This window comes from Malus domestica, chromosome 15, assembly GCF_042453785.1.
Source record: "Malus domestica chromosome 15, GDT2T_hap1".
Taxonomy (NCBI): Eukaryota; Viridiplantae; Streptophyta; class Magnoliopsida; order Rosales; family Rosaceae; genus Malus; species Malus domestica.
In genome coordinates, this window is record NC_091675.1 from 21,640,550 (window position 1) to 21,697,604 (window position 57,055).

A 57,055-nucleotide genomic window follows, 5' to 3' on the forward strand; every position below is an offset into this window, starting at 1 on the left:
ACTTTTTCAAAATTTTCTTGGAAGCCCTCCTAGGCTAATTTTGACACTCCGAGTCCATTTTTGACATCCATTTAGGAAAATTTTGAAATTTTAACATAGTTGACCATCGATGTGTCTTGGTTGACTTTTAGGGTTGATCGTTGACTTTTTACAAAATTTGCCCATGACCCCTCTTTACTTATTTCGACGCTCTGATTATAAATCTGCACTCCGTTTTCTCAAATTTGGTCGTCTAAGTTGAGTTTTACCAATGGGTCCCAATATTATGTTTATGTGCGATTAGTATCAGAGACTCTGACTTTCTTAGCTTGAAAGGATGTGAAATCGCAAGTACGTGTGAGTGGATCTTTTTATTTTTATGTATATATGTGTATGTGATTTTTTCCGACGACTGCTTTTATATATTATGATATGACATGCCATGTTTAGCTTTACAAATAGACTTTTCGTGCACTTTATGTTTTTAATACTATTTGTGAGCATAAACTGTGGCATGACATCCTTGCATTTTATCTGCTCATTACTACATGTTTGCACAGTGTCTCTTAGCTATTTGTACTGTCTTGGGCCAAAGACTAGCTTCACATGTAGTTCCATCGTTTACATTCGCTTTGGATCTAGAGTTAGGTGCCAGCCTGTCCTTTTGTGTGATGTTTTGAACTCGTATGTGATGCAATTAGCGCAACTCACGTGATGTAGTACTAGAATGTAAAATTTACACCTAGCATGTTCCATTGTTTGAATATCTCTGCAATGGACTTATGTGCCTACATAAATTAATGAGCATTGATTTTTTGAAATAATGATTTGAGAATTGATGTTGAGATACCTTGTTGTTATGCCTACAACCTTTTAGCTCATTTGTGATGCAAGGTACCTATTATATACTATTATTATAATATTTTTAGGAAACCATATACTTGTTTTACAGTGAGGGGTTACAATTTCGAAAAGGTTTTACAAAACTTTATTTTTCAGGCTCACTCACCCTTGTTTTTCGCCCTTCTAGGATTTTAGTGGTAGATGTTTCGTGACGACGAGGATTGTTGGTAAAAGTTGTTACATATGAGACTTCTCATTTCGGTATAAATGTCCTTACTTTTCTTTTACTGCAATTTATCTATGCTCTGACATCACTTGTGTGATATGAGTTCAATACCGCTCACATACACACTTTAAATTAGTCACTTTTAGGTTTTAATTTATTCACATTTTCCACATCACTACACTTTATGACTTCGTCACCTTCTAGGTGTCGACTAACACATTGCGATTTAGGTGTCCAGGTGGACATTCTGGGTTGAGGTGTGTTAGTCAAGTAAAGCCAACTACACTGGCCGATCTACGAAGAGTGAGTTTATATCTTTTGCTAACAATGATGAGTTTTACAGATGTTTATGCTTCAATCTAGCTCTTATAAAGGCAAATTGCAACAAATATCGAAAGAAGATTAGGGCAAAGTACGTAAGACAAAGTGGTGGAAATTGGGCAACATCGTCATTCCAACATAAACATTACATTTCCCATGTCAACCATTAGTTGGCTCAAAACCATCATAACGTAAGTTATCCCACACTAAGGCCATCTCCAATTGATCATGCCATATGGCTATAGGCTATTTTATAGCTCGAAATGAGGAAAAAAATCATCTCAAATGAAGGTCCATGCCAAAGAAAAAAGTAACCCATTGGGCCAAACTCCATCCTATGGCCATCGGGCTGGGCAATTGAAGCCATCCAGCCAACCTGAAAAGCTTGTCCCAACTATCAGCAACCCACATGCTAGCTGACGTTTGCTAGTCGTTGGATTATATTTTTTTTTTAAAGATGAAATTTAAAATAAAATTTTTAAAAATCTAATTTTTTTTTCCCTATAAATATCTAAGTCAATTTTACACTATTTCTCACATCATTTTCATCATTTCGTACTATCTTACCTTATTTTATTTTAATTCTTCACATTCTTTAAACTCCTAACCGAATTTTTTTTTCGGAAGCAAAACAAACATAGCATTCCGAAAAAAATATTAAGATTATATAAAGATAAGAAATATGGAGAGTTACTCATTTATAAATATGGTAATTTAATTCAATTAATCAATAAAGTTAAAGAACAAAAAATAATAAATTATTGATGGGCTAAAAAACAGTTTCCTTCGTTTGGAGATGATATATGAAGTGGCATGATGGTGTTTATTAAAAAATAATTTCTTGTCGGGCTATAATTTAGACGGGAGCTAGACATAGCCCTTTTAGTTAGAGATGACCTAATAAAACATAGCCTATCAACCTAAAGAGACACAAGTCAATTAGTCACCCACAATATAATGTATAAGATAATAATGCACTTCTCTACGTTAATCTATGAGTTTGCCATTGATTGTACTTAATTTAGTGCATATAAGAGCGATTAGTTTAGGTTAACCACATTATTGCTAGCCCATTATGAAGCTAAGATAACCTTTTCCTTTAATGTAGATAATATCATTTGTTAAAAAAAAAGACGATTAGTTCTCGTGGTGGAGCAATATTTAGGATCAAAGTTCAATTCTTGTCTTTAATTATCGTGAAATAAAAAGAATGACAATTAAGTACTATGATGTTAAATGTTGAGTGCTTATGAATTCAACGGTTTTGTAAAGATCTTGTAGCTTAAGTTTTTAAGCGCGTTGACTCATTTACTCGAAATCTCGTGTTCAAATTCGATATTTTGAAAGCCCTATACGTGAGCCTGGGCCTCATTGACCCGGCCTGTTAATGTTATAAGCCTACTCAACAGTCGTAAATTCATCGTCGTCTTCCAAGTTTCGTCCACTTCTCGAAACCCTAACTCAATCACCAGGTAATCTTATCTCTCGCTGATCCTACATTCATTTGTGCTTGATTTAGGTTAAACCGCAGCACTTAATTTAATTCGTTCACTGATTTATGCACAAGAACAAATCTGTATCCCCTGTTTGTTTCCCGAGAAAATGAGAGAGAAATTCGATTCGTACAATAATTTTTTTTTTATCATTTATGCTATCTTGAGCAAACAAATCAAGTAGATTTATTATTAGGTCAGCTTCCAAAAACGAAAAGACTGTAATTTTTGCTGCTATTTATCTTTTGGGTAGAATCGAAACTTGATGGAGGGACTTGGAAGCGAGGGCGGAGCAGCGGCGGCGCCACTGGCCCAATGGCGGAGCGATTTTGCGAGAGCATTCCAGTACTATTTGGATCGGTCAACGCCTCACACTGTGAATAGGTGGCTAGGAACCCTAGTTGTGGCAATGATTTACATTCTGCGTGTGTACTATGTTCAGGGGTTCTATGTTGTCTCCTATGGTCTGGGGATCTACATCTTGAATCTCTTGATCGGTTTCTTCTCCCCGAAGGTTGATCCGGAGCTTGAGTCCTTGGATGGCGCTTCATTGCCAACAAGTGGTTCTGATGAGTTTAAGCCTTTTGTCCGCCGCCTTCCTGAGTTTAAGTTCTGGTAAATTACTTTCATCCTTTTGCAGCTTTGTTTCATATGTGCAGTGATGGTATTAAAACTAGTATTGCGTGGTTCGGTGTGATCTCTTATGTTCGGGGCTCATTTTGATGGAAACCCCCCTTTCCATATGTTGTGAATGTTAAGGGATGCGTGCATGTAGCTTGTAGTGGTAAATGCTTCAAGTGTCTGTTCTAGAGACTATGATTTCTTATTTTCAGGTAGGGGCAACATCTTTCCCTATTTTGATGAAAAACCCCTTTCCATATGTTCTGTATGCTAAGGGATGTGTAAATGCTTCAAGTGTCTTCCAATAATGCCAGGGACGGTGGGAACTTCTTGATTAACAAACAATCAGTCTGCTATTTTCCCTGTGTATTTAGTTCAACTTACTTAGAAATGTATGTAAATATTCCCTCTTTAGAGAAGGGTTTTAATGCTTTTCACTCTATCCATAGAAATCCGTTTTGACTTTGAATAATGATGGAAGTAGTTCTTAACTACTGAAGGATGGTTCTACAGTTGAAATGGTGTCCTAGTCGATATTGCTTATTGGTTTGCAGCCATCAGGTTGTAGGAGTTATAATCAAGAAATGAATTTTAAATTTCGTGTTGCCACCTGATTCATGTGCCCGGTAGTTAGGGTCCAATACCTTGACTTATGTGAGAAGTTCTTGCATATGGGTGTCTATTGTCTGGTATGCTAGATTTCTCGGCTTCATGACTAAAATGGTTCACCTCACAAAATGAAAAGCATTTAGGAATTACGAAGCTGAATTGTCTCTTATTCTTTACATACAATTGTTTAAAAAAATCTTGGGAGAGTTTAATGCACTGATGTTGTATTGATTTTGGATCCTTTATTTTCCCTTAGAAACGAAATTGTTTGATGTTTTTCAGGTATTCCATCACAAAGGCATTTGTTATTGCATTCATCATGACCTTTATTTCTCTGCTGGATGTACCCGTTTTCTGGCCAATACTGCTATGCTACTGGATTGTTCTGTTTGTCCTCACAATGAAACGACAAATCCTACACATGATCAAATACAAATATGTCCCGTTTGATATCGGAAAGAGGGTGAGTCAACATATTCTCATGCTTTCTCCTCATCTTTGTGGTTGGCCCTCATTGTAGGTCATTCATTCCTTACCATGAATGTAAACTAATTATTATACTGTCTCCATTTGTTTTTGACAGCGGTACTCTGGAAAGAAGTAGAGTCTGAATGGGAGCGGTTTATCTACAAATCCAAAAACTAAAATGGTGCTGATTTGTAGAACCTTGTGCTAAAGCAAAATGATAAATTTGGGTTCTTCAGTATGTTTTGAAGGTAATGTTCATTCAATATATTTGTACATGTGCTAGACTCTCTAGTTTAGAAGAAGTGGATGACAGGTCTTGTCAGGATGCCCTGATAGTTAATCTTCCATAGGCCTTATCAGGGTTGGAGGTGCACTGCTTTCCGTCAAACATTGCCTATCAGATTAAATTAGACATTGTTGAAACAGCATTAGACCTGGTGCCACGGCTAACAGCTGTCTATGTTGTAGTGTTTTTGTGTGCGTGTTGGGGGCATTGATTGACCCATTGTGTTTGATGCAAGCAAAGCATGATAAGATGTTTCATGTTCAGGTGGGTGTGTTTTCATTCTCGCATGCATAAATAATGTTCACTTGCTTTTCGTTGTTCATGTTAAAAGACACACTCATATGACTAAACTGAGAATGAGTACGCTGGTTTCTTTTAGCGTAAACAAGAGAGCATGTCATTTTATATCTAAAGGTTCAGGGTCATTTGTGTTTGGTTCGTTCTGATTTTCCCAGTAGTAGACTGCTGTAACACAATCTTGATAAAAACCCATACATAGGCGGAAAGTAACGATCAACTCTCAACAGGGGCACATAAACTACACATACAGGCGGTTGTTGGAACTCTTTCTGGTGTATGCTCATGAACTTGGCCACAAATTCTGCATAATATAACCAGTAAACTAGTACAAGAGTGGATGAAGGATTTTGATGGCTTGCATATGTTACCTTCTAGTTTCGGTAACGCACTCGTTCCTGCCGGGAGCCTTTTGTCCTGCAAGGACAACATTTGAGTCGGTTCGTTTTCTCCAAGAGCAGAAAGAAGGTACCAGGTAGAGAGCTTATTAAATAAGCATGCCAGTAATAGAGTTCCCTCTTAGAACTAGCATCTACTCCCTTTTAGGAACTGTTCCATGAGCTTCTGCATTTCGGAAAATGCAAACTCTGTTAGACAAATATACTTTGGCGATTAAGTAGATATGAACACAAATTTTGAAACTTTTGAAACTTTCCCCGGATGAAAAATAACCTGACAAAAGATTAATACGGAAAATCAATTCAGATATTGCGGGATGCTGTTAGATGAACGGTGTAACTGAGTTAGATGTGGAATCCGTCGTGGATTTCGCATTTGTCAACGACTATGAGATTCAGATCAACCAACGCATGTCAATGAAATGATTACATCTTTCTTAGGTGATGGATCAGCTAGGATTTCTGAAGCAAGTTCAAACAGCACCTCTTCCAATCCAATTGGAATCGGGTGTTCTTTCTCCACAAAGCAGAGCTGCTTATATAGGTCAAGCTCCATGTATTTTTGTGTTTGAAGTAAAGAACTAACAATTAAAAAGTTCGGAGTATCGATACTGAAACACCTTAAAAAATCTTCGTTTTTGCAGTATGTTCACTTGTGTGCCTTGCATGCTTCAAGAGCCAAAACCCATGATCGCTTTTCTCATATCGTGCTTCCATTTTTGGCATGACCATAGAAAGTTCACATGGAGTTGGTTTCCATGGGCGAATTACAACACATGTTGTAGAGAGATATATACGTGAAATGCCAAAAATTTCATGAGAAAATAACACGTTTTGATGCCACAAAAAGAATAGTGCAAGTGCCGACTGCATATTTGTGACTAAGAGTGATTGTCTTTTCTATTTTTTTATTTTTTTGAACGAACGATATTATCTACACTAAAAGGGAGAGGGGTGGGCTTAGCCTCACAATAGGGTAGCAATAGTGTGATTCAAATCCGCATTTGGAGAGAATCGAACCTAAGACCTCTTACTTACAAGTGAAGATGAATACTACTAGACCATATCACTAAGTGGCAAATGATTATCTTTATTTAAAAAGATTAGACTAGATTAAGTATGCTAATGTCAAATGTTATGGACATTGCTTTAGTCATTAATGAGTTATCATTTTTGTTATACTCAAGGAAGTAGGGCTGCACTTGATTATTGACCCACCACACGGATTTGGATCCCATTTAGACTCAAATTGTGGGGATTATAAATTTTAACCATTCATCGTGTATCGTGCAGATAGAAATTATTTGATTTTTTTATTTAAAATTAAACATAAATAGTATTTGACGAAAACGAATCGTATGATGTACGATAAACAGCTATGAAAAAAAAAAGAATGACAGTACTACGACGTTAAATGTTGAGTATCGATAAATTCCATATTTTTGTACTGTAGCTCAAGTTTTTAAAAATGTTTGATACTTTATTCCAATTCTCGTGGTCAAATTCGCTTTCCAAAATACAGTTGGAAAGGAAGGAAAAAAAACAAAAGAATTCGATATTTTGAAAGCCAATTACGTGAGCCTGGGTCTCATTGGGATAAATTGCCTGTTTGACCCGGCCCGTTATTAGGCCTGCTCTCGAAGAGCTTTATGAACAAAAGAGACCACGAGAGCCGATCGTGGAGCGGCAAGAGTCGTTAGTCCATCCGCTCCACGAAACCTAACTCCCTCGCCAGGTAATTTTCTCTCTTGCCGATCCTACGTTCTTTTTTGCTTGATTTAGCTTAATCCGCAGTTAATTTGTTCAACTCGTTCACTCATTTATGCACAAGAACAATCTGTAGCCTCTTGTTTGTTTACCGAGAAAATGGGGATAGAAAATGTCTATTCATACAGTTTTGCTCAATTCTGATATTCTATGTTGAGCAAACAAACTAAGTAGCTTGATTAGTTTATTAGGTCAGTTTCTAAAAATGAAAAAGCAATCATTTTTGTTGCATTTTTTTGGGTAGAATCCAGATTTGATGGAGGGAATTGGAAGTGAGGGCGGAGCAGCGGCGGCGCCACTGGCCCAATGGCGGAGCGATTTTGCGAGAGCATTCCAATACTATTTGGATCGGTCAACGCCTCACACTGTGAATAGATGGCTTGGAACCCTAGTTTTGGCTGTGATTTACATTCTGCGTGTGTACTATGTTCAGGGGTTCTATGTTGTCTCCTATGGCCTGGGGATCTACGTCTTGAATCTCTTGATTGGTTTCTTCTCGCCAAAGGTTGACCCGGAGCTTGAGTCCGTGGATGGGCCTTCATTGCCAACAAGTGGTTCTGATGAGTTTAAGCCTTTTGTTCGCCGCCTTCCCGAGTTTAAGTTTTGGTAAATTTCTTTCATCCTTTTGCTTCATATGTGCAGTGATGGTGTTAAAACAATAGTATTGCATGGTTCGGTGTGATTTCTTATGTTCGGGGCTCATTTTGATGGAAAACCCCCTTTCCATATGTTGTGTATGTTAAAGAATGTGTGATGTGTCTTGTAGTAGAAATAAATGCTTCAAGTGTCTTCTTATTATGCCATATTTGCATGCTATTTTCCCTAGTTCAACTTACGTAGAAATGTATGAAAACCATATATTTCCCTCTTTACAGAAGGGTTTTCATGGGTTTTACTGTAATGGTAGAAAACTGTTTTTGAATAATGATGGGAGTAATTCGTAACTACTGAAGGATGGTTTTGCTGTTGAGTATTGGTACGGCTTATAGGCATCTGGTTATAGGAGTTATTAAAAGCCTTGAGTGACTGAGTCAACAGGGTGTTTATGCCATGGAGTATCAGTTAGCATAAACCAATAAGTGAATTTCAGATTTCGTGCTGCCATCTGATTCCTGTGTATTGGAATTATACCACTGGACTGGTTCAATACCTAGTTTCATGACTAAACTGGTTCACCTCACAAAATGAAAAGCAGCAAGGAAGTTGAATTGTCTCTAATTCTTAATATCACACTTGCTTAAAAATCTCGGGGAGTTTTAATGTTTCTGATGTTGTATTGCTATTTTTATTACCATGGAAAATGAATGTGTTCATTGTTTTTCAGGTATTCCATCACAAAGGCATTTGTTGTTGCATTCATCATGACCTTTATTTCTCTGCTGGATGTACCTGTTTTCTGGCCAATACTGCTATGCTACTGGATTGTTCTGTTTGTCCTCACAATGAAACGACAGATCCTACACATGATCAAATACAAATATGTTCCATTTGATATCGGAAAGAGGGTGAGTAAACATATTCTGATGCTTCGTTCCCCCTCTTTGTTGTTGGCCTTCATATATAGGTCCCTACCATGAATGGAAACTAATTATTATACTGTCCCCATTTGTATTTGCAGCGATACACTGGAAAAAAGTAGTCTGAATGGGAGTGGCTTCTCTATAAAAATCAAATGCTGCTGCTTTGTAGAACCTTGAGTGGAAGCAAGACGATAAATTTGGGCTCTTAAGTATGTTTTGAAGGTAATGCTCGTTCAGTATATTTGAACATGTGCTATACTCTCTAGTTTAGAAGTGGATGCCCTAATAGTTAATCAGAGTTCAAGTTGCACTCGTTTTTCTTTAAACATTGCCTAGCAGATTAAAATATACATTGTTGAAGACACAGCTAACAGCAGTCTATGGTATATTGTTCAGTGTATTTGTTCCAAGTAAAGCATGAGAAGATGTTCCATGTTCAGATGGGTGTGTTTACGTTCTTTTCATACTAAAATATTGTTCACATGCCTTCGTTGTTCATTTTAAAAGATATACATAAAGACCGAGCTGAGAATGTGTAAGCTTGTTTTATTTCTTTTTGTTTAAACAAAGATAATGCATGCCTTTGTACCATATCTAAATCTTCATGATCATCTTGAACCTAGGAAAAAAACTTCAGGGCTGTTTATCTCTGTCTCGTTCTCTTTTTCCGAGTATTAGACTGCAGTAACACAATTTTGAAAAAAACCTATACATAGACAGAAAGTAACGATCAACTCTCAATGAGGGCATATAAACTACACGTACTCCTGGTGGTTGGAACTCTTCCGGTGTATGCTCATGAACTTGGCCACAAATTCTGCATAAAAGGTGCATGATTAACCTGTAAGCTTACTACAGAAGTGGATTTGTGCCAAATTATTGAATCCTTATATAATTGGATGAAGAATTTTAGTGGTTTGCATATGTTACCTTCTAGTTTCAGTAACGCACTCGCCCCTTCGGGGAGTCTTTTCTCCTGCGAGGACAAGATTTTAGTCAGTTCATCATCCATCTCTGAGAGCCGAAAGAAGAAATTAGGGAGAGAACTTACATAGTAAGCATGCCAGTAATAGAGTTCCCTCCTAGAACTAGATGCTACTCCCTTTAGGAACAGTTCCACGAGCTTCTGCATTTTGGAAAATGCAAACTCCATCACAAAATTATACTTTGGTGACTAACTAGATATGAACAAATTTGAGGTATCGATGCAGTACCAGTAGAATCAGCTTCGGATGGACAAAATCTATAAGAAGCTTTTGAAACTTTCCCCGGATGAAAAATAATCTGGCAAAAGATTAATGCGGAAAATCAATTCAAGCATGGCGGGATGCTGTTAGATGAACGGTGTAACTGAGTTAGGTGTGACATCTCTCGTGGGTTTCACATTGGTGAATGACTTTGAGATTCACATCATTCAACGGATGCCGATAAAATGATTACCTCTTCGGTGAAGGATCGGCTAGGATTTCTGAAGCGAGTTCAAGCAGCACCTCTTCCCATCCAAGCGGAATTGGTTGTTCATCTTCAAAAGGATAGCTGCATAGGCAAAGCTCCATGTAAGTTGACCTTACAATAAACTCAAAATTCCCAACAATTTTATTGCCATATGTTCTCACTTGTGTGCTTTGCATACTTCAAGACCCATGATTGCTTCTCTCAGATTCTGCTTTGATTTATTTGCAATCTTACTAGCAAAGCTCATAGGTAGGTCAAAGTCCTCCTTGCTGGCTATCTGAATAAGAACTTCCATAATCTGGCAAAGGGAAATAAAAGGTAAGCGGACGTGGGCGTGGGCGTACCCACGTTGGCTGAAAACGTTGTGTTTTTCTCTATGCACCCGAGTTTGAATCTCGCTCTCCGCAGTTTATATTAGCTTAAGGTATAATTAAAATAACATCTCGGGAACTCTACGGTCCATGTAATACTTACTTCATGAGTCGCAGGAGCATCAACCTTGATGACCATGCACCGGTTTTTCACCGATTCAATGATGCCGGTGTCATTTTCGCAACAGAGTATGAGCTTCCACGATTCCGAGTGACAGTCCATGATCCATTTGATCAAATGCTGAATGTGCGCTGATGCTTTGTCAACACCGTACAAAACCATCACTGGAACGAAAAGGAAAAACATGTTAAGAGTTTTGAGAGAAATAGGTCAAAAGTGTTTGGAAGGGATTTGTGGGTTTGTTGAGAGAATTTTGACCTCTATGATTTGCCTTGGAATTTATAGAGCTGACTTCATGAGCAATTTCGTTGTTGTTTATTTCCTTGACTAAACCCATTAGGGCATATCTGGCATTTGGTTCCAGTTGTACATTGAGTTCTACATGGTGAAGACTGGATGTCAATGGAACCACTACTTGCATTGGCCTTTGTTCCTGTCACCATTGGGTCATGTAAGAGAAATTTGAAAACGCTCGTTCACCCGTACAGATAAATCACAGTTTGACACGTGCACATAAATTTCTTCTTTTGTGCTTTCGATAAGTTATTTATGCATGTGTGTTAGCATGTGATTTCTAGGTAAGGAAGAACGACTTTTAATTTTAAGAACATTATGAGCATTTCACAAAATGTAAGGCATTATTTCTATATCTCAACTGTCTATTTCACAACAGAATACCTGAACCCGGAAGTATCTTAAATCATGAGATATCTGCAGAGGAAAACAAAAGTAAAAAACCAAAACAGATAATTTTAATCCATCTTCAAGGAAAAAGATTTGAACTTCGTTGTATTTGATGTAAAGAAACGTACTTCCCAGCTCGCGTCGCCGTATATTTCCCGTAGATACGCCATTGTTAGAGCTTTCTTCCCAGAACCAGTTGGTCCAGTAAACAAAATATGGGGACTGACGTTATCAATCGCCTACATATTCAAGAGCATGAGCAAGAAAGCATGAAGAAAACCGAAAACAAACATGCACTAGGCCTGCAGATGTTACGTATTTGCGTATGCAGCTAGAAAAATACACAGAACAAACGATGAAAATGGGTGAAATACGCACAAATGGAACTGGTTATAAAACTAAAAACAAAACTGGAGGGACACTGATACAATGAACGGCTTTATTGTCTGTTTAGTGTCTTCCAGTTCTATTTTCGACTGGAACTTTGCTATCAATTCTGTCTGCGCATATTTAATCAGAAAATTACTCACAAGTTGCTTGAGAACTTGAGCTTCTTGTTTGTGGCAAGCGAATCCGTTCAACGAACTAGGCCGATGCTTATCCGCCCATAACTGCCTGAGACTTTCCACCACGAACGCTTTCTCGATGAATGCAGCTTCATTGAATGCGCTCTGCTCAGGTGATAATTTTTTGTTCTTGCAAGAACTCTTTTTCATACACGAAAACCACGCCTGACCTTCGCTCTTCCTCCTATTGTCCGTGAACTTCCTCATGCTGGCTGTTGTCGTCCTGCTTGCATCACTCGTCTTGCTGCTAGCCATGCTCAGCTTCCCGCTGCTCTGCCTGCTCACCGCAGAGCTGGAAGTGGTGGTGGTTGTCTGTGACAGACCATACGGGGACAAAAGCCCGCGGATATTCACATTCTGATCGAAGTTACCGTTTGATCGGGTAGTACTTCTCTGTTGAGAGGCAGCAGAGGAAACCACTTTCGGTTTTTGTAAGTGATTTCGAGGCAATGCCATGACATCGCACTCTCTAGAGAAGAAGATATCACCTGCTGCAATAGAATCCGAGCTTTCGTAAACCGGAGCAGCTTTGTTATTCAACATGGAGTTTGGAGAAGTTCTAGCAAGCTTTGCATGGGCAAGCATTTCGTTAATTTCGCCGACAGATGGCGTGCTCACTTGCCTTTGCTTCTGATGAGCCATGCTTTTGGATAACGGGGATGGAGTCCTCTCCCCTTTCGTAGGCGTGATCGAACAATTCCTCTGCTGGTTGGTTTCTCTCGGTGATCTATGCTGCGGAGCAGCTGCTGATCTTCTGCTGTTCCTTCGCTGATGTAACAGGTTTCTGTTTGAGCCTACAATCTCATCACCATCGTCGTTCATATTGCGCTCTTCTCGGTCTGTTTGAAAAGGTGAAACGTGTCTCCTGCGCTCGGACTTTCCCAAGGGGCTGATGTTCCTATGAATATCAGAACCCGCCATTGGCAAAGTTCGAGCATTGCTGTCATCTCTTCTGGGCTTGTAGGGCGACTTGCTGCTGGTTCTTCTTCGAACCGGACTTACCACGGAGGTAGTTCTTGGAGTAGGGCCTTCGTATTCAAACCTTGAAGATCTCCTGCTCTGCTTCAAAGGGCTGATCGTTCTTCCCAAATACAACTCTGGTTTTGCCCCTTCAGACTCCCATTCTCCACTTGGCCATTTGTTTCCGCCGTGCCAGGGGCTATCTGGGATGTCTGTCTCGGCATAAGATGGCTCATATCCACTCCTCCTTTGCTTCACCGGCGTCAGAGAATTCCTACTGGGCCTTGACCAATTATTCTCCATTTTTAACTAACCAAGTTGATGCAACGGTTAGAAAGTGACTCAACTCCTTATAAGTCCTTGCAAGGTTTCTTAACTTTCAGATAAAGTGGCCAGGCTTGGCCAGTACGGCATCGGCGAGAGGGAAAACAGCACGGATCACCAGCTAAGCCCCCTAAATGACTGCTAAATTGAGCACCACGAGCTTACAAAAAACCCAATTGAACACCGAGGCAGGCATCGAAGGGTTGATTTAGAAGGAGAAGAAATTCGAGAAGCGAATCACATAAATTTAATGTAACGAAGGAGACAATGAGAAGAACAAAGAAAAGGGTATCTGAAGGAAGTGAGGAGGAAAATCCGATGCTTACAAAGAACAGAAGACATTGATGATGTTAACTATGTCGATGTTATGCTCCGAGTGTTAAGTTTACAGCTGCAATAAGAAAAGAGAGACAAATAAACCTTGTTTTCTGTAATTTCTAAGCTCATGTTTTTGTCTTTATCTTGTCTCTGTTTTATCGGACTGGAAGATTACAGCGTACCGACAACAAGGATAGGGAAATTTGAATGGAATAACTTCGCGGCATCGGCATGGCGGCTATATCGGCATGCGTCCAGAGGCTGTCATCTGCAATGGAAGTTCGTTTGGATCTTTGGAAATAGGATTCATATTAGCAGATAATATGTCACTGGTATCATATTACACGTCGCAGACAACTTACAGTTTGACAAACAAGGTGGTGACTTGTCAATATCATTCTGTTCATGTCTCGTCGTCTCAAAAGCTCAGAAACGAACACGAAGGAAAGCTAACATTAAGTAGTAATTTGATAAATGAATTTACAATTGTACATTCGTATTGCAAGTATACTCCTCATATCAAACATGAGGGGTGGGTGCTACAGATTTCTATTCGTTCAGACTGTTTGGAGAGAGGCTTTGAGTGGTGAAGTTGATAACCAATCTAATAATGCCGTATTGACAAGCTCTGGAACTTCATCGTGTGGACAGTGCCCGGCCTGCAGATTTACCAAAGTTGTATTCGGATAAAACGCTTTGATGCTGTTAGCCTTGGCAGGACCTACCCACGGATCCAAGTCACCCCAGACCAACAACAGTGGACAAGACAACTTGCTTAAGACGCTGTCCAGAGTGTACTTGGTCTGGTTTGTCATGAACCGGGTCATCAATCTGCGCAAAACAATCAAGAAACGTCATACTTACTAACGAATCAGACATCAATTTTCATGACCAAATCTTCAAGATATCACTAATCCACGTCATTTGTTTTCAGGGGATCTTTATTATAGAACAGATCTACACATACCTGTAATACACTTCTCCAGCGTTTGGGTCAGCAGCTGGCATTATTATGGACTCCACCAGATAGTCATCCACATTGGCAGTGTTTTTATAGACCTGCGCCAGCAAAATTAAGTATTTAAAACATATTGTAGTAAAATTTTGTTACGAATTTGGGAGACTATTGTATAATGATTGGAATATCAAGGTTGACCTTATACTCGGACTTCACGGAGAGGCTTTAGAAAGTAACTTACGCTCTTTAAGACGGATTCAACACGTGCTGGTTGCTTTGCTTGCCAGAACAGAAATCCAAGTACCACTCGCTGGAAAACTTCCTTCAGGGGCTTTAGGATGAACTTTTGCAGGGCTGTTTCCCCCTCAGACTCCTTGGCTACACTATTAGGATTTCCAAACTGTCCCGCAGAATTCAGAAGTGCAACTCCAACTACTTGCTCAGGCAACCCAGCTGCTGCAACCAAAGCAGTAAAACCTCCGAGGCTGAAAATTACAGCGAGTCAAATAGTCATTATCTCAAAAGCCATCTGAAGAGAAAACATGAGATATACACATTTTCCGTTTGCAATGATCAACTCAAAGCAAATTACCCCTCTTAATTGAAAAAGTTAAAAGGACCTCAACTCAGGGTTTATGCCTGTAAACTTAGAAACACTGTTTGATGTTTAGAAAACACGATCTTCCACATTTTACAAGCCTTAAGTTATGTAATGTTATACATGAAATATTACAGATTCCGTAAGTAACTAATTAAAGTTTAGATTACCTGTTTCCAACTAAAACTGTCGGTTCTTTCACTATCTCCTTTAAGAAATCCTCCACTTGATCTCTCCAAACCATGGCATCATAATCAACAAGTGCTTTCTCACTCCACCCGAACCCCAGCAAGTCTATAGCATAAACCTTATATTTTTTAGCCAACTCTGGAATGTTGTACCTGTAACACGGGGAGCAAATAAAAACTTATCACTTTTAGAGTATACTAAACTTACGGCCACCATAAACATGAATGTTTACTTCACATAAAAGTTCACATAGGAAACTTGAAATCAAAGGGTTGAAAGAAACCCAAAACCCCCAAGGCATGTCGACAACAACTGGGTTTTAATCACAAAAGCAAAAGAAACAAAAAGGAAATCAGCTTCAGTTTCTTGAAATTTCGTACTTGATCAGATTTCGAAACCTCTCACTCTCAGTTTAGATTTTCCCCGCCACGGAGCTTATAGGAATTTGCAAACAACTATGCCATAGCCAATGCATACGCAAGTAAATGTAAACTCTAATAAAAGCTGAAGGGAAAAATAGAAGGTGATGGGCACAAAGTAGCAAACCTCCAGTGAAATGCAGAAGCACCAAAACCATGAATAAGAACAACTGGAGGCCCTTCTCCTTGTACCACATAATGAATTTTGTGACCCCTCCATGTCCAAAAATTGTACCCCTCCGGCTTAAATTCCAGTCTTTCAACACCTAGAGAATAAAATAAAATAAAATAAAATAAAATCCCACATAATCCAAAACCCTTTTGCCTAAAAGCAGGAAAATTTGCAAAGAGATTATGAACTAAGATGGTAAGTAAAGAGATTAACCTTTAACTGGCTGAGCAGTCAACGAAGAACCCATGACTGAGAGTCCTGCAGCTGCAACTCCTCTGAAAGCAAAACTCCTCCTGTTCATCACACATTTGCTTCCTTCCAAGTAAATGCAACACTTACTGGTCAGTACCCAGAAAAAGAAATTTGAAACTTTTCATTTTCCGAAATTCTAAACTACTCTAATCTACGCTAAGTTAAAACTTGGCCGCACAAAGCGGGCTTATTAGCCAACTAACCTAATCCAAGTCAGTAAAATCGAAACTTTAGTAAATTAAATGCAAAGATAGAGTGGATGAGCTTACTGTTGCAATTAAATGGTCTTGTGAGGCCAATGAACCTGGTTTCATGAATTGGGTTGAAGAGCTCTGTTCTCGCCGAAGGCAGTACGGACGACGACATCGCAATGGCCGTGAATACCTCTCAAATCTTTGGGTGTAAAATGAGGAGGAAACTGTAAAGTGCTCAACTTTTCCGTGGTTGGTCTACGTTATGCGTTGTGGTGGGAGGAGATCCCACATGATTAAACGGTCTGTCGTTTCTCGTCCTTGGATATACGATGTCGTCTTGTTTGATAATCTCTAGGTGATCACGGGTTCACGGTCGTGCGCTCTTCCTCTTCGTCTACAACCCAACTGCTCCAACCGAAATTTTTCATTTGCTCCATGGAAGCTCCAGCGAGAATTCTCAGTCTCAATCGCCAGCTCTTTGCCAAAACGACGCCGTCCGCCCTCGCTTTCTCCCCAAAACTCCGTCGGCCCGCAAATTCCTCGCTTATATTTCACACTCTCGCTCGAAACGGCGTCGGCAAAAGAACCCCCTTTTCTCTTTCTCTCGCGCAGTCGCACTCCTCGTTCTGCTTCAATCCGAACCCCTTCAAATCCCTCCCCCTTTCTCTCTCCTCCCAGTCACCGTTCAGCAGCTTCAACCCCTCTCTCTCACCCTCAAACGACGACGTTTCCACCCCGAATCGGGCGTTCCACGGTGGCATTGCCGGAAATGTGGGTTCTTTCGGGACCCACAACCTTGAAGTGAGGGTTGTGTTGCTGGGCTGGCTCGGCGCCAAGACGAAGCATCTGAAGAGGTACGTGGAATGGTACAACTCCAGAGGCATTCACGCCGTGACCTTCGTCGTTGATCCGAGGGAGGTGCTCTGGTTTGATTTGGGCCGCCGGGTAGAAAATCGGGTTTCAGACTTGGCCCGGGAGCTCGCTTCGTGGGCGGAGCATGGCGGAGAAAGGTGTTTGCTTTTTCACACGTTCAGCAATACGGGTTGGTTTGTGTAGGTACTCTTTGTTTTGGATGTGATTGCTTTGTGTTACTGCTATCATGGGTTGCCAATTTTCGGGTTTTGGGAGGTTGCTTATGACAGTTAGTTTGTTGCAGGTATGGTGCCATTCTTGAAATTCTGCAGCGGAGGCAAGACCTGATGGAGAAGATTAAAGGGTGTGTGGTTGATTCAGGAGCAGCTGAACCTTTTAATCCTAAGGTCTTTTTGACATGTGTAATCGGATTTTTAAGTATCGATTGATTGCTATCGAATAACATAAGAACTGTTTTTTGACATGGTTTAATTGGATGGATTTGTTTGCTTAGATTGACTATAGGATCTGCTTTTGATTGGATTACCTATTTTGTGGAATCTGAAATGACTTACTACTTATTAGAATGTAACAAAGCACCCTGCAATGCAAATTCGCTTTGATTTCTCTGCATTTTGATCAAATCTGCAATGTAATCTGAGGAATGTTTTTGAATCTGATTCGCCAAATATTTCAAATATGTTGGTTTTATATATTTATGTTTTGTTTTATGCTTATACATCAATGTGAGTTCAACTTGAGCTATATGTTACGAATTCAGAAGGGCATCGTTGTGCTTTGCATTTATGGTGCTGTGTGCAAATGATAACCTTCTCTAACCTTGACAGGTGTGGGCAGCAGGATTTGCTGCTGCGATTTTGAAAAAACGCAGCTCTTTAACAAGCGCTGCAGTTGAGGCTAGAGAATTAAATGAGTCGGAAGATGCAGCAAGCTTGTCAAAGCTGCAAGAAGAGAAGCCTCCACTTTCCGAAGCCGTGGTTTTCCTGATATTGGAGAAGCTGTTTTCAGGTCTTCTAAAGTTTCCTGATGTGGATAAGTAAGCAGTGCTTGTTTTTGATTTAAATGCTTGTAAATCATAGATGATATATAACTTGATGTTCAAGAAAATGGGCAGAACTTTTCAATTAAAAGGTATATGATTGACTTTTGTATTGTTTTCGTGCAGGAGGTTAACGAAGGTAGTTTCTATCCTTTCGGAAAACAGTCCTGATTGCCCACAGCTTTACCTATACAGTACTGCTGATAAAGTCGTTCCACACCAGTCAATTGAGTCGTTCATGGCTGAGCAAAAGAGGAAGGGTAGAATTGTACGGTCCTTCAATTTCGGCACAACACCTCATGTGGATCACTTCAGGAATTTCCCCGACATATACTCTTCAGAGCTCGACAGTTTCTTGAAAGATTGTTTAACAACAGTTAAGATGATTTAAACTCTGCAAATGCAGATTGTTGTGTAGAAGTCATTCGATTTAAACATTGGTTGGTGTGTTGTCAATAGGAACACGTCCGAGGTTATAAAGTGTCGAAGTGTTCAGTTCTAATGCAGCAAATGCCAATAATTTTGCAGTCTATTATTTCACAGCAAAGATCTGCTAGGCTGGAAGGACAGTCTAACATACTGTGTTTAGCTACCGATGGGAGATAGAGAGCTTATTTAAAGAACTCAAATGTCCTTATTGGAAAGAAAAGTTATGTAATGCTTCTTTTGAACTTTACAGATCTTACCGGTTCTTCATGCTTGCATTGTTAGAGTAGTAGATATATTTTTTACAACCCGATATTATTATCAACTCAATTTACGAGTAAACTGATCCGATTGGGTGCAAGGAGGCATGCGCACTAGCACAAACAATTGATTTAACTCACGTCTGCGTAATAAAAGTAAATTTGAAATGATGATTCAACCGTTTGTTACCAATTTATTGATGTAAGGTTGGGGCATGTAACACTATAGATGCCAATAAATGAGCGCTACCGAGGTCCTGTTTTCAAATAACTCTGTTTCCGTAACTGTTGTATTCAAATTCTTCCGTAGCTATCACTTAAGAGCAATTCCACCGGGGACCAAATGTCCCAGCCTCCAGTCCAAAAACCAAGCCAGGCCTCTGTCAATCAAGTCCACCCCAACAAACTGACTGGTACCCAGCCCGAGCTGGGCAAGAGCCCAGCCCAAAAGAGACTGAGACAGAAGCCGGGGAAGAAGCCTGGCGCGTGCACTTCACGCAGCCGTTTGGCGAGTGCCCGACAAGCTTTCAGACGCCGGGGCCCGCGTGCAGGCGCTGTCAGTCCCCCCCCCCCCGAGTTGCGACGTGGCTACCTCTCTGCCGTTGGATTTCCAACGGCTAGTTTTCTAGACCGTTGGATTTCCAACGGTAAAAAAATTTTAAATTTTACTTTTAAACTAGACCGTCGGATCAAAGATCAACGGTCCACGTTTTTTTCACAAAAAGTAAATTAAAAAAAAAAAAAAGGGCCCAACGGTCAGAAATATGACCGTTGGCCACGTGGCAACTCCCTAGCTCTTGGATTTGAATATTTTTCAAATCCAACGGTCCAGATTAATTAACTATATTAAAATTCATTAAAAATTATTAAAAAATACACAAAAATTATTAAAAAATACAGAAAATTTTAAAAAAATTACAGAAAATTTTGAAAAATGTTAATTTTTTTTCCTATAAATACCTAACCCTCATCTTCTACCTTTACACCACATTCCAATATTTTCTACACTTTCTATACTATCTACATTTCAATATTTTCTACACTTTAAGAGAAAAAAATGTCTTCGTGGAAGCTCATTGAAGATGTTACGTTGTGTGAATGTTGGGTTCGGATAATGACACGTGGCGTGACGAGATTGGTTGAAAATCCTATCCGAAATTAAAACTATTTTATTTTTTTATTCTTTATTTTAAATGGGTTAAAAATCTTATCCGAAATAAACTTAAAAAAAAAACACACCAAATAAATGCGCTGGGTGCCAGCGCATTTTTTTAGGGGTGGAGATACCTTGGCCTATTACTGTTCACTCCAGTCTATTACTGTTCATTTGAGTGGATAAATGCGCTGGGTGCTGGCGCAAAGTCCACAGGGGTGGAATTGCTCTAATACTACAATCTAATTGTCTGTTTTCTTCACTTGGTAAGTGAGAGATCTTAGATTCGAACTAAAGGCGAATTTGAACTTTATTATTATTAGCTCATTATAAGACTAAGCTCATTTCTTCTCCCTTCTAGTATAAACAATATCGTTTGTTAAAAAATAAAAATAAAAACTCTCTTCAGCAGCTCGAGGAGCTAAGAACACTTGGCCCTACTAACCAAAATTTGAAAACCCGACCCGGCACATAAGCAAGATGTCCAGGTTCATTATGTTCGTTAGCCGACAACCAAAAAGACCAACGCTTTCAGGCTTTTTCTGAAAAAAAAGGACCCTAAAAAAGAAGAGATACGGAAAGACATAGACTTTTGCTTCTACAGTTCGGAGTCGCGCGTCAAAAATGGCGGTTTTGGAGGATTCGCTGGTGAGCTCCAAGCTCTCTCCGCCGAATACATACGGAGCCGTCGTTATCGGCGGCACTTTCGACCGATTACACAACGGTCATCGCCTGTTTCTCAAGGTATGTGTCTTCATCTTTTCCTTTATATTTACTTCTTGTATGTGAATTTTAAGATTAATGGTTTGATGGAAATGGAAGCAGGCGGCGGCGGAGCTGGCAAGGGATCGGATTGTGGTCGGAATTTGCGACGGACCCATGTTGGCTAACAAGCAGGTTCTTAGATTTCATCCATCATTCATTCATATTTTACGAATTTTGTGCATTAATTCGAACTGGTTTAGTTGGTGTTAGCATTGATTTTCCCGAAAGGCTTTAAAATTTAAACTATTGTCTTGATAAAGTAGATTTCGATGTTAATGTTGCGGTTTATGTTCCGAATATGGCAGTTTGCTGATTTGATACAACCCATTGAGGAAAGGAGCAATAGTGTTGATAATTACATCAAGGTATTATGCTCCAAGAATTTGTTTGAATTGCGATTCAATTGGTGTGTATTGAAAGAAGAGATAGAAATGGTTTGATGAACTTTCCGAAGCATAAACTTTGGAATGTATGGTGGATTTCAAATACTCAAAGGAAAATACGGTGTTATAGTTCACTTGGAAAAACTTTCTTCTCAATCCGTAATAAATCGGAATGTTCTATTTTTATGTTTTTTAACATTTGATCCAAACAATTAAGAATGAGTTGCAATGCAGCTCATTCTGTTGTAGCTGTTGTTGTCGGTTTGAACAGGTTCATGTGTTTGGCCACCGTATGTCCATACCGCTTTCATCTCTTTATATCTCAATTTCTGGTTGACATTTGCTAGTATTTCAATTTTGGTAAGGGTTACAGAAAGTAGACTATGTGGCGGTATTTATGGACCATCAACCCTGCTATCTCAGGAGGATAATGCATTCAATAATTTCTGTGTTGTTTTCCTGCGCCGTTGTTGTGTCGTAGAAAATGCCTAGTTCTCTTATGTTCTATAATGATATTTTCAGTTCTCAGTTTCTTACGAATATTTGCAGTCTATCAAGCAGGGGCTGGTAGTGCAAGTTGAACCTATTACGGACCCCTATGGTCCCTCAATAGTCGATGAGAATTTAGAGGCAATTGTTGTCAGGTTTGTTTCAGATTTACTTCTTTTTCTTTTGGCCTTTGCTAGATTTCCAATAGTAGATTTCTTTTGGTCTTTGCTTCAGTCTTGAGGTCCAGTAGGTTTTAAGGACAACTTCCATTTGACCGTGAATTGTAGATCATCACCCGCTTTAAAATTCAAAACTTGTCTGCCTGCTTTGAATCGGAAAGATTCAGTTTACGTTTAAAATAGGGAATAAGTCGACTTACCTCAGCCTGCACAATATCGAGTCTCCCTCTTAAAATGTTGGTAGAGGTATTTCTTCACTAATTATGTAGATTTAATTTTTGGCAGCAAGGAGACTTTACCGGGTGGACTGTCTGTTAATAAGAAGAGAGTTGACCGAGGTCTCTCACAGCTTAAGGTAGTTGGTTGCTGCAAATTCGATATCTTCCTGACATTAACATATTAAAACTAGACTATTTTCTGTTACTTTGAAAACCTTTATGGCTGTTAGGCCTCAATTTAGTCTGTTTCGTGCAGATTGAAGTTGTAGATCTAGTGTCTGAAGGATCTCGTGGAGATAAGCTTAGTTCAACATCATTAAGGGAGCTTGAGGCGGAGAAGGCCAAGAACCAACCACTATCATAAGTTCTTATTTACCAAAAAGTGTACGTGAAGCTATGCAAGTGTAATCTGTCCCGTTCGAAGACTTGAGGGCGGAAAAATTGTATGAAAATAAGATGTAGAAGAGTGTATCTGTGCCGAAAACAATCAAACTGGAGATCGTGCAGTAATCCATAAGTCAATTGAGCTGTTCGTTGCAGAGCGAAAGAAGATGAGTAAAATGGTAACGTCCTTCAATTTCGGCTCATCAACGCATGTGGATCACTTCGGGACATTCCCCCAACATATACTCTTCAAAGTTAGACTGTTTCTTATGTAAAAGTTCTGCAAATGCAGAATGTGTTGTTTGATTTACTGCTGGTGTTTTGTCAATAGGAACATATCTGAGGTTTTAACTGAGTCCTCAGTGCAGTAAATGTCAATAAAATGTCTGCTTTTTTTTTTAGGTCTCCGTAAAAGTTTCAGAACTCAATGTCCATATCCATATGTTTTCCCATGACACGGGAAGAGCATAAACAAAGGATCCAAGGCCAGGGGTTTTGTAATGTGCTTACCAAACAAGGTAATGCGTTTAATATCGTTTGCTATGTAAGACCCTGATTTTTTTATTATTTATAATTAGATATTTATAGAGTGATTTTGTTTACATTTGGAACTCTGTTGAAAACATTGGCATTGTTATGAATGCCCACACACACACATTTTCAATGCCCATGCAAAGTGAAATTGAATTTGGAAATGCATGGAGATTGTATTGTCAAAAGGAAGTGCTGTAAACTTCAATGTGCAGTTAATGCATTAGTTTGGAGTTGCTGCGCTCCATATACTTTCAACACACAGAAAGAAAGATCAATAACATCATCTATTCCTCCCTCTTTTATTTGTCATCCCCTAGTGCTATAGTTATAGTGTGATATTTTACACCTGCTTCGTTCCTGTTACTAGTAAAGGTTATCTCTCTAACTTTTACATATTTATAACACGTTATCAATACGAGTCTCTAAAACCTAATCATTTTCTCATTTCTCTTTGCCGAAGTAAAGAAAGGAAAAAATGTTTCCTCTAAGGTTTTTACTATTCATCTTCTTCCTTTGCCTTAACTGCGCGGTATACCCTCCCGACGAACTGTTTGCTCTATGCCTGCTTTTAGTTCTCAACTTAACAGTTACATACATCTTTGATTTCTTGTTTGGTGTAGATCTTGATTACTAACCCAATATTTATTTATGTTGATTTTACTGCAATCCAAGATGGTGCGGTACAATCACCCATCTTGAACTGCAAATTTAATCTTACTGCGATCCAAGATGGTGCGGTATCATTGCCTATCTTGGACTGCAGATCGAATTTTACTGCAATTTTAGGTGGTGCGGTATAATCGCCCACCCTACCCTGCATATTTAAATTTGTCTCTTTTTTTCATTGCAATTTTAGGTGGTGCGGTATAATCGCCCACCCTGCTCTGCGTATTTAAATTTTTCCTGCTACTTGAGTGATGCGAAATAATCGCCCATTCTATGTTATATTATTTCAATGAGAATGGTGCGGTTCAATCGTCCTCCTCATTCATCTTGAAAATCTCGAGCCTGAAGTTTCGAGTGTTTATCATTTTGGCCTGAAGATCAAAATGCAAAATTTGTAAGAACCAGAAATTCTAACACTATATTCCTCCAGAAATACATATTATTGCAAGTTCTTACACATCTCATTTTCTTTCAGAAAAAAAAATGACGAACTTGGCGAAGCTTGATTTTGCTGCCCTGGACATTACTGGGAAGAATTACCTTACCTAGGTATTGGATACCAAGATCTATCTGGAAGCAGGGAATCTTGGAGATACCATCAGGGAAGAGAACATCTCATCCTCTCAAGATCGGGCGAAGGCCATGATTTTTATTCGTCGCCATCTTGATGAGGGACTAAAAAACGAGTACTTAACGATTGAAGATTCGTTAGTTCTCTAGAAGGCCTTGAGAACAGAGACAATCACCAGACAACGGTGATTCTTCCAAGGGCTCGCTATGAGTGGACTCACCTAAGGATCTAGGATTTCAAGTCAGTGGCAGAGTACAATTCTGCGTTGTTCAGAATTACATCTCAGATGAAGCTCTGTGGGGATACTATTATTGAGGAAGATTTGCTAGAATTTTTTTTTAGCACATTTCATGCCTCTAATGTGCTCCTGCAACAGCAGTATAGAGCGTGAGACTTCACTGAATACAACCAATAGATATCTGTGCTCTTGGTAGTTGAACAAAACAATGAACTCTTGATGAAAAATAATCAGTCCCGACCTACTGGATCTGCACCATTCCTAGAAGTGAATGCTGCTTCCCTCGAAGTGAACGCCACATCCTCTGGTGGCGATAATCATAAATGAGGACGTGACCATAAGCGAGGTCAGTGGAACAGGAAAGGCAAGAACCATGGTGGTCAGTTTCACAACCAGGTTCCAAGACATAATTCAGGCCAAAGTTTCAAAAATGTGAATCGCCATAAAGGCAAAGCTCATATGGACAATGCTCCCATGAACTTTGAAAGAGCTTGCCATAGGTGTGGTGGCAATGGGCATTGGGTGCGTACTTGTCGTACCCCAAAACATCTGGTGGATCTGTATCAAGCCTTCCTCAAGGAGAAAGGTGTCGAGATTAATTTTCTCGACCAGGCTAAACCAATGGATATACCTGATCCAGTGTGCGACTTATCAGGGCAGTTGAACACAACTCACTTAGATGTTTCAGACTTCATTGTGGAAAGGGGGAATGAAGTGTATCGGTCCAACTGAATCATTTATGTTTGATGTACTTTTATTATGATGAACTTGTAGTTTAAAACTAGCATTTCAGATTCAATAAAAGTGGCATGTAAATTTCCTGTTATAACTTGCTTCTAACTCTGATTCCTTTACTCAGAGAGCATGGATAAAAACTATGGTCATTCTCAAAACATGAGAAATGGCGAAGATATTTGTCTTGCAGACTGCGCAACTAACCATACAGTACTTCGAGAACAAAAGTATTTCTCAAGATTGATGCTTACAAAGGTATGGGTAACAACAATATCAGGACTTTCAGATGTAATTGAAGGCTCAGGGAAAGCCCAAATTATGTTACAAAATGGAACAATATTGTCCATACAGAATGCGTTGTACGCTACTCGATCTACTCGAAATTTGTTGAGTTTCAAAGACATACGTTTAAATGGATACCACATTGAAAAGAAAAGTTTAGAAAATGTGGAGTATCTATGCATTACCTCCAATGATACCCATATTGGAGAAGTTGCATGGTTTGTCGAGTGGATTGTATTATACATACATAAAGACAGTTGAATCACATACCGTCATGAACCAGAAGTTCATTGATTCAAAAGTTTACATGCTTTGGCATGACCGTCTGGGTCACCCAGGATCTACCATGATGCGTAGGATAATTACCAACTCTAATAGACATCCATTATTGAGCAAACATATTGCTATCACAAATGATAACCCTTGCAAAGCTTGTTCTCAAGGGAAGTTGATAATTAAATCATCACAACTAAAGGTTGATGCTAAATCCCCATCATTTTTGCAAAGAATTCAAGGGGATATTTATGGACCTATTCAACCATCTTGTGGACCATTTCGATATTTTATGGTTTTGGTTGATGCATCTACTAGATGGTCATATGTTTGTCTCTTGTCTACTCAAAATGTAGCTTTTGCGAGACTTCTTACTCAAATAATTAAGTTACGAACACAGTTCCCAAATTACTTCCATTAAGTCAATCCGACTTGATAATGCTGGTGAATTTACGTCTTAAACCTTTGATGATTATTGCATAACATTGGGCATTGATGTTGAACACCATGTTCCTCATGTCCATACTCAAAATGATCTAGCAGAAGCATTGATCAAGCGGCTTCAGTTAATAGCTCGCACTTTGCTCATGAAAACAAAATTGCCAGTTTCTGCATGGGGACATGTCATCTTACATGCTACATCATTGGTTCGATTGAGACCTATAGCCAACCACCAATACTCCTCAGTACAACTTGTGTTTGGGCATCAGCCAAACATTTCACATTTACGAGTTTTTGGTTGTGTTGTTTATGTGCCTATTGCACCCTCGCAACGCACAAAAATGGGACCTCATCGTAGACTGGGAATTTATGTGGATTTTGATTCACCATCTATATTAGATATTTGGAACCCTTCACAGGTGATATGTTTACAGCTCGTTTTGCTGATTGTCACTTTGACAAGACAATCTTCCCGTCGTTAGGGGGAGAAAAGATCGTTCCAGAAGAACGGAAAGAGCTGACATGGGTTGTTCCCACATTGTCTCATTTTGATCCACGTAGCACTCAATGTGAATATGAAGTGAAACTAATTGTTCATCTTTAAAACATTGCCAATCAAATGCCATATGTATTTAATGATGCTATGAAAGTGACAAAATCACATATACCAGCTGCAATGCACCTGCAAGGATTGATGTCCTTGTTGGACAAAATAAAGTGGCAGCGAATGATTCATCTGGTGCACGCCTGAAGCGTGGTAAACCCCCAGGTTCAAAAGATTCAGCCATTCGAAAGAGAAAGACAAGGGCATAGTTGAATCCAAATGAAATCATTTAGGAAAAGAGAATGAATGACAAATCACAATTCATGATTCTGGACTTCCAGAAACAGAAAATGTCCTTGATGAGACATATGTCCCTGAAGAGACAACAGTACATGAGAGCAAAGAAATCCCAATAAATTATTCATGTACTAATGAATTGTGGGATCAGAATGAAATAATCATTGACGATATGTTCGCATTCGCAGTAACCACTGAAATCATATTAAGTGATGATATTGAGCCCCACTCTGTTGATATAGTAAACAGAGACAAGTTGGCCTAAGTGGAAAGATGAAATCCAGGTAAAATTAAATTCCTTGGAAAGGCGAAATGTTTTTGGACCAGTAGTCCAAACCCTGCCTAGTGTAAACCCCGTGGGTTACAAATGGGTATTCACAAGGAAACGCAATGAGAAAAATGAGATTGCAAGATATAAAGCACGACTCATTGCACAAGGTTTTTTGCAAAGACTTGGAATTGATTATGAGGAGACATACTCTCTTGTAATGGACGCAATTACATTCCGTAACTTAATAAGTGTAGTGGTTTCAGAAAAACTTGACATGCGACTTATGGATGTCATCACCGCGTATCTATATGGAGAATTAGATACTGACATATATATGAAAGTCCCAGAAGGACTTAAGTCACTTGAAACAACTAACAAATCACGAGGTATGCTCTCGATCAAATTAAGGCGATCATTGTATGGGCTGAAACAATCTGGACGAATGTGGTACAATCGTCTCAGTGAGTATTTGATCAAAGAAGGGTATATCAACAATGTCATTTGCCCTTGTGTGTTCATTAAGAAATCCAACTCTGGATTTGCTATAGTGGCAGTATATGTCGATGATATGAACCTAGTTGGAACCCTTGAAGAGCTCAATAAAACTGCTGAATATTTGAAAAGCGAATTTGAAATGAAAGACCTTGGAAAAACAAAATTTTGTCTCGGCCTGCAGATCGAGCATTGTGTTAGTGGAATTTTGGTCCACCAATCAGCTTACATTGAAAAAATCCTAAAGCGATTTGGTATGGACAAGGCTTATCCATTCAACACACCAATGATCGTTCGTTCTCTGGACGTTAAGAAAGATCCATTCCGTTCAAAAGAAGATGATGAACTGGTCCTTGGTCCAGAAGTACCATATCTGAGTGCAATAGGTGCTTTGTTGTATTTAGCACAATGTACTAGATCAGATATAGCCTTTTCAGCCAACTTGTTAGCAAGGTATAGCTCTGCTCCAACAATTCGTCATTGGAAAGGTGTCAAAGATGTATTGCGATACCTTCGTGGGACAACAGACATGGGTCTCTTTTACTCAGAGAAATCCACAAATGACCAGGTCTTTGTTGGATATGCAGATGCTGGTTTTCTCTCTGATCCGCTTAAAGCCCGCTCACAAACTGGATATGCGTTCAAGAATGGAGATACAACAATCTCATGGCTCTCAACAAACTAAACACTAGTTGCTACATCTTCCAATCACTCAGAAATACTTGCTTTACATGAAGCAAGTCATGAATGTTCTTGGTTAAGATCAATGATCAATCATATCCGGAATTCATGTGGTCTAACTTCGTAGACAGACAATCCAACTGTTATTCATGAAGATAATGCAGCCTGTGTTACCCAAATAAAGGAAGGATTCATGAAGGGCGATAAAACTAAACGCATATTTCCAAAAAATTTCAGTGCACATGAGCTTCAGAAGGCTAAAGTTATTGAAGTTAGACAAATCCGTTCTAATGAAAATTTGGCAGATTTGTTCACCAAATCTCTACCGAAATGCACGTTTCAAAAGTTAGTACAAAGTATCGGATTACGTCGATTTATCAAACAGCTAAATTTGGAGAATGCGGAATCAGGGAGAGATATATATCAGGGGGAGCATCAATGATACATGCCTGGTGTACTCTTTTTCCTTTGATTAGGATTTTTCCCACTGAGTTTTTTCTATCAAGGTTTTAACGAGGCAACATAAGCATATTTAACACTATATCAACAATCCAGGAAAAGTTGTACTCTTTTTCCTTCGCTATGGTTTTTCCCCACTGGGTTTTTCCAAGTGAGGTTTTAACGAGGCAACTCATGTTAATATGTGGGCATCCAAGGGGGAGTGTTGAAAACGTTGGCATTGTTATGAATGCTCACACACGCACATTTTCAATGCCCATGCAAAGTGAAATTGAATTTGGAAATGCATGGAGATTGTATTGTCAAAGGAAGTGCTGTAAACTTCAATATGCAGTTAATGCATTAGTTTGGAGTTGCTCTATAAATAGAGCGCTCTGTATACTTTCAATGCATAGAAAGAAAGAAAGATCAATAACATCATCTATTCCTCCCTCTTTTATTTGTCATCCCCTAATGCTATAGTTACAATGTGATATTTTATACATGCTTCATTCCTGTAATTAGTAAAGGTTATCTCTCTAACTTTTATATATTTATAACAAACTCGTGTTTATAAACAGAATCTCTTGTATTTATATAAAGTCGTCTCATTACTAAGTGGTCCAGCTTGAGAACGGACCGAATCTTTGATGGGCTGATTTTAAACGGGTTAGTGAGGTTGAGTCAGCCTGTTTAACATTTTGAATCTGTATACTGAAGATCTCTCTTTTTATTAGTAGAAAATTTCCAAAGTTCGAATCTCCTTTTAGATATATATATATATATATATATATATATATATATATATATATATATATTTGTAGGATTGAACAGAACCTAGGTCTAATTGGTACTTGAGATGTCACAATTTTTTTTGTTGGTCTTCGTTATTTCCTTTTCTCAAGGTTTCAAATGACCCATTTTCACCCTACACAATTCTAGATGCTGTGCCTTCAAAGGATATGCATGGCCGAACACCGATACAAATCCAATCGAGACTTTGCCACTTAGTATGTGTTATCTCATCATGTCAGCATTTCTAGCCATGTGACACATCATCTGCCCACTCACCACTTGTTGCCGACTCTGCTCCCATATAAAGGGTTTAGGGTAACCTAGAGTCTTGCTATAGCTTCGGGATCAAGGTATTTTTTTCGTGTTCTATTGTATTTTTTTACCGTCATTTTTTTGTTTGTGATTCAATGTTTACATTCATTCCAACTGTGAATTGGTAATGTTTACTGCTGAAAATGTATTAGCGCTCTAAGTCCACACTTCACCTTTATAAATACACAAGGGAAAAAACTGTATTAGTAAAATGGTATTTTTGAAGTGTCTAACTTTCCGTTGAAAATTGTTCTTGGGTTTTCTTGGTTTGCACACGTAAGTTTTGCATGTTTGATAACCTTTTGTTGTTGAAAAATGCTCTCTCCTAATCCTCAATAAGGAGCGAGGAAAGTCCTTATTCCTCCCTTTAACCGTGCAAACACCATAATCATAATCGTTTAATCACTCCCTAAGCTGTTGATAACTGTTCTGAAGATTGTACATCTTGTGAATTTGTTTGTTTCACAGTGTTTATATATATATATATATATATATATATAGGAATTGCTTAAGGGGAGGGATACCCATTTTTTCAAAAAAATGGGGACACGCTCCCCACCGTTGGATTTGAATTAAATGAAATTATGTGGTTGAGATTCTATGGCATGTGTTTTAATCTCAACCACACAATTTCATTAAAGTCAATCTAACGGTGGGGAGCGTGTCCCCATTTTTTTTGAAAAAATGGGGATCCCTCCCCTTAAGCTCCCTGTATATATATATATATATATATATATGAGTATGGGCTCAACTGCTTGTTATATTGGTTGGTTATCATGCATGCATCCTTCTCGATTTTTTTTTTTTTTTCAGTTTTCCACTTCTATTTGCTTGTGTTTTCGCTTAAACATGCTCAGTTTTGAAACTGGCTTTATATTATCGTGGGTATTTTATTTAACTTCGAACCTAGTCTAAGTGACACGTGAGGAAAGTAGTGGTGTAAGTGTTGCTGACCCCTTAAAGGTTTTTGCATGCAAGTTATATTGAGGATCTGCTGCAGTGAATATGGCGACTTCTGATGTTATAGCGAATTACAAGCTCTCTCCGCCGAATACATATGGAGCCGTGGTTCTTGGCGGCACCTTTGACCGCTTACACAACGGCCATCGATATTTTCTCAAGGTCTCTTCTCCGTTTTAGTTTTAGTGTTTTCACTTTTTGGGTTTGTAAATTTTGAGATGATGAAAAATAATGGTGGTGGTGGAAACGGAACCAGGCCGCGACGGACTTGGCTAGGGATCGAGTTGTGGTTGGAATTTGCGACGGACCTATGTTGGCGAACAAACAGGTTTATATTAATCATCCTTCAGCTTTTCTGTGATTTCATGTATTTACAGTTTAATTCCAATCTTAATCATAATTTGTTTTCAGTGTGTTTAATGTATCCATTATTTATTTTTTAATTTTGGCAGTTTGCTGAGTTGATACAACCCGTTGAGGAAAGGATGAATAATGTTGAAAATTACCTCAAGGTATGTACTTGGAATTTTTTAATATTGATATTGGATTTAATGTACTACTTACAAAAGAGATTTTGGGTTTGAATTTTAAGTAGAAATTAAGTGTTGAATGAGAAGATATAAACATTTGATGTAGTTAGGGAATAAACTCGAAGAAAAATGCTTATTTACAACAATACATCTGAAATTCAACTCAAGTATTACTGAACCTCTTGAAAACATTAAATCTTTTCACTTAACCTCTTAAAATTCAATTTGTGGCTCACTTTGTGCTATACCGTTAAAGTTTGTCAAAACTGTTTACGTGGCACAGATATGACCCCCATTGTTAAGAAAAATTTATGTATAGATTTTGAGATTAAGGACAAAGTGAGACATGAGTTGAATCTTAGCGGAGTTAAGTAACAGCTAGCAATATTTGAGTTTGAAGGAGTTAAACAAGCTCGAGTTGAATTTCAAGGAATGTAATTGTAATTAACCTTTCAACTTTAGTTCACAAAGCTATAGAAGTAAACTCACTACTTTCATATGTCTTTAATCTGTTCTCATTTTTTTCAGAATTTTTGTTTTTTTGTTTTGTTTAATGTCGTGGAATGACACTCTTAGTCCTCAAATTTTTGCCAAAAATTGCAGTCTATCTCGCAGTCGCTTGAAGTGCAAGTTCAACCTATTACGGACCCCTATGGCCCTGCAATAGTTGATGAGAATCTGGAGGCAATTGTTGTCAGGTTCGTTGCGGATTGATTACATCTTTTTCTTTTGATCTGTGTGAACATTTCAATTCGGTTACAATGTCCCCGAGTAGCGGTTTATCAAAAAAAAATGTACATGTAACCCTCATCACGATCGTCTTTGCTACACTCTTGAAGTCTATAAGGCGGCATAATGTGCATTTTCGGGTCTCCGTCTTACTGTTGGCAGGCGTTATTTCTTCCCTAGCTAATTTTGTAGATTTGATTTCTGGCAGCAAGGAGACGCTAGACGGCGGACTGTCTGTTAATAAGAAGAGAGCTGAGAAGGGCCTTCCGCAGCTTAAGGTTTGAGTTGGACTTGGTTGCCGTGAACTTATCATTTTATGATATACTAATCGTAAAAATGTAGACTTCAATTTCTTTGAAAAATATTCTTTTTTAGGCCTTGATTTTTTGGGTATTCTGCAGATTGAAGTTGTAGATCTGTATTCTGGATCCGGCGGAGATAGGCCGAGTTCATCATCGTTGAGGAAGCGTGAGGCGGAGAAGGCCAAGAACTACCAGCCAGCATAAAACCAAGTTCTTATTTCTAAAAAAATAAAACTACTCAAGTCTAATGTGTCACATTAGAAGGCTTGAGGGTGGAAAATGTATTAAATAAGATGTATAAAAGTGTATCTGTGCAGAAAATATATAGGTCGCACTTCTTCAAGAAGTTGTCTTTCTAGCAATCTTGAGTTATGATCTCCACTTGAGAAATTAATAAAATGCTTTCAGACGAATGCTTTGCACTTCTTTCTAGCAATATTAAGTAGAGAAATGATTTCTCCAAAAAAAAAAAAAAAAAAGAAAGTATAGAAATGATTTCTACCCATTTTTACACGCTCCTGTTTTTTTTTATTTTTTATATTTCGGATTCTAATAGACCAAAATTCGTAGCTATTACTATAAGCAACTTCTTTTGGAGGATGACATCTGACCCAACTGAAGAAGCATAGCAGCTGGTGAAGCATTTGAAATGCCCATACGATACTCTGCAAAGACCTTCAGCTCCCCATCATAGCAGTGAAGCATTTGAGGCCATCTCAAGAGGGCTGAAGGGTCATGTCTAACTCTATAATCTTGCAAGAAATTATTTTCTAATGAATAGTACCATACCATATTTTATACTATATCCAACCAAGAAGATCAAAGAGTCATGGGCCAAAGCATAGCTTTTTGACAAAAAAACTCATCTCCAACCAAAATGGGCTATTTTTTAGCATTCTCAATAATTTATTATTTTAATTGAATTCATATGGTTAATTGAACTAAACTACAATATTAAAATAAGGTTTTGGACATATTTTGAGTGCCACTTGTTGCTAAATTAATAAGCCTTTGGATTTCTTATCTTTATATAATGAAAATGATGTGAAAAATTGGTAAAAAATTGAAATAAAATGATGTAAGATAGTATGAAATGGTGAAAATGATGTGAGAAATGGGGTAGAAATGACTTATGTATTTCTAGGAAAAAAATTTTTGCTAAAAAATCCAGCAGTAACCTGACGTTAGGTAGCATCTATTTGGGCTGGGCTATAGGGCTGGCTGGCTACTCTTGGGTAGCCCTTTGGCTGGTTCTCCAATTTTTAGCATGGTGGGGCCCACAAGCCTTTTGACCTAGCCCTCGATTGTAGATGACCTGAATTGCCCATTTGACATTCTGCAAAGACCTTTAACTCCCCATGATGATAAGTGTGACTATATAATATGAATGGTAACAGTTCGGCACAGAGACATAAATGTTTGCTTAGAAATGAAATGTTCCAAATGTTCCTGTAAATTCTTGGTCCAATGGCCATTCTCATAACCACGAAAATTAATCATATTCATAACCGCAAATTTATTAACCATCGGAGATCATCCATAATTATACTCACGGGGTAACGGATTCCCCATCAGTTAAGGGTTATATCCATTTTCGTCAATACAAAAAAAAAATATTAGTTCGGTTGACGCACTATAATTTTGTAGAGACTAATTTTTTCATTAAATATCCATCAATTTCTTGATTGTGAGACTCGTGGAGAGAGACAATAAACTTGGAACATTTTATGTTTAAATTATTAAAGTATTGAATTTAAAGCAGTGATGATGTTGGCTAATCTTCTGTATCTCTCATAAGCATCATTGAATTCTCATTGATTTGGATTCAAAACTTTGAACTTTCTCACAAAATGCAACTCCCAAAATGCAGCCCATCATCTCCAAATCCATTTCATTCAGACGGATATCTACGGTTATCGGGTTTAATTGTTTGAATTGCCACCCCATCATCTAGTATCACTAATTCATGTGTTACAATGATGTAGAAGACATGATTGATCATGGACCTAGGTTACAATATCAATAAAATATACGTGTCAAACATGAGTTCATTGTAATAATATATAGCAATGTTATTACACTGAAAACTTGCTTATGGCAAATAATTAAGAGAGTAATTAACTCCCTAGTAACTAGTCTATCGCATTAGCGGTGCCTCAAATTAATCACGTTTTATGCAGTTCCACGTGAGCTATTTACGGCTACATGAGAAAATTCAAATGTTTAATTTATAAAGATGACACATAAAGGCACGTGATTGACTTAAACAGACATGGCATGCCAGGTGCATACCCGTGAGTCTCCCTCGTCAAGAACCCTTTAGCAGTACCATTACCATATTCATTAAGCTATGCCTTTCCCTTAACGGTAAAGATTGGCACTGCATTTAGGGTTTTGGTTGGTGTACATGTAGAAGAAAAAAAATGTTCCTGTCAAAATACATCCTTTATCCATTTTACAAATCTGAAGTTTCTGAAATCTGAAATCTTGTCCCTAGTTTTAGCAATCCCAACCTTAAAGTCAGTCAAAGACAATCCGAGTCCCTTTCAGAATTTTGCTTGCAAGGTTTCATGTCCAGCACAATTCCTACCTAATTATTAGTTAATTGAGCCAGAAGCCCCTTAACAAACTTGAAAAAACAAATGCAAATTTTGCCTCAACACATTCATATAAATATTTGTCATCTTAGTCTCCATGCCTCAGTGCCTCTTCACATAAACATTTAAGAAGCTGCGATCAAACGAGAGAATCGAAATGGCTAGCAGCTGCCTCCGGAAAAGATTTTTATGCACGTTCGTGTTTGTCTTTTGCGGTTTTCTTGGCTTAATCACTTCTCCAGCTGAAGCTGCTATTAAGAAATACCAGTTTGATGTGAGTTGTTTCCATGCATTACAAGAAACAAAGAAAAAAAAGAAGAAAAAGTAGTACTCCGTGCATTGTTTTTTATTCGATAAAATCCTCATCTGTGTGCTTTTACAGGTTCAAGTAAAGAATGTGAGCAGATTGTGCCATGCAAAACCGATTGTTACTGTAAATGGCGGATTTCCAGGGCCTACGATCTATGTCCGGGAAGGTGACAGACTTCAAATCAATGTCACAAACCATGCTCAATACAACATGTCAATTCACTGGTAAGAATTAACCTAAACTACCAGCCTTTTTTTATCACAACCTTTTTTCGTATCAGAGTACTAATTACCGGTTCTCCAAGAAAAATATGTTGGTTTAGCAGAAACATTTAGAGGGTTTAATTTAATCCTTTCTTTGCAGGCATGGATTGAAGCAGTACCGAAATGGTTGGGCAGATGGACCAGCTTATGTGACCCAATGTCCGATCCAGACCGGAAGTAGCTACACATACGACTTCAATGTGACAGGGCAAAGAGGAACTTTGTGGTGGCATGCACATATTCTTTGGCTAAGGGCTACTGTCTATGGAGCAATTGTGATCATGCCTAAACAAGGAACTCCATTCCCATTCCCACAGCCGTATAGGGAAACTGAGATTATACTTGGAGAATGGTGGAATGTGGATGTGGAAACCTTTGTCAACAAGGCAAACAGCTTGGGATTGCCACCAAACTCCTCAGATGCTCACACCATCAATGGCAAGCCAGGGCCATTGTTTCCTTGCTCTGAGAAACGTAAGCAAGCCTACTTTTAAAAACTACACCAATACTAAACCTAATCTCTAAGCTTGAAATGACGATTTTAGAACTAAAATGTTCAACCGTTTCAATAAATGGAATCAGAATTGAAGAGTATAAGTGAGGTTTTCTCAGCACATCTTGTCTTTAAAAATGACAGAACGTCCTGTACAGAGTTGAAATGCTAAAATTAAACCCTATAAAGCCAAAATGTTTAACTCCAAACCGCACCCTTCCCCCCCCCCCAAAAAAAAAAAAAAAAAATTTCTAAACACAATCACACTTTCAGCTTCAACATAAGCACAATTGCAAAAAATTGTAATTTAATTTTGTTCCATTTTCTTTGGTTTAGATACTTTTGCAATGGAGGTTGAGCAAGGGAAGACCTATCTCCTCAGAATCATCAACGCTGCTCTCAATGACGAACTTTTCTTCTGCATTGCTGGACACAACCTGACAGTGGTGGAGGTCGATGCAGTTTACACCAAACCCTTCACTACTCAAGCCATACTAATTGCACCAGGCCAGACCACAAACGTTTTGGTCAAAGCCAATCAAGCTTCAGGCAGATACTTCATGGCTGCTAGGCCTTTCATGGATGCTCCAGTTCCCGTAGACAACAAGACAGCCACTGCCATTCTCCAATACCAAGGAGTTCTGAACACCATCCTGCCAAGCCTTCCTCAATTGCCTAACCCTAACGACACGTCCTTCGCTTTAAGCTACAACAAGAAGCTCAGAAGCCTAAACACTCCAAACTTTCCGGCCAATGTGCCTCTCAAAGTCGACCGGAAACTCTTCTACACCATTGGTTTCGGGAAAGAATCGTGCCCTAGTTGCATCAACGGAACACGATTTGTTGCTTCCTTGAACAACATCTCTTTCGAAATGCCTCAGGTCGGTCTTCTTCAAGCACATTACTTCAATCTCAAAGGGGTGTTCAAAACCGACTTCCCTGATAGGCCTTCAACTCCTTTCAACTACACTGGTGCACCACTCACAGCCAATCTTGGGACATCAACTGGAACTAGACTGAGCAAGATTGCGTTCAATTCGACGGTTGAGCTTGTTTTGCAAGACACAAATCTCCTAACAGTGGAGTCGCATCCGTTCCATCTCCACGGATACAACTTCTTTGTTGTTGGAACTGGGATTGGGAACTTTGATCCTGCCAAGGACCCTGCTAAGTACAACTTAGTTGATCCTGTTGAGAGAAATACAGTCGGTGTTCCCACAGGTGGTTGGACTGCCATTCGGTTTAGAGCTGATAATCCAGGTAATCGCAAACTTTAATTAACATGTACCACACGACATATAGACTTGTTGGTTATTTACCACTATAAGCTTTGGTTCATTTGTTTGAATTTTTAGGTGTTTGGTTCATGCACTGTCATTTGGAGCTTCATACCGGGTGGGGATTGAAGATGGCATTTGTTGTAGAAGATGGACCGGGATTAGATCTATCGGTCCTGCCTCCGCCTAAGGATCTTCCACCGTGCTGATGACGCTTGGACCGGGTTCAGATCAAACTGGTGACATTGGTGTACCACCTACTTACACTTCTTGCAAAAGTTGCAGAAGTTTCTTGAGAGTAACAAACAATTATCAGTTTACGAAAATCAATTTGTGTGATACTGATGAAAATGTAACAAATTACACCATACTATGTAACGATTGTTTTCTTTCATTATATATTTTCAAAATGATACCATTGTTTTCTTTCATTAATATTTTTAAAATAATACTAGAATCATTTATACTAGTCTCTTGCCACAAGCTTATGCTGATTGCAATTGAACTCTTGGTTATTGTACTTTTTTTTGGTCAACTTTTTTAATTGTACTTATTTTAGATATTATTGTTTTTTATTAAAATATATTTTAAAATAATGAATTGTTTTGTTTTTGGTGAATTTTTTTTTTTTTGAAATCCTGAAGGTAGAAGGATAATTTGGGTATTAGAAAGCTTCACCCTTTTTATCTTCTCTTTTTATATACTAGTAACTAGCAGAGATCCACCCACATAGTGTGTGAACAATTTCTTTTTATTTTGTTTAGGGTAAATCTCAGTTTACTACCCTTAAGTTTCGTGGTTTTCAATATTTAGTATATGAAGTTTTTTTCATCCTAGAGTCATACCTAAAGTGTTAATTTTGGGACAGTCTCATACATCCGTTAGTCTGACTATTAAGTCTCCTGTTAACTGATGACGTGGCGCCCATGTAGACAATGATTGGGTGCCACGTGTCAATAAAGGTCCCATGTGGATATTAAAAAAAAAATAAATAAACATTAAAAAAAATTAAAGAATTACAAAATAAAAAAATGTCTTCTTCCTTAAGCCCCTGACCCCCCTCCCTTCTCTCCTCTGCACATCCATCCCTCCCCCTCCCTCTTCGACTCCACCTACGCACTCAACCCTCATCCTCTTCGACGGCCCCGTGAGCTCGAAGGAGCGATGATCGACTGTGCGTGGTGATACTCTCAGATCTCGGGGCGGAGATCTCGAAGCTATGGGGAGACGATACTCCCAGATCTCGGGGCAGATATTTTGATTCCGCTGCGCGCGGTGATCGGCATCGCCTTCTCCTTAGTCCAGTTGATGTACGTTTTGCAGGTTAAGCTCTCCCCAGGAGGCCTAAGTCATCCTCGAAACTCAGCAGGAGGCTCGAGTCGTTGCTGCCAAGCGGGAAGTACTTCTCTGCATGCTGCTTGGGAACTGGAGTTAGTTTGATTCGTTGGGGTCGACGATGTCGTGGTGGTTGAGGTTGAAATTGAGGGTGGCGGTGGGGGTATGGAAATGGGTGGGGGACATGGGGAAGACGAAGGGGTTCTGCACTTTTTTATTTTTTATTTTTATTTTTTATTAATTTAATTTTTTTAATTTTTTTGAATTTTTAATATTGACATGGAACCTTAATTGACACGTGGTGCCTAATCATTGTCTACATGTACGCCACATCATCAGTTAACGGGAGACTTAACGGCCAGACTAACGGATGTATGAGACTGTCCCAAAATTAACACTTTAGGTATGACTCTGGGACGAAAACAATTTTATGTACTAAATGTTGAAAACCACGAAACTTGAGGGTAGTAAACTGAGATTTATCATTTTTATTTTATTTTTTATTATGAAGTGTGATTAGTTTTTAAAATAAAAAAAATTAGTTTATGAATTGGGATAATAAGCCTTTTTTCTATTATTTAATTTTATTCTAAATTTTAAAATAGAGCATGCTATACTAACCTGACTGTGAGGTTGTTGTAAAAAAAGAAAAATTTACAAGAAAAAGTTACATTCATATAATTACTAAATTGCCCATATTTTTTATTTTGTTCAATTTTAATGAGGGAGTTAAAATAGTAATTTCATAGAATCTTGGTTGACAACCACGGTTCTATTAATAAGTAGTTTAGATATAGATAAACAATAAAATGTGCCCACTGCATGGGATTCTTTTAGTTTTCAGAATTTTTAATTATTTTCTTTTAACTCAATATTGACACACCCCGACCCGAAAAGTCCACCTGGACTCTGAATCAAGATGTGCTGGTCGACAACAAGAGGGTGACGAAGCCATAAAGTGAAGTGATGTGGAAAATGTGAATAAATTTAAACCTAAAAGTGCCTAAATATAAGAGTACGCTTGTGAGCGGGAATGAACCCATTTCACATGTATAGTATGAAAGTACTTACTGTAGCCTGCAATATTTCAAGAATTCAATACGTCACAATATATTTCGTAAAGAACCATCTAACGTTCGACAGTCACATAATCTCACATAAACAAACGTATCATATCGAGTGCTCATCGACATATGCTGACACACGAGTTCATGCAGAGGTATTCTGACATGAACATGACTGGGTGTAATAATGATTTACGCTTTAGTACTATAATCATGTGAAGACTGGCGCTATACGCAGCATATACGAGTCTTGATTGCCTATAACAATCTAGTACAAAAATGGCACCTACAATGAATCCAAAGTGAGTGTACGGTGTGATGTGCACATGCACGTGAAAAACTGGCCCTGGCCCCGGGCGAGTACTAACACCGGTGCAGCAATGATGAGTAGATAATGTAAATATGATCATGCCACAGTAATTCAATAATTCTAGTCAATATAATACCATTCATAACCATAAATATAATTAAGGCACCCCCTTATAGTAAGCTTACATGTGCATCTCGTAAGATTATTTCATAATTTCCTAACAATAAGACATTTCTTATAAACATTAATTTAATTATGGCAATCATGTAGAAAATTCATTAATATATATATATATATATATATATATATATATGGAAACTAACCAATACATATATATATACACACACACACTATATAAAAGAAAAGACCAACTCATAAGTCATGTCATCGAGTTGAACTTGCCTCATGGGCATCGAACATCCTTGCGATGCTTTTCACCTTGAAGCGAGACCATTTACGTAAATATAACATATTAACATAATTAGGCATTTTCGTACAAAGTACGGCTAATAAAAGAACTATTTTAAAATGGTCGAATTTTAGAAAACGGATGGCGGATTCAGATTCGGCATGTCGAGAAACCAAAGGAGGGACCTCGGGGTTCCTCTACGCTTCACTGCATGCGTCGAGTTGGCTTGCCAAAAAGTTCACCGAAAAAGTCGTCAGCACCACAGTACCTTTGACGAAAGCGCGTGTGCTCCACGCGCGGGTCATGCACCGGCCCAGGAAACTGAAACTGGGTCCGGGTTAGATCTGGGATTGGGTTGTTGAGTTAGCTCTTGTCACATCCCGGGCTCGACTCCACCGTAGCACGATATTGTCCGCTTTGGGCCCCGACCACGCCCTCACGGTTTTGTTTCTGGGAACTCACACGAGAGCTTCCCAGTGGGTCACCTATCTTGCGATTGCTCTCGCTGCGATCTCGTTTAACTTCGGAGTTCCGATAGAACCCGAAGCCAGTGAGCTCCCAAAAGGCTTCATGGTATAGGAGGTCAGCATGTACATATAAGGCATATTATCCCCTCTCCGTTGGTCGATGTGAGATGTTACAATCCACCCCCCTTAGGGGCCCGACGTCCTCGTCGGGACACTCGCACCACACGGCAGAGTGGCTCTGATACCATTCTGTCACATCTCAGTCTCGACTTTGTCGTAGCACGATATTGTCCACTTTGAGCCACACCCTCACGATTTTGTTTTTAGGAACTCACTAGCAACTTCCCAGTGGGTCACCCATCCTGGGATTGCTCTAGCCCAAACTCGCTTAACTTCGGAGTTCCAATGGAATCTAAAGCCAGTGAGTCCCCAAAAGGCCTCGTGTTATATAAGGTGGGCATGTACATATAAGGCACATCACCCCCTCTCTGTTGGTCGATGTGGGATGTTTCAATCCACCCCTTAGGGACCTGACGTCCTCGTCGGCACATATCCGGCCATGGATTGGCTCTGATACCAAATTATCACATCCCGACCCGGAATGTCCACTAGGACTCCGAATCGAGCTGTGCTGGCCGACACCTGGAAGGTGACGACGCCATAAAGTGTGATTATGTGGGAAAATGTGAATAAATTTAAACCTAAGAGTGTCACATCCTAGCCCAGGCCCCCACCACATCCCGGGCTCGACTCCGCCCTAGCACGATATTGTCCACTTTGGGCCCTGACCATGCCCTCACGGTTTTGTTTCTGGGACCTCATACGAGAACTTCCCAGTGGTTCACCCATCATGGGATAGCTCTCGCGCGAACTCGCTTAACTTTGGAGTTTCGACGGAATCCGAAGCCAGTGAGCTTCCAAAAGGCCTCGTGCTAGGTAGAGATAGGAATATACATATAAGGCTTACATGATCCACACCCTGGGCGATGTGGGATGTTACAATCCACCCTTTTAGGGCCCGACATCCTCGTCGGCACACTTCCGGCCAGGGATTGACTCTGATACCAAATTGTCACACCCGAGCTTGACTCCACCCTAGCACGATATTGTCTGCTTTGGGCCCCGACCACACCCTCACGATTTTGTTTCTAGGGACTCACACGAGAACTTCCCAGTGGGTCACCTATCCTAGGATTGCTCTCGCTGCGATCTCGCTTAACTTCGGAGTTCTGATGGAACCTAAAGCCAATGAGCTCCCAAAATGCCTTATGCTAGGAAGTGAGCATGTACATATAAGACACATCACCCCCTTTCCGTTGGTTGATGTGGAATGTTACAACTCTGGCCTACATGGGTTGGATTGGGTTGATAGGCCAAGGGTAATTGGATTGGGCCCAGTAATTGGGTTAGGCCAGTTTTGGGTTGTGGATCGGGTCGACCGGGTTTCAGGCCGTAGGTCAGCCGGATTCCATGAAGAAGAAAGCCGGAGCTTTCCAAGCTTCGATCATCACCAAATCTTAACGAAAACTAATCATTCTATATACCAAAATGAAGCCTAAGGAACAAGGATTTGAAATGTACCATTAGTTTTGTCGATCGTTGACACTTCCCGATCCCGATATCCCTCGAATACCAGGATAGCCACGAGCTGGCTGACAACCGAGGGTGACGAAAGCCATTTATTGAATGCAAATGCTGAGAATAGGAAAAAGATAAGGTTTATAAATGTAAAAGAATAAAGAATACGCATTTAAGGAACGTGTTCAGAGCATACAACTAACCAGAATACTAAAAGAATTCATATAAGAATTGGTTGAACAAAGAAGTGGGTTTTACACCAAGAGAACTCTATGATGCCGCTGCGGAAGTGCCTTGACGTTGGGATTGTATGCCTCGATTCTAAGTCCTGAATGGGAGCGCAAAACAAAGGTGAGTGGACCAAGTTCATAAATACAATAATAATAAAACAGTTATCAAGATACTAACCTCCACAGTTTATAAAAAGAAAACTACTAGCATAATAAGTGATAGTTTTACTAAAAACCCTAGGATGCCAAAAACGTCTCTAAAGAAAAAACATCGCGAAAATCAAAACATTAAACGTCTCACAGATCATCTCGTAAGAGCGGTGTGCTGCCAGTAAGATCATTGAATAAATATAACTCCTGGCCCTATACCAGCACCGTGGTCTCTGTGCCTGTAGCCAGAGATTACCAACTCCCGGCCCAATGCCTACTCCGTGTCCCTCAGCCCGTAGCTAGGGATTATTTCTCCCGCCTATCTGCTAACACCAGATCCTCGCCCCAGGCGGCATAGTGTCCACTAGGTACGCACAAATAGTTACGCCTCTAAATAACCACTTCATAGTATAAAGTCATACATCGTTTATACTATAAAAAGGGGTTTCTAAAACATGTTCTAGCATCCTATCGTCATCCATCAGATAGTCTACCAATTCATGGTTTTTATAGAAAATACGATATATTAAAATATAGCTCAGTATAGGCCAACAATTTATTCCTCACCAAAAACGAGACGATAAACAACATATTCTATAAACATGCTTAACATAAAATCAGTTTATAAACTCGTAAGGCATGCATTTCATTTATGCAATTAAACTATGAAATCATGTAATTTTAGAAGGGGTCCATTCACCGTACATTGATGATGAAAAGCTGTACCAAAAAAAGAATAACGGAATCACCGTTAATAATTGCACATAATCACATAAAGGGGTACCTTTAGTCAAACTCTATTCAAACAATTGAATTTGGGAAAACGGACTTCAAAAACGGGTCCAGGACATCGAAATTAGCCTAGGAGAGGTCCCGGACGAAACCTCAAAAAGTCAACCCTAAAAGTCAACATTGACTGTTGACCGGTCAAAGTCAAAGTCAACGCTGACCGTTGACCGAGTCAACGGTCAGAGTCAACGATCAAAGGTCCACTGGGTTTGGACTTAGGGTTTGAATTTGGGTTGGGCCGAATAGGCCCTAAGGGTTTTGGGTTTAGAGGGTTTAGGGAAATAGGTTTAGGATGTTGGGTTTTTAGGGTTTGAACTTAAAGCCCTTATCAGAAATGGCCGAAGGGCCCTAAGGGTTTTTAAAACAATTTAATTTAAATAAAAAGAAGATGGGCTTAACGGGCTTGAGGCCCGAGTTCCTCCTGGCCTTAAGGCTTGGAAGCTAAGGGTTCTTGGGTTGAAGAAGGAACGGGCCGAAGACCCTATTAGGAACAGCCTGAAGGCCCTTTTTGGGTTTTAAGGAAATAAAACAAAAATAAAATAAAATAAAAAGGAAATGAGCTAGACTACTGGCTGAAACCAAAACGGGCTTAAGGCCCGTGGGTTGAGAAACGACCTGAAAGGCCTTAGGTGCACCAGAGAAGAACGCCGGAGCTGTAAAGCTCCAGTCGACTGCAAACGACATCCTTAGACTCCGATCTATGTATCAAAATGAAGAACTAGATGAGAGGAGCAATTTTATACCTTCCGTTTGCATTGAAAAAGCTGGAGGTGACCGGAAATTCCCTCGACACCCACAGCCTCGCCGGAGCTAGGTGAGCTTTCCCCCAAACCGATTTCGTTCTAAAACTTTGATAAAATGATATAAAACTCAATAAAACGCATTCATGCAAGAGTCTAGAATGAATAGAGGGAAATTCGAGGCTTACCCAACCAGAAAAATTAATAAAACCCCGCTAGAGTTTTCTGGGTTTTGTCGTTCTTCGTAGCGACGGGAGAGAGAGAGAAGAATGAAGTTGATGATGATGGAGGTGTTGTAGGTACGGGGTTGGTGATGGGTGTGTGTGTGTGTGTGTGAGTGTGGGCTTATGGGAGGATAAGAAAGAGACAGATGATAGTGATTACAGAGAGAGGGAAATGAGTGAGTGCAGAGAGGGAGATAGGTCCGAGAGAGAGGAGGGAAGTGAGATGTCGGGGAAACAGAGAGAGAATGTTTGTTAGGATGCTGCCACGTGGCAGTTTGAGGGAGTTTAGGAATCTAGACAAAGGGTCCAGATTTAGTCAAGCTAGGGGACCAAAATGAAGTTTTCATTAAAACTTTGGGAAATTATAAAATTACATATAAATTCGGGGGTGGGGTTTAACAACAGTGGCCAGAGTTGGCCGGAAAGCGGCTCGAAGCTACCAGGAAAATCTGGGATGCTTTCCCCACAGGGATGCTGTACCAAAACCTACATCAAGACCTTTAAGAAAGCTAGGAACATATACTAAAACATGATCCAAGACGTTTTGGGTGGTTTTTGGAACTTAACATCGTTAGAACTCGAGATCTCATCGGAGAAAATATAAACAGTGATGGTGTCAAGGAGTAAGAGGTTTCTGTCAATAGGAGATCACGGTTAATGGAGTTTGGGGGTTGCGGTGCTTGTTGGAATTGTGATGGTATGGTGATGGTGGTGCTCCGATCTTGGCACCAGTGATTGTATAGAGAGAGGAGAGTGCTAGAGTGAGAGAGACGGGAGAGAATAGAGAGGAGAAAGAGAGTCTTGGTTTGTGATGGAAGAGAGCAAACGTGGCAAGAAGAGAGTGGGGAGTTTTTGGGATGTGTAGGTCCCACGGCCCCAATATAAATTAATAAAATATTCAAAATATCTAAACAGAAAATATTAAAATAATAATATAATAATATAATAATTTTGAAAAATATATAAAATATAAAATAGTAATTTTTCACGAAAGTATTTCTCGGATTCGTAGTTTCGTAAAATTTGCATCGTAGCTCCAATTTCGATTCCCTTCACGCCTATACATTCATACCGTCGAGTACTTTGAGAATATGGTAAAGTAATAACTCAAATGCGTCACATACTAACGGTCAATGAAAGTCAATAATCTCGCCTTTGGGGTATTTTCGTCAATTCACTCTTCTAAAATTAATAAAATCGTAAAAGTAGGGACGGGTTGTCACGATCTATCCACCTTAAAAAAAATTTGTCCCCGAAATTGGAAGTAAGTTGCTATACAAAAAATACTCAAAGATAGAAATAAATATATATAAAGAAGAATTCAAGCCAGAGCGGGTTGCATAAAAGAGAATACCATTTCGTCACGATTGGATTGCAATAATTCCTCTTTGATGCCTCCAAACTCAAACTTTCCTTCTCCTTAAGTACAATACTAAAATGTACTACTTTTGATGAAAACATAAAGTCAAAAATATTTATATATGTATAATAACATCACGTCAAAATACATAGATATATATATATATATATATATAATGTAAAGTTAGAATAATATTTATATATGTATAATAACATGATGTCAAAATACATACACACACACACACACACACACACATATATATATATATATAATAACATAAGTTAGAATAATTATACTAAAATTAAAACTGAAAATAGAAAATGTTTCACCTACACATTCGTAACATCACGTACTCCGAGAATAAGAGCATAGTATCTAAAAATGCAAACGTACTCCGACAATAAATAAATAAATATCTAAAATGTCAACGTAAAAGGACCTACTTGTCCACTTGCTTAACAAACCCAACGAATAAGTTATTAGTATTATGGTCTGCAACTCGCGATATTGACAGCTCACTGTTGTCTCGATAAGCAAGCAACAAATTCCTAAGGGAGCAATATTACCATAATTGGGAAATATATATAAATCGTTTGATTAGCACCTTGACCGTGCTCACGTACTACCCTCTCGAGCGACAAAGCAAATAGCACACAATTTCCTAAATTGTAATCTCGATTATTCAAATGCTTGTTTGTAATACTCCTCTGTTAATCATGTGCTATGCATAAAATCTCCATACTACGTCTCAATGGTGTCATACCCAAAACCAAAAATTGTAACCGTAGTTACATGCAACTAAAATAAAGATAAGTACATGTTACAACCATGCTAATTGTAGAACGGACAAAATTGAACAAGTCCATTAAGGTTTGGATAGTTCATTCAAACTGGCCTTTTGTTTGAGGGTGAAAATGTGGTACTGGACAAAAACTTAGTACTCATAACCTTCAAAAAGGCTTCCCAAGACTTGGAAATGAAATGTGTATCACAGGGAGATGCAGTAGTGACATGCACACCAAGTAGCCATACAATATAGTTCAAAATGCCTTAGCGAGCAGCTTCATATTGAATTTCCCTCAGATTTAGCGAAAACTATGTCGAGAAGGCTAAAAGAACTGTTAAGAATTTAAGGGTCAAAACAAGTCCATCAAATCTAGAATACAAGGTAACTGGAATTAATGCTTGATATCTCGCGACAATGGTAGCTTTTGGAATATTCAATCACCAACAGTAAAGATTCGTTCAGCAAAGTATTTGTTGGGTGATTGAGAAATTAATGGTCACAATTATAATTTTAATGTCAACGGTCCTTCTAGATAGTCTACCTTCCTCAGAAATAATATGAAGTGCAGTAGGGTAGACACGTACCTAAGGTTGATTGGAATAACTTCCGGCATAAAGGGGTGAATATGGAATCACGATCAGAGTAGATACTTATCGAAACATCAGAAAATCTGATAAATTCAAGAATGAGTGATTCCCTTTAGACCAACGGAAAGTGGGTTTGTAAGCCCCTGAAATTTTAGAAGTGTTTTTATGAACTTTGGAGTGTCTTTGAGTTTTACAATTTACAATTCTTTTTGAATGGGTGATAATTTTACATGAGATCAAGGGTTATTTTAAGGTGATAGGTTGAAAGTAGGCGAGAGTTTGTAGCATTTTTCGAATTATTCTTTGGAGCTCGAATGAAATTTTTATGAGATTTTAAGCTGGATAAATGTTGGAACGCCATGTGGCAACCAAGGTATGGCTGACTTGCCACGTGGACAGTAGCTGGAATGACCAGCAAAGAGGGGCTGATGGTGGTGTCAATACACACCATGACAACACATATGTATGTAAGGATCAAAAGAAAAGAACAAAGCAAAAGAAAAAGAGACTAGATATCCATCTTGCTTGACACATGGCAAACACCTATTGGACCTCTGAAATTGAAGAGGTGAGGCGGCAAGCTTGGAAGATTATAAATATACTTCCTTATTCAGTGTTGCAAGCTGAAACGAAAATAGTAAAAGGAAAATATTTCCCTTCAATCTTTCGAAATTCATAACTTTCAATCCGGGAATCTGATTGAGGATCAGTTTTCACCTACATGCTTAGTGAATCGAACCCAACGTCCGAAGGTAAATTTTGAGGATTATTACTGAAGTTTGAACAATTCATTTAGATTGGAATTCGTGACTAAATAGACCCAAATCTTCGATTATTACTTAAGTTTGCACGATTTGAGAGCTTTGAAGCTTATTGGATGACTGGAGAACAATTTCTGAGACATTAAGGTAAAGATTTACACATGATCAGATTTCTGGGATTTTATATAAGTTTCATATGAATGAGATATAGAGAAATATGATGATTGATTCGTACTATTTCGAATTTGGGCTTTAAAGGACGTTTGTATGGAATAAATGAGTTGTACTATTGATGGATTATGTTTTGGCTTGAAAGATATATTGAATTTCTAGGAAAACAGACCTCAAAGCCACTGGTTTCATACTAGGGATTGAATTGCGAAAATAGTTTCGGTTTTGGGATAATTTTGTAAATTACCAAAAGTTCAAGGGTGAAAGTGTAATTATCAAAATTTTGGGGACCTATTTGAAATAATAAAAAGTTCAAATATAGAATATTTATTCTGGTTAAGTAAAGGTCCCTATTGGATAAATTGTTGTTATGGAATAAAGTTGAGTCATTATATATGGACATATAGTGACATATTGTAATTGTTGAACTAGGGACTCTAATTACTCGCGGTGCTTGCGTTTAATCGACGTATTGGTGAGGAATATTGCTTGCTTAGCTTGGAGACCAGGTAGGGGGATCCTAACTTACCCTAGTTATGAAATTTTATGAATGTACGTATATGTAAATATACGAATGTCTGTGAAAGCTGCATATATTTTGCTATGATAGAACCATGAGGAAAAATGGTTTTGTTTTATACCATGATATACATGTTGTTTTATGCTACAAATTAAAGTGATGACTTAAGAGTGAAGGGGGCATAGCCACCACCTTGGGTTTCAATCCTCTAAACCTCCGGAGGGGTTACTACGAAAGGATTAGTACCGCTACCTTTCTAGGAGAGGTACTAGGATATCTAAGGGTAAAGCATTAAAGGACACTCTCACAACACCTTACCATAAATATGTTCATTCGGAGTTGGTCCAGGTAAGGGGGTAGTTGGTCATTGGACCGATCATCAGGCATGTAGCGATTTATTGGGATCCTGTTTTCTTTTTAAAAGAAAATTGTGTGAGCATACAATCTTTTTTTAAAACTAAACAAAGCTTTTGTTGTGCATCAATCATTTTCCTATAGTATATATAGTGTCGTATACTATTTTCAAACCTAGCTGGGGTGGATTCCCTGAGGGGGAGCGATGAACGTTTGTGATGCTCACCTTTACTTTATTACAGGACCGGTGCACCTATAAATAGAATATCTGAACTAAAGTTGGGACAAGCATTGTTTGTTACTTGTCAACTTCTTAGTCGCTCATTGACTTTCCACAGGTTTTTTATTCCTACATATGCTTGATTCCCACATATGCTTGATTCCCTTACTGTCTTAAAGGAATCTTTTGTAGCCAAACTTAGTGCTTTGTACTTTCCAAATCGTACTAAAAAGTTGGTTTAGTATGATAATTACCTTAAACTCTTTGGTTTTGTTGTAGATTGTGAAGTTCTTTTCCCATGTAAAATTTTTATCCAAATTCAGTTGCCCTTTTATTCTTCGTTTTATCAAAATGATTTCCGCTTACATACTACTTACAAATAAATTATTTTATTCTCCTCAAATAGCCTTACGTACTATTAGGAATGTAGTGCTATAGTGTTGGGGCGTGACAGGGTTGATTGATCAAGTTGGTCGATAATCACTGAAACATCATCATATCTCCACATACACAATATACTTCGCATTGGGAGCTCATGGTGATATTTCCCAACTACATTGGAATATAGGAAGTGATTATACTTGAATGATTTCTTGATGATTTGTAGGTAACGTCATATCAATACTCATGAATTCCAATTGAAATGAGGTAAGGCAGGTTGTAAGGGTTCAAGGGTAAATATGACTTTTGCTGCGGTAAACCGTAACTACGTTTGTACAACCGGGATGATACATGATAGTGTAATAATAGGCGTTGATTTGGTTCTTCTTTTTCCATTGTTAGAAATCTAATTCTTTTCAAATGAAGATGTATTTGAGAGGTTTAAGGTTGATAAAGATTTTGGACACGTTTCTACATATAGTAGTGTTATCCAATTTTCAAGTAAAGATGGTAATTGTTGACTCTAAGTCATGAGTAAGGTGGTTCATTTCATACGGTTCCAACCATTGGGAAATATAAGCGATACCCCATCATGCTGCATCTACCCAGCCAAATCATCCAGATAAAATGTCATTGTGGATTTCTAAATTATCGATGTTGTCGAAAAATGTAAGAATAATGCTCAGGAAGAGGCAACACTTACGTTGTCAGAAATTTTATTCATATCCAACATCCCAAACTAAACTAACTTTCCTCGGTTGATAAGTGAGGAAAAATAGTATAGTGGAAAAATTGCTAACAAATTGTCGACACATTGTGAGAATTTCAATTTTCTTCCGCTGCAACCTTTTGGGAAAGAGAAAAGAATATCGTCTAATGAGATCACATCTCCTAAGAAAAGTACCAATTTAATCAAAGTTAACAATTGATGAATTTGGTATAAAACTGACTAACAGTTGTGGATGCAAATTTCCCCCGTTTTCTCCTTTGACAAAAATGCACCTACAAAATAATAACACCTAAGATTAAAGCCAAAAGCCTCACGCACCCACGATGAATGGGGGGATGTTTTGGCTGAAGAATCTCCGATGCCAAATCTAGAATTTGTGAGAGAAAGTGTTTAGGAAATTTTAGGGAGAGAAATAGCATATTATTTTAGTGGGAAAACATGACTATTTATAGAGGAGTGGTCGGCCCTATTTGGAGAATAGGGGCCGGCCACATATGGTCAAATTGTGGGTGTAATTGCAAGATATTATGTAAAATAATATCTTGCAATTAACTTGGCAATTAATCCCAAATTGAATAGGAAAATTAGGAGTTACCTTTTGAGTGAGGATTTGATAAGGAGTGATGAAAGGGTTTTGAATAAATACAATTTTTATCACCTTTGACTCTTCCCAAAAGTACACGTGTTGCCTCCATAATTTTCTTGATTATTTTTGGCTCCACAATGATGGTTAGAAATTTTTCTCTCGTTGCTAGAATAGGTGAGAAAGTTATTGGTACGACCACTACAAATTCGACAAGCTACGGAAGAAACCTCGGGCTCAGAGGTTGGTCGGGTAGACCATCAACTTGAAGTAAGGCTAACGGTTTTTCATCATCACCTGATAAAGTCGCTAAAATCTAGGTACGATCCTAAGGTTCGGCCTTTCGCCTTCGTGGATAGGTTTGAGATTCCCTGGATAAGGTGTTTGGTTGGATAAATTCCTAATCGGTAAGCTTTAGTAACTAAATTCTCTGGATGATGTAGGACTTGCTCGAAAAGACATAAGGAAAACTAATGTAGTACGAAAAAGTGGATTGAGGGTGTAATTCACTTCACCATTTGGTGACATCCTAGGTAAAATTTTGAGAAATGATGCCAAAGGTATACGTCCTCAGAATGTACAATACTACTTCCCTTCTCTATGGCACGTACAATTCTAATATTTGCATGTGGAAGTGATCAGAAGGGTGATTGATCAAGAATGTTCTGGTTACCTAGATAGCTAAAATAGTTAACACAACTGCGAGTTTACGGTCCTCCTACAAGGCTTGCTCCTAATTTCCACAATTTTATTTCTTCAGCTCAGATAGTCATTGTTAATCAATCTATCAGTCGTGCCGCTAATTAACGCATATATGATAACTTGGTATTGTTCGTTACCCTGAAACTGTGATCCGGTGTTCTGGCACAAAGGTATCACTCCCAGATACTATCATGTGTCCGGTATCAGAAATCATACCACCTGAATACTGGTTGACAGTTCTTTGATATCAGACAATATCATCAATTAGTAGCTCCACCGTAGGCTGATTACAAATTAGAGCCCCCTTAGATGGATAGTTTCGGATGACTGGTAAGGAATTGGTCCTATGAGTTGGTTTTGTTAATTCTAGGGAAAATTGATTACTGCTTCTAGGATTTCTGCTACCCGAATGTATAACAACTCGTACTCTCCTGCCTATACTCATCGAAATGACGAGTACAACATCTAAAGGAAATTTGGGAACTAGTGTTGGTTGGAATGTCCTAAGGCCGGAAAAAAAAAAAAGAATTTGCTAATAACTCACCTTAGAAAGAACTTAAAGAGATTCAATCTTCCTCTTGAAGATTCGAAACTGTACTAGTACATTTGAAGGGTGAATTCCATCGGGGACCAAGAATGACTGTCCCTTAGAAGTGCTTCCGTCGAGTGCTTCCACTTTAGCACCATTTTGTCGCTTAAGACATTTCTGAAGTCTTGATGAAAGTAAACTTCCTAGGAATTCTAATAGATGGTATACTAACGGATATCGCCAAGGAATCAAACCATTGTTGGTTTCCTACCTTGAAAAGGTTGGTAAAGATGACAAGATAATAGTAATGGAATTGATAAGTAAAGTATTCGGTGGTACACAATTATCGACACAATAGCCCTGCTTCAGGGCCACAAACTTGTCTCCGAATCGGGATTTTTTCCTTGGCATGAAGGTTGCTGTAAAAAATAAAATAAAAAAAGAAGAAAAATTTACGTTCATATAATTACTAAATTGCCCATATTTTTTATTTTGTTCAGTTTTAATGAGGGAGTTAAAATAGTAATTTCATAGAATCTTGGTTGACAACCACGGTTCTATTAATAAGTAGTTTAGATATAGATAAACAATAAAATGTGCCCATTACATGTGATTGTTTTCGTTTTCAGAATTTTTAATTAATTTCTTTTAACTCAATATTGACACACCGCAACCTGAAAAGTTCATATGGACTCCGAATCGAGCTGTGCTGGCCAACACCAGGAAGGTGACGAAGCCATAAAGTAAAGTGATGTGGAAAATGTGAATAAATTTAAACCTAAAAGTGCCTAAATATAAGAGTGCGCTTTTGAGCAGGAATGAACCCATTTCACACGTGATGTCAGAGCATAAATAAAGTATAGTAAAGTAGGATGAGAATTATACCGTCGGAAGTCTACCCACAACAATGTTTTGCTAAAAATCCTCGTCGACACAAAAGCTCTACCACTAATACCTGGAGGGGTGAAAAACAAAGGTGAGTGGGCTTCAAAATAAAGTTTTATAAAAATCTTTTCGAAAACATAATAACCCCTCACCTTAAAACAAGTATAGTTTCCAAAATATACATACTACGTATAGTATGAAAGTACTTACCGTAGCCTACAATATCTCAAGAATTCAATATGTCACAATATATTTCGTAAATAACCATATAACGTTCAACAATCACATAATCTCACATAAACAAACGTATCATATCGAGTGCTCATTGACATATGCTGACACACGAGTTCATGCAGAGATATTCTGACATGAACATGACTGGGAGTAATAATGATTTACGCTCTAATACTACAATCATGTGAAGACTAGAGCTATGCGCAACATATACGAGTCCTAATTGCCTATAGCAATCTAGGACAGGACTAGCACCTACAATGGATTCAAAGTGAGCGTATGGTGTGATATGCATATACATGTGAAAGACTGGCCCTAGCCCTGGGCGAGTACTAACATCGGTGAAACAACGATGAGCAGATAATGTAAACATGATCATGCCACAGTAATTCAACAATTCTAGTCAATATAATACCATTCATGACCATAAATATAATTAAGGCATCCCCTTATAGTAAGCTTACCTGTGCATCCTGTAGGATTATTTCATAATTTCCCAACAACAAGAAATTTCTTATAAACATTAATTTAATTATGGCAATCACGTAGAAAATTCATTATTATATATATATATGGAAACTAACCAATACACACACACACACACTATATATATATATATATATAAAAGAAAAAACCCACTCACAAATCATGTCGTTGAGTAAAACCCTTCTCACGGGCATCAAAGATCCTTGCGATGCGTTTCACTTAGAAATGAGATCATTTACTTAAATACAACGTATTAACGTAATTGCGCGTTTTCATACGAAGTACGTCTAATAAATGAACTATTTTAAAATGGTCGGTGGATTTGGATTCAGCACGTCGAGAAACCTAAGGAGGGACCTCAGGTTCCTCCACGCGCCACTGTAAGGCGGCTACCCGGAAGGCCACGTGCCACCGCGCGCCGAGTTATGTCACTGAAAAAGTTGTCGGCGCTGCCGTGGGCGGCGGCAGAGCACAGTACCTCCAACAGAGGAGTGTGTGCTCTGCTCGTCGGCCATGACGCGCACCCATGCGCAGACGTAGAAAACTAGAATTGGGTCCGGGTCGAATCTGGCCTTGGGTTACTGAGTTGGGCCTGGCCTACATGGGTTGGATTGGGTTGATAGGCCAAGGGTCATTGGATTGGGCCCAGCAACTGGGTTCGATAGGGTTTCAGGCCATAGGTCGGTCGAATTCTATGAAGAAGAAAGTCGGAGCTTCCCAAGCTCCGATCATCACCAAATTTTAACAAAAACTAATCATTCTGTATACCAAAATGTAGCTCAAGGAACAAGGATTTGAAATGTACCATTAGTTTCCTTGAACGTGGCCGAAGTTGACCAGAAAACGGCTTGAAGCTGCCGAGAAAATCTGGGATGTCTTCCCTGTAGCGGTTTTGTACCAAAACCCACATTAAGACCCTTAAGAAAGCTAGGAACATATACTAAAACATGATCCAAGACGTTTTGGGTGGTTTTCGGAACTTACCATCGTCGGAACTCAAGATCTCACCGAAGAAAATATAAACAGTGATGGTGTCATTATGCAGAGCAAGAAAGAATGAGTAAGAGGTTTCTGCCAGTAGAAGATCGTGATTGAGGGAGTCTGGGGGTTGTGGTGCTAGTCGGAACTGTGATGGTATGGTGATGGTGGTACTTCGGTCTCGGTGCCGGTGGTTGTATAGAGAGATGAGAGTGCTAGAGTGAGAGAGATGGGAGAGAATAGAGAGGAGAGAGAGAGTCCCGATTTGTGGTGGAAGAGAACAAACATGGCAAGGAGAGAGTGGGGAGTTTTTGGGGTGTGTGGGTCCCACGAGCCAAATATAAATTAATAAATATTCAAAATATCCAATAAGAAAATATTAAAATAATAATATAATAATTTCAAAAAATATATAAAATATAAAATAGTAATTTTTCATGGATTTGTAGTTCCTCAAAATCTTCATCGTAGCTCCAATTTTGATTCCGCTTGCGCCTATGCATTTGTACCGTCGAGTACTTCGAGAATACAGTAAAGTAATAGCTCAAACGAGTCACGAACTAATGGTCAATGAAAGTCAATAATCTCGCCTCTAGGGTATTTTCATCAATTCACTCTTCTAAAATTAATAAAATTGTAAAAGTAGGGACGGGTTGTCACGATTTACCCACCTAAAAAACATTTCGTCCCCGAAATTTGAAATAAGTTGCTATACATAAAATACTCAAAGATAAAAAGAAATATATATAAAGAATAATTCAAGCCAAAGCGGTTGCATAAAAGAGAATGTCATTCCGTCACGATCGGATTGCAATGATTCCTCTTTCATGCCTCCAAACTCAAACTTTCCTTCTTCTTGAGTACATACTAAAATATACTACTTTTGATGAAAACATAAAGTCAAAAATATTTATATATGTATAATAATATCACGTCAAAATACATACATATATATATATATAAAGAATAATTCAAGCCAGAGCGGTTGCATAAAAGAGAATGTCATTCCGTCACGATCGGATTGCAATGATTCCTCTTTCATGCCTCCAAACTCAAACTTTCCTTCTTCTTGAGTACATACTAAAATATACTACTTTTGATGAAAACATAAAGTCAAAAATATTTATATATGTATAATAATATCACATCAAAATAATATATATATATAATAACGTAAAGTTAGAATAATTGTACTGAAATTAAAACTGAAAATAGAAAATTTTCCACTACATATTCGTAACGTCACGTACTCCAAGAATAAGCACGTAGTATCTAAAAATGCTAACATACTCCGACAATAAATAAATAAATAACTAAAATGCTAACATAAAAGGACCTACTTGTCCACTTGCTTAACGAACTCAACGAATAAGTTATTGATATTATGGTCTGCAGCTCGCGATATCGACAGCTCAATATTGTCTGGATAAGCAAGCAACAAATTCCTGAGAGTGCAATATTACCATTTTGCCCCTCATTGAAATACATATAAATTGTCTGATTAGCGCCTTGATCGTGCTCACGTACTACCATCTCGGGTGATAACGCAAATAAATAGGAATTTTGAGAGAGAGAAGTTGAAGACAATTCAATAAATGTGGGCAAAACATCGCTTGATAAAATTGTATCCATGGTAATTTTGAGAAGACAACCTTTGAATTTGGAAGTTTGCTTGGCAATTGGCGTGTGGCTCCATTGTTTTCTCCTCCTCTTTGGATTTTGGTTTTGGGTATAATTAGATTAAATTATAAGGGTGTTCGTATCTATTTAAGTGAATTTTTTGGTATATTTGAAAGTTTAAAAAAAAAAATTGACATTTTTGAAATTAAGGATTAAATTTTGGCTATCAATGATAATAGCCCTTAGCCACTCCCACCTCTTT

General features: G+C 38.6%; 9 protein-coding genes across 12 annotated transcripts; 7 read left to right on the forward strand and 2 right to left on the reverse strand.

Moving 5' to 3' along the window:
- Positions 1–2,618: 2,618 nt before the first annotated feature.
- LOC103401146 (protein RER1B-like) lies at positions 2,619–5,109 on the forward strand. The gene is made up of 4 exons (XM_008339858.4): positions 2,619–2,841; positions 3,116–3,477; positions 4,375–4,555; positions 4,676–5,109. Exons 2-4 carry the CDS (start codon positions 3,128–3,130, stop codon positions 4,694–4,696), a joined length of 552 nt encoding a protein of 183 aa, XP_008338080.1. The 5' UTR covers positions 2,619–2,841; positions 3,116–3,127; the 3' UTR covers positions 4,697–5,109.
- Positions 5,110–6,776: 1,667 nt separating this feature from the next.
- LOC103401145 (protein RER1B-like) lies at positions 6,777–9,417 on the forward strand. Of its 2 annotated transcripts, XR_001785898.3 has the most exons (5): positions 6,777–7,276; positions 7,553–7,914; positions 8,633–8,813; positions 8,927–9,050; positions 9,225–9,417. XR_001785898.3 is itself a non-coding variant. In XM_017323169.3 (4 exons), exons 2-4 carry the CDS (start codon positions 7,565–7,567, stop codon positions 8,945–8,947), a joined length of 552 nt encoding a protein of 183 aa, XP_017178658.1. In that variant the 5' UTR covers positions 7,048–7,276; positions 7,553–7,564; the 3' UTR covers positions 8,948–9,417. The 2 variants fall into 2 exon arrangements, 1 of the variants encoding a protein (XP_017178658.1); XM_017323169.3 differs by having other exon boundaries at positions 7,048–7,276; positions 8,927–9,417.
- A 2,404-nt stretch (positions 9,418–11,821) lies between these two features.
- On the reverse strand, positions 11,822–13,386 carry LOC103401188 (uncharacterized). The gene has a single exon (XM_070812784.1). It carries the CDS (start codon positions 13,286–13,288, stop codon positions 11,858–11,860), a length of 1,431 nt encoding a protein of 476 aa, XP_070668885.1. The 5' UTR covers positions 13,289–13,386; the 3' UTR covers positions 11,822–11,857.
- Positions 13,387–14,077: 691 nt separating this feature from the next.
- On the reverse strand, positions 14,078–16,633 carry LOC103401142 (pheophytinase, chloroplastic). Its single transcript, XM_008339853.4, has 7 exons — positions 16,485–16,633; positions 16,177–16,278; positions 15,919–16,057; positions 15,354–15,524; positions 14,827–15,070; positions 14,595–14,686; positions 14,078–14,458 (listed from the first exon to the last, which is right to left on the reverse strand). The coding sequence occupies exons 1-7, from the start codon at positions 16,579–16,581 to the stop codon at positions 14,185–14,187; spliced, it is 1,119 nt and encodes a 372-aa protein (XP_008338075.1). The 5' UTR covers positions 16,582–16,633; the 3' UTR covers positions 14,078–14,184.
- A 211-nt stretch (positions 16,634–16,844) lies between these two features.
- Positions 16,845–18,992, forward strand: LOC103401143 (uncharacterized). The gene is made up of 4 exons (XM_008339855.4): positions 16,845–17,461; positions 17,566–17,668; positions 18,110–18,318; positions 18,448–18,992. Exons 1-4 carry the CDS (start codon positions 16,845–16,847, stop codon positions 18,710–18,712), a joined length of 1,194 nt encoding a protein of 397 aa, XP_008338077.3. The 3' UTR covers positions 18,713–18,992.
- A 1,637-nt stretch (positions 18,993–20,629) lies between these two features.
- LOC103401141 (phosphopantetheine adenylyltransferase) lies at positions 20,630–23,180 on the forward strand. Of its 2 annotated transcripts, none has more exons than XM_008339851.4 (6): positions 20,630–20,904; positions 20,986–21,057; positions 21,231–21,290; positions 21,858–21,952; positions 22,262–22,331; positions 22,451–23,180. In XM_008339851.4, exons 1-6 carry the CDS (start codon positions 20,785–20,787, stop codon positions 22,556–22,558), a joined length of 525 nt encoding a protein of 174 aa, XP_008338073.3. In that variant the 5' UTR covers positions 20,630–20,784; the 3' UTR covers positions 22,559–23,180. The 2 variants fall into 2 exon arrangements, with proteins under 2 accessions (XP_008338073.3, XP_008338074.3); XM_008339852.4 differs by having other exon boundaries at positions 20,652–20,904; positions 21,870–21,952.
- Positions 23,181–28,178: 4,998 nt separating this feature from the next.
- LOC139191770 (secreted RxLR effector protein 161-like) lies at positions 28,179–28,607 on the forward strand. The gene has a single exon (XM_070812785.1). It carries the CDS (start codon positions 28,179–28,181, stop codon positions 28,605–28,607), a length of 429 nt encoding a protein of 142 aa, XP_070668886.1.
- Positions 28,608–29,983: 1,376 nt separating this feature from the next.
- Positions 29,984–33,091, forward strand: LOC103415955 (phosphopantetheine adenylyltransferase-like). Of its 2 annotated transcripts, none has more exons than XM_008354234.4 (7): positions 29,984–30,186; positions 31,112–31,270; positions 31,365–31,436; positions 31,561–31,620; positions 32,242–32,336; positions 32,576–32,645; positions 32,769–33,091. In XM_008354234.4, the coding sequence occupies exons 2-7, from the start codon at positions 31,154–31,156 to the stop codon at positions 32,871–32,873; spliced, it is 519 nt and encodes a 172-aa protein (XP_008352456.1). In that variant the 5' UTR covers positions 29,984–30,186; positions 31,112–31,153; the 3' UTR covers positions 32,874–33,091. The 2 variants fall into 2 exon arrangements, with proteins under 2 accessions (XP_008352456.1, XP_070670296.1); XM_070814195.1 differs by having other exon boundaries at positions 30,056–30,186; positions 31,127–31,270.
- Positions 33,092–35,370: 2,279 nt separating this feature from the next.
- On the forward strand, positions 35,371–38,027 carry LOC103415956 (laccase-11-like). The gene is made up of 5 exons (XM_008354235.4): positions 35,371–35,540; positions 35,649–35,800; positions 35,940–36,313; positions 36,669–37,592; positions 37,688–38,027. Exons 1-5 carry the CDS (start codon positions 35,424–35,426, stop codon positions 37,816–37,818), a joined length of 1,698 nt encoding a protein of 565 aa, XP_008352457.2. The 5' UTR covers positions 35,371–35,423; the 3' UTR covers positions 37,819–38,027.
- Positions 38,028–57,055: the final 19,028 nt, after the last annotated feature.

Bases quoted from the DNA above. Each gene is read 5' to 3' on its own strand.
- LOC139191770 (XM_070812785.1), top strand. From the start codon at position 28,179: ATGGACAAGGCTTATCCATTCAACACACCAATGATCGTTCGTTCTCTG.
- LOC103415956 (XM_008354235.4), top strand. From the start codon at position 35,424: ATGGCTAGCAGCTGCCTCCGGAAAAGATTTTTATGCACGTTCGTGTTT. The intron at 35,801-35,939 runs GTAAGAATTAAC...CTTTCTTTGCAG, and splicing joins TACAACATGTCAATTCACTG to GCATGGATTGAAGCAGTACC. The intron at 36,314-36,668 runs GTAAGCAAGCCT...TCTTTGGTTTAG, and splicing joins GTTTCCTTGCTCTGAGAAAC to ATACTTTTGCAATGGAGGTT.
- LOC103401143 (XM_008339855.4), top strand. From the start codon at position 16,845: ATGGAAGCTCCAGCGAGAATTCTCAGTCTCAATCGCCAGCTCTTTGCC. The intron at 17,462-17,565 runs GTAGGTACTCTT...AGTTTGTTGCAG, and splicing joins AGCAATACGGGTTGGTTTGT to GTATGGTGCCATTCTTGAAA. The intron at 17,669-18,109 runs GTCTTTTTGACA...TAACCTTGACAG, and splicing joins CTGAACCTTTTAATCCTAAG to GTGTGGGCAGCAGGATTTGC.
- LOC103401145 (XM_017323169.3), top strand. From the start codon at position 7,565: ATGGAGGGAATTGGAAGTGAGGGCGGAGCAGCGGCGGCGCCACTGGCC. The intron at 7,915-8,632 runs GTAAATTTCTTT...ATTGTTTTTCAG, and splicing joins CTTCCCGAGTTTAAGTTTTG to GTATTCCATCACAAAGGCAT. The intron at 8,814-8,926 runs GTGAGTAAACAT...TTGTATTTGCAG, and splicing joins CATTTGATATCGGAAAGAGG to CGATACACTGGAAAAAAGTA.
- LOC103401141 (XM_008339851.4), top strand. From the start codon at position 20,785: ATGGCGGTTTTGGAGGATTCGCTGGTGAGCTCCAAGCTCTCTCCGCCG. The intron at 21,291-21,857 runs GTATTATGCTCC...GAATATTTGCAG, and splicing joins GTGTTGATAATTACATCAAG to TCTATCAAGCAGGGGCTGGT. The intron at 21,953-22,261 runs GTTTGTTTCAGA...AATTTTTGGCAG, and splicing joins TTAGAGGCAATTGTTGTCAG to CAAGGAGACTTTACCGGGTG.
- LOC103401142 (XM_008339853.4), bottom strand. From the start codon at position 16,581: ATGTCGTCGTCCGTACTGCCTTCGGCGAGAACAGAGCTCTTCAACCCA. The intron at 16,058-16,176 runs GTTAATCTCTTT...TTTATTCTCTAG, and splicing joins GACTGCTCAGCCAGTTAAAG to GTGTTGAAAGACTGGAATTT. The intron at 15,071-15,353 runs GTAATCTAAACT...TGTAATTTTCAG, and splicing joins ACAGTTTTAGTTGGAAACAG to CCTCGGAGGTTTTACTGCTT.
- LOC103401146 (XM_008339858.4), top strand. From the start codon at position 3,128: ATGGAGGGACTTGGAAGCGAGGGCGGAGCAGCGGCGGCGCCACTGGCC. The intron at 3,478-4,374 runs GTAAATTACTTT...GATGTTTTTCAG, and splicing joins CTTCCTGAGTTTAAGTTCTG to GTATTCCATCACAAAGGCAT. The intron at 4,556-4,675 runs GTGAGTCAACAT...TGTTTTTGACAG, and splicing joins CGTTTGATATCGGAAAGAGG to CGGTACTCTGGAAAGAAGTA.
- LOC103415955 (XM_008354234.4), top strand. From the start codon at position 31,154: ATGGCGACTTCTGATGTTATAGCGAATTACAAGCTCTCTCCGCCGAAT. The intron at 31,271-31,364 runs GTCTCTTCTCCG...AAACGGAACCAG, and splicing joins GCCATCGATATTTTCTCAAG to GCCGCGACGGACTTGGCTAG. The intron at 32,646-32,768 runs GTTTGAGTTGGA...GGTATTCTGCAG, and splicing joins AGGGCCTTCCGCAGCTTAAG to ATTGAAGTTGTAGATCTGTA.
- LOC103401188 (XM_070812784.1), bottom strand. From the start codon at position 13,288: ATGGAGAATAATTGGTCAAGGCCCAGTAGGAATTCTCTGACGCCGGTG.